The following is a 72,089-nucleotide window of genomic DNA, read 5'->3' as shown; positions in this document are numbered from 1 at the left end:
TAGTCATTAAGTAAATTTGGCCGCCGCGGAACGCACGCTTAAAGTTTTAGCATTCTGTTGATTTTGAACAAATGGTAAAATTAAAGACAATTATGACACAATATGTGTAAAATTTATGACTTGTTAATTACATAATACTATTGAAGCAACATGCAAAGATGACGTCGCATTAGTTAATGTTATGTTCTACTGTATATCATATAATAATAACATGATCTCTTAATGTATGAACCATTGTGTGACGAAATAGGATATTTTTCTCAGATGAAATATATAATGCGAATAAAATAGCTCTACATTAAAAATGCGGTAGGCTCTGCGAAAACGGGGTTTAGTGAATTCGCACTTTCCTATTTATCTGGGTGTTCGCTAAAAAGAGACTTCCTTTAAAAGGAACAAGAAATATCTTTAAAAAAGATATACGGCGTAAATAGTTTAATGAATGAGATCAAGGATAGCGAATGTCTTTTTTTGTGCAGTTCTTAGCTGCATCACACGCAGTACGGGATGTTACGGGGAGTTTTCGCGGCTTATTTTACATTATAACATATTGCTGGTCATAAACCTATAGATACAAAACAGAAAACCAAAAGAAGAATGGAAGTGAAATTTAAACATATGAGTCAACCGGCCACACGAGAAGTATCCGTATTTATAGGCGCGTTCTTCGAACAAACCTGTTTTAGTGGTTTGTCGGGCATTGCTATTTGATTCGATTATAAACAGTATCAATTATCATCGTGCTAATGCTTAAAGTGATATTATGGGCATTTTGCACTGTTGAATTGAGCTGAAATGAATTAACAGGTAAAAATAGTTAGTTAAAATGTGGTTACTGATTAATTATCTGCAACTCACCTTGCTACCAGTTGTTTATAAAAATATATTTTATATTCGATATTCTTACGTGACCCACCCAGTCCTGTAAGCTGAAATGATCCGTAAAACAATTTCGTGTCTTTGTGTCGTATGAACAAATCTGCACTAAAACTAAATTTAGGTTCAACTCGTAAACGCATGATCAGTTGTCAAACGAAAGTACGGTTGATATTCAAATGCATTATTTTTCTCTTTCTGGTATATTGTTTTAGTATGATGATGGTGCATTAATTAATATAAGTGTATATGAAGTAGAAACATCAAAAATAATCAACGGTTGCGATAGACACCTATAAACTGTTACATGCTCATAATATCACTTTAGTACATTAGGCAATATGGACGAATAATTATTGTTAAATTTATCAACAATAATATTTATCATTGTATTGTTGAAAACACATTAAGAATCTATTATTTACATACCATAATTATATTGCTGAATATCTTCATTTAACATATTTCTGGTCTAAAGAAAATTCCAGGTCACCTAGTTCACGGATAGCGTCTTTATTATATAACGATTATTTTACTGGCCGCCAACTCCGGTGATGACCTGTATATAAACTCTGAATGTCCGCGAATTGACCCGATATACCTCGCGGGTTGAAATGCAATGCTTTAAAGGCCTCGCTTCCATTGCTCTTTATACTTTTACATGTTAACATGTTGACAGGAATAAGGAAGTAAGTACTAAATATGAGAACATAGCCTTTTAAGTATAAACGCTCTTGCGCTGGTAATACTCTGAAAATAAAAGGTGTACGCACAAACTGTATTGATGTCGAGAATTGAGTGTAAAACTGTTCTATCTATTAAGCCTTTTCATTCGAGATAAAATTGTTTCATACAGCAAAACAGTGTTACAAAGACGCGGATATGTTTCCAATGTTCTGGTGGTATACTCAAATTAGCCAATGGAATAAATGAAGTGTATTCATTCGTACCTAGCCGCGGGAAATTTTATTGGAATTTTATTGGACACTTACAAAGGTCAGGCTAAGGTGAAAAGCTGGCTTATGCAGCTTACGCCGAAAAATACCAAGAAAGCGTCAAAAGTTGTTTTCCAGATCAGCGTGTGCAGTCCGATTGCATTAAGCTCCATATTCCCAGAACAAGGCTGAAAGGTAAATATGAATCAAATAGAATCTTACACCCATGCAACAAAGCAAAAATGGAGAATATCTTCTCGGCGTTGGTGTTTGGGGAGACGTTGCCGATTCCTATACTGGTGAGGGAGGTAAACGTAAAGTACAGCGCCGTTATGTAGTACGTCTTGACGCTGGGGCCGCTGTCAGTGACGTTAGCGACGTACGGCTCGTGGATATTGGTCGCAAGCTTTTCTAGCCAACTTTCGACAAACCGCAAATGTGAGAGCGACCGAAACATGTTCACGGACAATTACATGTACTTAATAAGAGCAACCGCAAATGTTTACAACTTTCCCAAAGAAAGAAATAAAAACGACCACCAATGTTCAAAAGGATATGTAAAAACTGGGCATAATGCATGTGCGTAAAGTGTCGTCCCAGATTAGCCTGTGCAGTCCGCACAGACTAATCAGGGACGACACTTTCCGCTTTAATGGCATTTTTTGTTTAAAGGAAGTCTCTTTTGACCGAAAATCTAGTTTAAGCGGAAAGTGTCGTCCCTGATAAGCCTGTGCGGACTGCACAGGCTAATCTGGGACGACACTTTACGCACATGCATTATGCCCAGTTTTTACAAAAAAAGACACATTTGATCCACGCTCTGAGCAAACGGTTTTATGCATATGCTTAACGTACCGTCCCAGATTAGCCTGTGAAGTCCGCACAGGCTGATAGGAGACAACTTGTTCCACTGTAATTGAATTTCTCGTTTAGAGAAAGTCTCTTGTAAGCGAAAATCCAGTTTAGGCGGAAAGTTTTGTCCTGTAAACGAAACATGTTATAAAAGCGGAAAGTGTCGTTCCTGATTAGCCTGTGCGGTTTGCACGGGCTGATCTGGGACGACACTTTACGCACTTTCATTAAACTCCCTTTTCACAGATCAAGGCCCATATATATTCTAACGCAAAGTTTAATTCAATTTTATATCCCACGACATCTATTGATTTCACTCATACTATGAGATTCCTTCATCGGGTTCTTTAAGCATTACGTATCGCGTCAATAATTATCTAAACGCTAGAATCGATTTATCTAGAAAATCATGGGAAAAGGCGAGTTATTAATTAATATTCACGTTTGCCCCTTTGATTAATGTGCTCACTGACAAAATCGCGCGCAGAAAATAAATACACAGTCAATATCTGTTTGTTAAATACTAATGTTGGCACCATACTGCCTCCTACCAAGAATATTAGAGGTTGTAATTACATATCGGCTCAGGAATGATCCTCGTTCTGGGAAAACCGGGCTTAATGCGTGGGCGTATAGTGTCGTTCCAGATTAGCCTGTGCAGTCCGCAGAAGAGCCAGTGAAGCCGGAACTTTCCGCCTAAACTGCTTTTAGATAATAAGAGACTTCCTCTAAACGAAACATTCTATAAAATACGAAATCTAGGACGATATTTCACGCAATTGCATTAAAGGTAACCTTAAGGGACAATATCAAGTTGCTTTGAACAAGATTGCATCATAGTATAGTTGCATGTAACCAAATAAAATACGGAAAAATCCGACGTTTTACTTGTTAATAAACAACGAATTACTTTTTTTCTTCAACATTAGGATGAGCGACAATTTATCTATTTGCATTTAATTTATGTGAAGCATATTCTGATTACTATATGGTAGTATATAACAGTTAAGGCTAGATTGCACTTTACCGGTACGCAGTTGTTTACCATTATCGACAAAGCGAGAGTTTGGGGGCGGTAGCCCCCGACACTACTGTTAGGAAATATATAGGATAAAAAGGATTATTAGCTGTTGCGTTTGGTGTTATGTGTTAGGTGTTGCGGGTAAGAATTAGGGTACGCTTTTCCGTTCTTTTTTACGTACCGGTAAAGTGCAATTGCCCCAACAGTTAAAGTACATACAAAAAGTGTGGTAATTTTCGCAAAATAACGTAGCGTTTTAAGCATAGCTACATTTTAATAAATCTCAATTGGCAAAAGTGTCGTCATAAATTATAGCCACTCACTTGTAACCACTTTGCTTTAAAATAATAAACCCAAATAACTTCGTTTTCTAATTGAATGACACGAGCCAGACATTGACATATTCGGCTGAAACGCGCAAGAGAAAAATGATGGAAGCAGACTCGTATAAATATCCGCATAAATTGGATTTTCACTAGCAGGAGACTTACTTTAAATGCAAAATACTTTAAAGCGCAAAGTGTCGCCTCTGATAAGCTGTTTCGGATAACACAGGCTTTTCTGTGACGACACTTTACGCACATTTATTAAATTCCGTTTTTCACTGAGTGCGGCCCAATCATAACTTGTTTATTTTACAGTACAAATATACACGCAAACGAAGTTATAGTTTAATTGTGTTAACTGTTTTATAATTAAAATTTGGCTTTTATAGCAATATTTTAATGTTTGCAAATATATTTGTTTTACTGATATAAAGTATATTGATTCTGTTCGCGAAATCATTATCCAATGATGTTGTTAAAAATATATACCCGGTAGTCGGACAAGTGCGATTGTAATTTATTTGCAAGGTTTGACATTTTCCGAAAATATACCAGTATGAAATGCATACTTTATGTATCAAGTTAGCAGTTCTGTTTATTATACAAGTACAATTGAGCCGCGATCTGAGAAAATGGGGCTTAATGCATGTGCGCAAAGTTTCGTCCCAGATTAGCCTGTTTAGTTCGTACAAGCAAACCAGGGATGCCACTTTACGCTTTTATAAAAACTTAAGTTGAAAGGAATCTCTTCTACACGAAAATCCAGTATAGGAAGAAAGTGCGAACTGCACAGATTAAACTGCAACAAAACTTTAAGTCCATGCAGAAAGCCCCGTTTTTTCCAGAAAGAGGCTAAATTGCATCGTGATTGAATACAATCGCCGGACTTAAGTCTCTGCGAAAGAGCCTAACAAAAAACCGTCCCAAGGTTAAATTAGTGTATAACGGATATTATATATATGTCAGCTGTCCAGTCGACCTGAAGACAGCGATTTAATTCTGAGAATTATTCGGTATTACGTACGGAACGAGTCTAGAATAATTGATGCAGCAAACAGCGAATTCCGTTGAGGGATTTCTACGTCGACACATGGGAGAATGACCGCCAGAGACATATTTTTCAATTGAATGAATATGGTTTGTTCGTGTTCAGTTGGTAAAATGTTTTGAGTTACACAGTACAACTTTTAGAAAATTGGCATGTAATATGTTTACAATAACTAAACATGTACTTAGAAAACTACATGTGTATAATGTTTTTAATAGTTATAACTTTTTACAACAGCAAGTACAATGATTAAATAAAATATTTCTGTCCCGGGATTCGAATCCTAGCCCAGTGTAAGCAAAAGATAATACGCTACCACTGAGATACGCTGGCTTTTATATTCATTTACCGAATTATAAACCGTATTTTAGGACTACACGCATTCTTTAAATAATCGAGTAAAGCGTTACAAGCGATTTATTATTTTATTATTTTGCCGATTTCGAATCACGAGTATAATGAAACACTATATTAAACAGTTTTCTAAGACATCAGTATTCTTTCGCTTGTTTAAATATTATGTATGTGTTCTTTTTTTAATCATGACAAAAATTTCTTCATTTTACAAAACCGTGAACAAGTGCCCTTATAGGGGCCGTCCAACAGATAAAGCGTCGTGCGACGCGAAACAATATTTGTTGAATCTACGAGGATTGCTTATGTAGCTACAAAATTCACCCGTTTTAAGCACGAGTATTAATGGTCGAGTGGTCTAGGCGGGAGTTTTTTTACTCCAGGACTTCAGGGGTTAGTGGTTCGACCCCTGTTGAGGGTTACTTTTTTTAAATTGCATTTTATTACTGGATATTTTAAGTTCAAATATTTAAATTTATCAATATAAAGCATTTAAAACATTTAATGACAAGATTCAATACATGCCAAATTCTGTTGGACGGCCCCTCTAAAATTAGATGTTAAAATATGTTTGAATGCTTACAAACACACGACTAAAAGAAACATTTTTAAATATGTCTGATGAATAAAAAATAAGGTTAGTGATATTCTAGTTTACTGACCAATAACAACATGATTTTATTCTACATTTATATCGTACCATCAGGAACAATATTTGCCAATTAAACATTTACTTTCGATCGGGTGACAGAGTTTTTTTACTTGTTGAAATTATTCTTTGTCTTTTTTGTGGACACACATTGTTTCGTTTTCTCGAATAAATAAAAATTCGCTTCCGCTCACTTGACGGGAGCCCTTATTAACGTGACGGGAGCCCTAATTTACGTGACGGGAACCCTAATCAACGTGACGGGTGCCCTAATTAACGTGACGGGAGCCATAATTAACGTGACGGGTTTCCAATTCGCTGCTTAGGCTGCAGCCATGAGTTTCCGGCAAGTAGATCCGCCACCAATTTAATTTCTGGAGAATCGATCTTAACTTTATCAAGACGATCGGGTTTGAATTTTGACAAAGCAATGACAGTTCTCAATCACGCTTTTCCGTAATAATTGTCAGAGATTTTTGACGGTTTCTGGTTGAAGCAAAGTCGATGATTATGTGAAAGAGGGCACATTGACACATGTCATCATGAATTACTTATTATGGTGTTACTATCAGTTTCCATGGAAACCTTTGTCAACCTCTGTCCTGGGTGTTTCAGATTCGCAAAGTTTTGTTTTAGTTATGATATTTGTAAGGAAACAGTAATACTGAACATTCACCATGCTCTAAAATAGCCATTATATGCATGTTTTGAATATTTAAAGCGCCGAAAATTATAAAGCGTTGCAATGCGAAACGAATTTTTAATTTGGAGAGTTCTGTTGTTGCCGTTATATTTTGGGAAACTTCAAGGATTGCTTATATAAAGTATAAAATACATCTGATAGAATATACGGAAGGATGGCCGAATGGTCTAAGTCACAGACTTTTTACTCCATGAGTCCAGGGGTCAGTGGTTCGAGCCCTGCTAACGGTAACCTTTTTTTCTTTTTTTAAATTTTATTATTGATTTTTTTACTGGAGCATTTTATATCAAATGTTTACTTTTATCAATATAAAGCATTTAATGACAAACTTCGTAACATGCCAAAATCTGTGAAAAGGCCAATGTTTCAGAGATTACATGAACTCGTTTGAAAAGAGCATCAGTTTTAATCAAAGGGAACACTATTTATTTCGTAAGAAATGCATTTTATTATGGCAATGCTCGAAAGCGCGAAGTAGTTGTTGGTGTGGGTGTTCGTTGTGGTGGGGAGGGGCGGGGTGTGGTCGTGGTGGTTTTTGCTATGGTGGTAAAATTGATGCTGGAGGTGGTTTGAATAAGAACAGGGGGTGATGGTTGTGCTGGTGGTTGTGAGGGTGGTGGTAGTGATGGTGATAATGGTGGAGGTGGTTTTTGGCGATAGCGGTGGACGTTGTTGTGGTGGCTGTTGAGATGCGGTGGTGGTTGTGGGAGTGTGGAAGTTGTTGTGGTGATATCAGAAGCGGGGGAGGTAATTGAGTTTGTGGCGGTTCTAGCTTTGGGCGGGTAGGGGAGGGGTAGGTGATGGTTGTTGTGGTTATAGTGGTGATGCTATAGTTGTGGTGGTGGTGGTGGTGAAGATGCGGTGTGTTGGTGGTGTGGTTGAGTCGGTGGACGTGATGGGGTTAGTTGTGGTGGCAACTGATGTTGGAGTCGTAGTTAGCGGCTGTTTTAGTGATGGTGGTTGTGATGGTTGAGTCAATGCCCCAAGAATGCGTTCAGATCACGGTGTTAAAAGGGCTTAAGACGAGTTGGGGTCGAGTTTTCAGTGTGTGTTATTGATGTTTTATCTGGTTGTGTAATTATTATTTTTCAAAACATTTTGTAAAAAAATGACATTTAACAATTTATATAATCTGAAGAAGTTACAACGATGTTTTGCAAAGATTGGCCTATGTCAGGTTTTTCGTGATTAATTTATGTTTGTAAAAATCGAACATTTGATGTAAGAGAGGCTATCGTTGTGCGCTTACGAAGTCATTAATGCGAAGTGCTTTCCCATGTTATCATGTATAAGTTTGAAATCTGCATAATTGCGCGCAACACAGGAAAACGAGACATTTGTGTACAAGCATGCACTATATATTAATATGTTTTGTAAATTATGTTTGTGATCAATTATATTACGCTTAAAAAGAAATATGTTCGCAAAATTGAATGTTTGTGTCTGAACCTCATAACCAAATTCCCGCAGACAATGGCGGACAAGCGTTGAGCGTCGAGTAAAAAAAAACAGCAAAACAAACATATAGAATCACGCACAGAAAAAAAGAAAGTTTACTTCTGGTACGGCATGCTCATTCAAACCACCGACCATCACCCAGACATAAAGACCCAGTGATAGTTTTATACGTCTCCTATCTTTTGTCGAAGCAAAAAGACGAACTTTGATTTCACAAAAATTATAACAAATATAAGAGATAATATGTTTGCACTGAACATGGACTAACAAATGCAAACAAATTAATACAACGTGAATTCATTTATACAATTCGTATCGGAAACTACATTCACCAATGTTGGACCGATTTGACTTGGATCGATTTGACCGGCAGTACGCCGGGAGAAACGGTCCAAATTTGGAACATTAAGTGCTTGTCTAATGACGCTCTGGGAAAACGGCGTTTAATGCATGTGCGTATATTGTCGTCCAAGATAAGTCTGTGCAGTCTGCACAATTGAACCACAGACTGCCTTTCTGGATTTTCGTTTAGAAGATAGTTCCTTTAAAGGAAAAAATCCATAAAGGAGGATTTAACGGACATGCATTAAACCCAGAATCCATAAAGGCGGACTGAACGGACATGCATTAAACCCAGTTTTCACAGATTAATCAATTATACTGATGGGGCACTTATCTACTTATAAACTTGTTTTGCAATCGAAAATCGATTTTGCGTGTCATTGAAAATGGATTTCCATTGTAGTTGATAGGCAAAAATGAAAATCGATATCAGTTAAACTCGATTTTTGATTGCAAAATCGTTTTGTGAACACGGGGCCTGTATTGTTTGGCACTCGCTATATCAGAACGTACGGATACTAAGAAAATAACATGTATCGTTGAGTAATATAACAGATGATGCTTAGAATAAAAGAACGGCGAGGCTTGTCAGATTGTGGATAATAAGAGATGTTCTTGTAATGATTAAGTATACTAAAGGCGAGAGGTATATAGGCTTATGAGCCTGAACTGGATCAAAGTATTGGTGATATTACGAATGCATGTGTTCTGTAATCTGTATATTTGGAACAAGGTTTTATGACTGTATCGTAAACATTCACCAATTCCTTCACATACATTATACGTGTACTGCACTTCTAGACGGATCCCCAACATACGCGCATGTCAGAACACGAAAGCACACCAAAGGCTCATAATTTGGTAGCATTGTTTCACTAATTGAAGTAGGTTACATGTACCCAAAGGTCAATTCAGCGAACCGAAATGAACGTTCATTTGGATGCGTGTAATTTGTGTTTAATGTATCGTCCTATCAGACAGAGATAACGAAACTGGTCCTTGAAATGAGCATTGTATTTCCCCTGTGAATGTGCAGTCTTTGCTCGGTGATTTTAAGCCCTTTTGTGGCGTCGGAGGCTACATTATAAGGTGTTTTCATTGTTTTATGCATTGGCTCTCGACAGAATCCAGTCAATACTTTCTGAGATATGTGAATCCACTCAATACTTTCTGAGTTATGTGAATCCAGTCAATACTTTCTGAGTTATGTGAATCCAGTCAATACTGTCTGAGTTATGTGAATCCAGTCAATACTTTCTGAGTTATGTGAATCGAGTCAATACTTTCTTAGTTATGTGAATCCTGTCAATACTTTCTGAGTTACGTGAATCCAGTCAATACGTTCTGAGTTATGTGAATCCAGTCAATACTTTCTGAGTTATGTGAATCCAGTCAATACTTTCTGAGTTATGTGAATCCAGTCAATACTTTCTGAGTTATGTGAATCCAGTCAATATTTTCTGAGTTATGTGAATCCAGTCAATACTTTCTTAGTTATGTGAATCCAGTCAGTACTTTCTGAGTTATGTGAATCCAGTCAATACTTTCTGAGTTATGTGAATCCAGTCAATACTTTCTGAGTTATGTGAATCCAGTCAATACTTTCTTAGTTATGTGAATTCAGTAAATACTGTCTGAGTTGTTTGAATCCAGTCAATACTTTCTGAGTTATGTGAATCCACTAAATACTTTCTGAGTTATGTGAATCAATTGAATACTTTCTGAGTTATGTGAATCCAGTCAATACGTTCTGAGTTATGTGAATCGAGTCAAAACTTTCTGAGTTATTTGAATCCAGTTCATGCTTTTGATTTATGTGAATCCAGTCAATACTTTCTGAATTATGTGAATCCAGTCAATACTTAATGAGTTATGAGAATCCAGTCAATACTTTATGAGTTATGTGAATCCAGTCAATACTTTTTGAGTTATGTGAATCCAGTCAATACGTTCTGAGTTATTTGAATCCAGTCAATACTTTCTGAGTTATGTGAATCCAGTCAATATTTTCTCTGTAATGTGAATCCAGTCAATACTTTATGAGTTATGTGAATCCACTCAATACTTTCTAAGTTATGTGAATCCAGTCAATACGTTTTGAGTAATGTTCCGCAAAAGAAGCCGGAAACTCTCTAACGGGCTAATCTGGGACGATAAATTGCTTAGACCACTCAGCCATCCGTGCTGATACAATAAGTGATTTATTTTATGCTTTATATAAGCAATCCTCGTAGTGTCCCAAAACTAACAACAACAAATCTCTCCAAATCATTTATTCGTTTCGCAATGCAACGCTTTATAATTTTTCAGATTTTTAAATCGTCAAAAGATGCATGTAACGGATATTTTAGAGCATGGTAAATGTTCATTATTACTGTTCCCTCACAATATGGTAACTACAATGAAAATTTGCGAATCTGAATATTTTGTTTTAATATTGTCAATTTACCAACACGTGAACAGGTCCCTTTAAGCCATGTTTACCCGGAGCAAGACTCATATATTAACCCATTTATGCCTGGCGTCTAGAAAAAAGGCTAGACAAACAGCGTAGACCCAGATGAGACGCTGCCTCATCACGGTCTGCGCTGTTTGCTTAAAGGAATTTCTGTAAGCAATATTCTAAATATGGAAATAAATATACTAGACATCCCTAATTTTGGAAATACATTGATCCAATTTAGAAGGATGGGATAGTCCATAAATGGGTTAAAGTCCCTGCCCATTCAGACTTCAAACAAACTTTACAGAAATCGCTTCTTATGGACATGATACCGTTTTCAAAACATTAAAACACGTGCTGATCAAATAACAAGATGGCGTGAAAGGCACAAATTGGCTCATCTCACAAAGATATAAAGGAACTGACCTGTTCTTTGCAGCCCAAGATAGCATTAGAACAAGTGTTGTGACCAAGTATCATGAAAAGTGAACTATAAATGTAATTTTTAGAGTACTAACACGTTTTTACCATATAAGGAAAAAGCCCCAGACCCTTGCGGTCATGTTTTTTAACCAACCGGAACCATTTAGAGTGTTAACAAGGCAAATGTTGACGCTGCACAACGCACGCCGGACTAAAGACGATCGCAAAAGCTCATCATAAGCACACTGTGCTCAGGTGAGCTAAAAAAGGCTCGAAAATTACCAATTGCAAAGTTTCTAGTAAAGATCTCTCGATAAGCATTTTTCTGATGTTTATTGATATTTCTTGTTTCTATTCATGCGACAGCTGATGACGCTTCTGGAGTAGATCGAGTAAGTACACGAAGTTCGTACCCTGCGTATAAACTGATATATATTCGTTTCGCACCAAGTTCTTATAAACACGAACATAACTAAATGTACTACTTAAAAATGAAAGAATTTTCAGTGACTAAGTGTCATATCCATCAATCGGAAATTATGTTTTTTCGCATGGATTTTTTTATCAGTGTACATGTGTTTTAAAATACTGTTGATATGATACTGACACATCAGTACATAAGAACAGAAGTAACTATGCGTATGTCTAAATTTAAATGTATCTAGCCGGTCTGTCTTTAATTTCTGTATCTTTGTCCAACTGTCCTTAAACATGTTCTTATATTTCGCAGTGACTCAGTGGGAATGGTGGCTGCCTAGCGTTCGTCATATCTCTCTCAAGGACACAATATAGAAACTAAAAACAGCGGAGTGCTATTGGTCTTTGCGTTGATAATTGAAAAAGGAGATTTGGACAAAGTAACTACAACTCAGAAAAAAGTGTTGTGGTTTTGTTTATTGCCTTAACATGATTTGGTTCCACATACAATATCTACTGAGGATATTTCTTAAGGAACTGTCGTCATTCTGAATTGTATCAACTTATAAATGAGCCACGCTCTCAGAAAAAGGGGCGTAATGCAAGTGCGTAAAGTGTCATACCAGGGGTCGTATTCCAGAAACATCTTAAGTCATTTCTTAAATATTTTCACTTAAGTTCAAAATTACAATGTTTTGTATTTCTTTACTAAATAAAGACATGCATGTTTTTTGGTATTCCTCAAATAACATTGACATGGTGATGTTATTTTGATGTAATTTTCAATGCCTTACAATTGCAGTATGGAATGAAACACTTAAGAAAAATTCCCAATTTTAGGATAAAAATAAAATTTAACTTAAGATGCTTCTGGAATACCACCCCATATAAGCCTGAACCATCATAACATTCACCCGGTAATCGCCAACGACACTTTCCGAAACGTGATTTCGCAAAAAAAGATACTTCTTGAAAACGAAAAATACATTAAAGAGATAACTGTCGTCCCAAATTAGCATGTGCGGACTGCCAATCTGGGACGACACTTAACCAACATGCGTTTAGTCACATTTTCCCAGAATGCGGCTGAATGACCGACATAAAAGGACAGGTATTAAGTGTTAAAACATGGTACTTTGAATGACCGACATAAAAGGACAGGTATTAAGTGTTAAAACATGCTACTTTGAATGTTATACAAAATATTTTGTATTATACATAAATGTGTATATACATTGAATAATATGTATAGAAAATCCACAAAAACTAATTCGACTGCGCACAGTATTTTTTTTTTTCAAGAAGAATTAGCATTTCGTCAACATGAAGTGAGTAAATACAAGTCTTATGATATGGGTTTCGTAAAAAATTACTATGCTTTATTTTACTATATATGCATCACGACGTGAATTTTATTTCCAGTATTTGAAATTAATTATATACATCGTCGTGAGAAGACCTTATCTATTTAAAATACTTTTCTAGATTGGAATAACATTATCTTTTCTAAATCTAAATGTGCTACTTTTCATTTAAAAAAAAGGATGTTAAGATTTTGTTTTTCTGTGTTGGTACTCCTGACATAAATATCCTGCAGTATTTTTCCGACGAAACAATTGATAACATTTTAGTTAACAATGTATCGTTTATTTTTTATTTTAAACCTAAGCTGAAGTACTTAAGTTGTTGACATTTACAAAACAGATTTATTTGCGGAATATTACGCTAGTCAATTGTTCCAAGAGTTGTATCAGTCTAGTGGCGTGTTTAATGACGTATCACACGAGATGCGAGCCTCGAGTGTGATGCGAAATAGCACAAGCCACGAGACTGATACAGTTTTACTTGAGCCACCAGCGTAGTAACATCATTAAATAGTATAGCGCACATAAGTATGTGTTATTACTATGATTATTCACATGAGTGAAATAATACATTGAACACAAGTTAAATATCAACTACACATAACATCCGCACATAAAACAATTACTATGCATGAAATGAATACACTTTCTTATGACTGTATCCTATCTTTCAAACTTAACAGAATATTCGTCTTACATCTGGGGGACAAATTAACGGCCTATAATCACTATTTAATATTGTTACATTTAAAGTCTGCAATTTGAGGCATCTCAACACTTTTTCTGCCAACATTACTGTAAACAATGCATTGCACATTAGCAAGTATTTTTATAAACAACGCTGAACATAACAAATGGATATTTTGGCACAGTGGTATACTAAATAAACATGCCATTATCCTGAAAAAAGTAAACAAACTTCAAACAAAATGTTCATGAACATGAACTTTTTTCATCATCTAAGAATTTAACAATAGGTTACTCTATAAAATACTCTATTTCTACAATTATTGATATAGATCCGAAACTACGTAATCTAGCAACAAATGTATACATAAGACGGAAAGGATTTGCAAACTTTGCATGATCGCCAAAAAGGCAAGTTGCAGTTGCTGTAAAAATACATTTATTTGATACATTAATTTCAAACGTCACGGGAACTCTTATTTCCGTATTTAAGCCCCCCCCCCCCCCCCCACAAATTACTGTTATATGGCCCGTGAAAAATAATGAATTTGTAAAAAAATTCTCGTACAACTTAATGATGTTTAACACTTGATCTGAATAATGCATGTTTGCAACATAATATGACTTATCTAATTTGCATCGTGGCCATTTTAATATTAGAACATTTTATATAACATAAAAAATACTTTGATGAGTGTAGAACAATGTCTGCAACATTTATTTAAAAGTGGATACTAAGTCAGGTGTTATCACCTAAAAACTTAACAACATGTTACTGAAGTACAAACCAAATACCCTGAACCAGTTAATTTCTATTCAATCCATCTTTGTACTGGCAGGCAGTAAAAATGTCTTGGTCTCAATGAATAATATTAAGATTTTGAGCTAGCTTGATCAAGCAGCTACTGTGCATGAATGAATTAAATGTCAATGTTAACTGTTCAATATAGGACGAGCCTGTCTCTGGGAAAACCGTGCTTAATTCATGTGAGTAAAGTAAAGTGCCACGTAGCCAATGCGGTCTTAATTAGTGACAACACTCTCTGCGTTTAAGGAAATGTTGTTTAAATGTAGTATTTTCTAAACGAGAAACAAGTCTGGGCAAACAATATCGTCCCTCATCAGTCTTTGCGGACTGCCACTTAACACACATGCATTTAGCCACGCTTTCCCACAGACAGGCTCTTGGCATTATATAAATAGAGGTTTGGTTTGATACACGTAACCCAAAACCCTTCATTGAAATACAAAAAGCACCATCCTGCGTTTCTGCTGTACCCTCCCTAGGAGCAACAACATCCACTATAAATGGCTTCAACTCTAGCTGATACAGGTATGACATGATTTCTTTCACCGTGTTTTTCCTAACTTGTCTAATAGCTAAATTCTATCCACTTTTCTCACTGTCCATCCTCAACAAACTTCTAGTCAGCATTTTTTCTCTTCTGCTACACTAGCTTAAGGTTAAGGCGTTGAACACTGTTGATGTACCTGAGGTTGTTTATTTTGTCTGTGTAGGTTTGATATCCACCATACTCGTTCCTTGCTAAGATTTCCTGCTCAAAAAGGTGGGTTCAAGGTTTGTTCTTGAACGATCCAAATATTTAACGTTACCTCGTGATGTTGCTGGGATGCAAGACATTTTGGGCTCACTTTGCGGCAAACCGGACGACTCCGGATAAGAGTTTATATTGCTACCATTTGGCTGAGGCATGAATTGGCCTTTTGCACAACTATTTTATTTCCCTGCTGTGTTAAATGTTTGGGTTTACTAGCAAGTTTGGCTGCGGGTAGTTGCTTTCTTGGTTTCTTTGAAATCGATGTATCACGTTGACGTTCTAGATTAAGCATCCACTGCTTTTGATTTCAACAATAAAGATAATAAAACATGTCACTTTTCAATGAAATGTTGGCAATGAAATTACCTTGATTACTTACAACTGTCAAAAACTATTTATTGCCATGATTCGCTTGTTCAGAAAATACAAGCGTAACTGCGCCTTGATGATCTTTGATGCATGCGACAATTTAATATGTTTCACTATTTACTTGACAATAAGAACTTATGTACTTACACGCTTAAAAAGTGGGAAAGATTTACTGTCTGTTATAATGATGTATTTACGAGTTTCGAAAGAGTTGATGACGATCTAATCATAGTTTACGTATCGAGACACGTGCTCGGCTGTAGATCATTGAAGCTTTACATGTGGTTATTGACCTATTACTGAATTCCGCAATTATAAAAACGCAAAAATACTAAGACACACAACATGTTTCTTTAAAACAACCGATTTCCATCTATTTTGCATAATACTTGATAACGGACTAAGTGTCGAAGTCTTAGTTTTAATTGTCAACATTAACCAAGAGATGTCGCATAGGTTTCACATTATAGGAATGACGAGCAAGCGTGTGCACATGACAACGAAAACAAACCAACTTTTATTTCAACGACAAATCAGACGAATATCATATACATTTACATGTCATTGAAACTTTAGCTATCCGTTTCCGACATACTTAAGTACATACGTTAATGCGATGAAAAGAGGACGAGCGGAGTAAACGGGGTTGACAATGATTACTCTTATTTTATCAATTGCGTGGTATTTACTAAAGTAGATTAAAGCATCTGTCTGATATAATTTCCCGCTATAAACATATTCTGACATTGACATTTAAGCGTGGTGTTGTTCACTTACTACTTGACTTCCCGTGTTTAAATTGCGAGCGTGACGATTGATTGTATCGCTTCCGAATTGTAGCATTAAAATTCAATAATTCATATGCAGATATGACAAGCTGCATTCATAAAAACAATTGAGCCGCGCTCTGTGAAAACGGGGCTAAATAAGTGTGTGTTAAGTGTCGTTCCCGTCTAGCCGTGCTGTCCGCACAGACGTATCAGATACGACACTTACCATGTAAACTAGATTTTCGCTAAAAAGAGACTTCCTTTAAACTAAAAAATAACATCAGAGCTGAAAGTGTCGTCCCTGATTAGCCAGCGAGGACTGCAATGGTAAATCTGTGACGGCACTTTACGCACATGCATTCAAGCCCGTTTTATCAGAGACAGGCTTAATTGAACTTATGGCATAATAAACAGGACCAGTGGGTGACTCGTTTTTTTGGCATTCCCGGACATTCGGCACCCCGCAAATGCGTCGGACAGGACATTGGCACCCGATTATATCGCACATGTGTATGGTCGGCAAATTTATGAGGTGCGATCGTTGGGTAATGCAAAAAACCGCATTGAGCCGATTGTCCGGCTGCCGTTGTTCCGGATACCTTTATAGGCTTAATACTTAAGTGTTCTGTGTGTCACACATTTGCACTTAAATTATGTAAACACGATTAATGACACATTTGTTTTAAGCTAAATATGTTCACTTCTGTAACAAGTTTTGAGCTTTAGAATCATATTTGCAACTTTTAATAAACTACCTATGCGTTTGAAAACTGAATCTTAACTCGAGCTCTTGTAATCACGCATATCTATCATTCACGAAAGGTCGCTGGATTGATGTCCCATAGCTTTTTGCTTCACATTTTATTCTAATAACAGGCAAGTTTAATTTTTCAGTTTTTTTTAGTGTAATTTGACTTTTTTTCATAAAAAGTTAATGCTTATGTAAGGGATCAGATAATGTTCGCTCAGTTGCTGCCATGAAAAGTTTAAATTGCCAACATGCTATAGAAGTAACATAGGGTATAATTTGTAATTTGCAAATACGATCGCATCAGTCGAGCGATCGCGTAGCCGAAGGCAGAGGCGTTGTGTTGCTGACTTCCTTTTGAGTTCTGATGCATTCAAGTGGCCGCAAGAATTATGATAATTATTTTCATAATGAGACCCTCGCCTCTTTCATGATTTTGTTTATGTATATGACACTTAAATGCTTATTAGATACACAAGATTCGTCGCTTGATATGTATAACACGTCGCTATACAGGGGCAATACTATTTACTTGTTTGGGTTTTTATCCCTTTTTTAGCTATGAAAATGCCTAAATTCAGATGTTTTAAAAGATATTACGATGTTATTTGATGCGTTTGTATGATATGGATGCTCAAAAGTGAATACTAAGATAAAGTTTGTATAAAGACACCTCCTGCATCGCAGTAGGTATAGTTTCACTAAACAAAAGTGCACGAAAAAACATTGATGCTTCCTGGTTTCAATCGATAGCATCGTAGAAAACTTCGCAATCCGACAATTAAGTTATACAATTAGTGTTTTGCTTGCAATAACGTACTAACCGGCCAAATTATGTGCATCATTCACGATTTGAGCCGAGTCATGCGAAACTGTGCATTGTGTGATATGCGCCAAGCGTAGCCCGACACCAGCCTGAGCATTTGCGCCGTGTAATCAAGTGCCTTAAAGGGACATGTTCACATATTTTGGCATGTTTTGAAGTCTGTCATTAAATGCTTTATATTGATAATTGTAAAAATTGGATCTAAATATATATATATATATATATATATATATATATATATATATATATATATATATATATATATATATATATATATATATATATATATATATATATATATACAAGGCGACTCAATACTCTTCAGCCCCATTGAATAAATAAAAACGACATATAAAAAATAAAACAACTTCATGCTAAATTCTAACTTCCATTTTAATCATTTAAACGTTAAATCGATATAATAAACATTTTAAGCACCATTTTATAACACACAATTTTAATAAGTATATGTACATAATCATAAAACGAAAAATAAATATGACACAATACTGAATGCAAAACGTTCACTGCAAATTATAATATTTTTCATTATAACATCAATATAATTTATATTACGGGCGTCAGTCTATTACACAATTTTATTATGCATAAATAAATAAATACAAAAATAAAACGACACATAACTAAAACAAGAGCACCGCCTTGCGGGTGCAGACCGCTCATCTATTTTCTTTTTAAAGGTGAACGGACTCTCATTTTCAATCACAAAGGAGGGAGGGGTTGAGTGAAGAGGGGTGTATAGTGTCGGGGTGTGGACATTTATTACATTATCTTCCAAAAATGCGAAAAAAAATGAAAAAAAAAAAAATCGGGGGAAGGGATTCTTGGGTGCGATGGTTGGACGGTATTTCAAACATAAAATAATAAAAATAAATATTTGTTTTTTAACCGTTTCAAAAAAAAAAAAATGGGGGGGGGGGTGAGGTGGGGGGGTTATAGTGTGAGGGTGTGGTGGTAATTTGTGAGATGATCTTACAAAAAAAAAAAAAATTAGGGGGGGGATTCGGATGGGGAAAGGGGGTGGTGGGGGGGGGGATTCTTGGGTGCGATGGTTGGACGGTATTTCAACCATAAAATAATAAAAATAAATAGTTGTTTTGTTTTTTTTTAAATTGGGGGGGGGGGGGGGTGGGGGGTATAGTGTGAGGGTGTGGTGGTCATTTGTGAGATGATCTTAAAAAAAATAGGGGGGGGGATTCGGGGGGGAGGGGAGGGGGCACTGGGGATGGTTTGGGTGGAGTCTATTGTGGTATGTCAGGTAAGAGTAGTTTTGTCAAAGTATCAATCAAATCTAATCATAAATAAAGAAGTTATGGCAATTTTAGCAAAATTTAATAATTTGACCTTGAGAGTCAAGGTCATTCAAAGGTCAAGGTAAAATTCAACTTGCCAGGTACAGTAACCTCATGATAGCATGAAAGTATTTGAAGTTTGAAAGCAATAGCCTTGATACTGTAGGAATAAAGTGGACCTAAACACAAAACTTAACCAAATTTTCAATTTTCCAAGTATAAAAAGGGCACATAATTCTGTCAAAATGCCAGTCAGAGTTACATTACTTTGCCTGCACAGTCCCCTTATGATAGTTAGTAAGTGTTGCAAGTATTAAAGCAATAGCTTTGATACTTAAGGAATAAAATGGACCTAAACACAAAACTTAACCAAAATTGTCAATTTTCGAAGTATAAAAAGGGCACATAATTCTGTTAAAATGCACGCCAGAGTTATCTAACTTTGCCTGCCCAGTCCCCTCATGATAGTAAGTAAGTGTACCAAGTTTGAATGCAATAGCATTGATACTTTCTGAAAAAAAGGACCTAAACGCAAAACTTAACCAAAATTTTCAATTTTCAAAGTATAAAAAGGGCACATAATTCAGTCAAAATGCACGCCAGAGTTATCTAACTTTGCCTGCCCAGTCCCCTCATGATAGTAAGTAAGTGTATCAAGTTTGAATGCAATAGCATTGATACTTTCTGAGAAAAGTGGACCTAAACGCAAAACTTAACCGGACGTTGACGCTAAGGTAATGACAATAGCTCATAATTTTTTTTCAAAAAATAGATGAGCTAAAAAACAAGACTGAAAGCCAAAAAGTTAACCTCAATTGTTACAATTTCATCGATATCATAAACACCGCGGGCGCCAGTCTAAAACACATAAGTTGTTTCCTGTGGCTGCAGGTTTTAACAAGTTATATTATGCATTCGTATTTTGGAATCGTTAACTTTTATCTGTATACACCCCTGAAGAAAACGTGTAGTCGAAAGCGCTAGGGTTTAAGATACACATCTTTTACATTGTTTGAACAATTTCTTTCCATATATATATTGGCAATCAACATAAAACAAAATGAGCTCATGGTCACGTTTTTACCCAGGTTCAATAGGGGCAAGCTATATATAATTGAAACGACAATCCTTGCGGATTTTATTTGTAAAGACAACAAAATCACCAAAATAAACATGTTTAATTATTTACATATAACATAAAACAACAGCATTAGTGATATGCGCTCTGTCTTAACAAAACAACCACAATAAAATTACGCACGAATATAGACAATATTAAACTTGGTAAGCAAAACAATATAAACACATAAAAATAAATGCAAAAGATGACCGGTTAAAGTTTAGATGCTATTATATCTTTTAATATTAAAATCCTCTTAACAAATATCTCACGATTTTAAAGATATTTACACAATTCAGACATTGGCATAAACAATCATGCAATAATTTAGACAGACCCTGATCCATATGAGGTACACAAGCAATTGAAACGTGCCTACGGGTACTTTCCATAGACATCATTACCCTATATTTACTTATTCAAATGATTATTTGACGTAGACAAACATATAAACACATTTTAATTAATATTGCATTTCATACGGTATTACGAATATAGCACAATAATTATATTGTTACCAAATAATTAAATTTGTATTTGGTAACATTTGTTGTTTAGCTACACATACAAATTAACGCAAAATGTGTTTTTTTTATGTATCAATTGATCAACATGGCACACAATTAACAAACATCAAGCTATTTTCAGCTATTAAAAAACAGAACAAACATGTTTCATGCATTCAATAAAAGTTAAATATAAACATTCCCAAATATGAGGAAATCTGGTCATAAAACATTTGCTGAACATGTAGTGGAAGAGTTACAGAAACTGGCCCCACTGAAAGCAAATGTGGGATTGTCAATGTGAAAGGTGAAACACACTGTTACAAAACTAATAAAATGTCAAACTTCATCGTAAGCAATATGTCAATACTGTTTACGTTTAATATAAGCACATTCATAAGTGTATATTTAAAAAAAATTGCAAAGCAAACATCTTAAGTTTTTATTTTTAGCTCGGTATTTTCTGAGAAAACTCGAGGTATTGTCATACAGATTGTCGTGTCGTCCGCCGTCCGCGTCGTGCTAAAATCTTAACATTGGCTCTAAAATCAAAGTGCTTCCAACTACTACTTTCAAACTTCATATGTAGATGCACCTTGATGAGTTCTACACACCACACCCGTTTTGGGGTCACTAGGTCAATGGTCAAGTCACTGTAACCTCTAAAATAAATTCAGACAAGCTTTCATTTATTCAAAACTGCACCCGTAGCCGAGCGTGGCACCCTTTATGCGGTGCTCTTGTTTAGGCATATTGTATTGCTCTGTTGTATTTCTAATAGAGACAATTTCATTTCTTGACTATTGTTACCATATGGCAACACTCCCTTAATTTGTCATTGACTGATTTCAAATTACATGGTACTATTTTTTCTTCAGATAATCTAAAACAAAATTAAACAAATTTTAAGTAGGTGTTCTTAATAAAAAGCATTTCATATAACAATGTGTTTCTATTGCTTTAAGTATATTTTTCTCCTCAGAAGTTGTTACTGTACATTATTTTAACAGTTTAATACATATTTTAGCATTGACACAAGAAATGTTTTTTATAACAATGGTTTGTACAAATTAATGTTTACAGTGAGTTTATCTTATAAAAATGGCAACAATATATGAATACATTACATTTAAAATACAATTGTTTTACAGTTGCTATATGTATATATGACAAAATATACATATACACTTGATACAGTGATCAAGAAATCTTGATTAAATTACTCACTGATTAAAGAGGATACAATCTGGTCGTCGTTATGTACATATACAAATATAAAGCATAATAAACTATTATGTCTGAAAACAAATTTTAACACTTATGACCATGTAAGTATATGATAAAAGAACACAACTTAACAATCTTTTGCCATTTTTCATAAAACTCTAAAACAAATTAAATATTTATTTTTTAATTCAGTTTCATTTAAAGCTTTTCAACAAGAGTCATACTCTAATCATTTAACAAACAATATCCACTGAAATCAACAAAGTACTAGTAGTAAATACAGAATCGATTATTTTAGGTAGATTAAATAATTTTGCACATAATTTATTTATATTCCCATGAAATACATAGTATGCTACTAAAAAAGATTCATGATCGAATACCGACCCAAATGAGCCAATTGACTAGTATTGTTTTCAGAAGGTTGATAGACAAAAATCTGAAGCGTAAACATTTTACACCTTTCTGAACAAATATTTTAAATTAGCTTATCTATATTAACGGGTTAAAAACAGACAACTGAAACTCGTCTTATAACATGAAAATATTCCAATATTTTTTTTTTCCAGTTACCAGCATCATTTAAACAGCTTTGGCAATCTTAAAAAATCTTTGATAACAGTGTATTTCCCATTTATTTACCATCATCAGGATCAATATCTGTAGTGAAAGTTTCATAATACAGGCAAAGACATTGAATAGACATGCAATATGTGTGCTTTTAAAATTACTTTAAATGCTTTGTTAAACCAGGGACCTATACAAACAAATTGGTTGGTCACATAGAAAATAAAACGTCAACTATTGTTTTTCTTTGAATACAACTTGGCTGGTCACATACACAATAGAGCATAAACTATTGTTTGTCTTTGAATACAACTTGGCTGGTGCCATAAAAAATGTGGCTATTGACATGACTTTCTGGCTTTCCGCTTGAATTCTTGTGATGTGACATTCTGCCATTTCGATCTGAACAAGGTCATTCATTTCCATCCGTCATAATATTCAAAGAGTCAGAGTAAGTGCTGACCAAACCAGGCGGTATGTAGAGACTAGCAGAACTAAATCAGAATTTATCTCTGAGCTTCTTAGGTTTGACTGGGGTCAATATGGTCACAACTGCTGCAACAACAGTCTGTGTTTCTGACTGGATGATTTGATTTCGTCAAAAGGCATCTGAAAAAAGACTTGTTACTGTAATCGTCAGTTTTTCATTTTATTTTTGATACCGATGGAAAAAAAGAACACGCAGAGCACTTGGTATTTCAAAATGATACAACTAATCTGATTTGAATCCATCGAGAAAATGATGGTCCTGAGACTATTCATAAAATAATAATTAATAATAAATGATTTAATTGAAGTGTATTCTTTTTATTACCAAATCATTTGGATTGTGATTTGATGAATATACATTTTGCCATCGGAATCAAATGTTGTTTTTTTGAAGAAGTGAAAGGGTTTGCCACCATTCAACCACAATTTGCTTTTTTCTCAAAATTCCACATATGTCAAAGAAAACGAATTCAAAATACATAAGTAGGCAAGCTCAAAGTATGGAATGGAAAATATGTTTAGTTTAATCACACTAGAAACAATACTTTTCGAGTTTAGACTATGCATAAAAATCCAACAGCAGGATGTACGTATGGACGGACAAAGGTATATCTACATTCACCCACACATCTATGAACTTGGGGGCGTAAAAAAACATGCACATGACTTGAACACTCACCTGAGGTTCGCTCTGCATTTTGTTCACAGACTGAGGGTCCTTCACCATGGAGATTCCAGAATATCAAGATGATGACTGCTTAAGGTGCAAATGCTTCAAGAACAAACTCAACGCCTTGCTATCCGGGTTTCTGCAATTTAGTATGCAATGTATAAATTAAGACAACAATTTTTAAGACTTAATAAGCATTTCAATAAAATTGTAAAGTATCAAAATGCGGGTTCAACCCTGGCAACACATATGATACTCTCTCATAAAGCCATTCATTAACTTAATAACAAACAAACTAGAGCTTTGTCACAGATGTGACGAATACCCCCACATGAAGAGGGGATGAAAGGTACTTGAAATAGGGAAACCCATGCTGAATGTGTAAAACGCACCCGTGACCCCTTGACCTAGTTTTTAGCCCGGAATAGCCCATATTCGAACATCAAAGGTCATCTAGATTAAGTTTCCGACCAAGTTTGTTGAAGAGGGGATGATAAGTACTTAAAAAGGGGGCAGACACCATACTGAATGTGTAAAACGCATTAAGTGACCCCGTGACCTAGTTTGTTCTCCCTGGAAGGGCCAGTGTTCAATCATGGCCTAGAGATCATTTATATTGAACTTCTGACCAAGTTTGGTGAAGATCGGAAGTAAACTTCGTCAATAAGAGAGCGAGAGCGGACATCATGCTCAATGCATTAAACGCACTAAGTGACCCCGTGACCTAGGTTTTGGCCTGGCATGACCAATGTTCAAACTTGGCCTAGAGATCATCTAAATAAAACTTCAAACTAAGTTTGGTGAAGATTGGATGAAAATTACTTGAATCAAAGAGTTGACAACATGCTGAATGTTTAAAACGCACTTAGTGACACGGTGACCTATGATTTGACCCAGCATGACCCATATTTAAACACTTAATACGGACAGACCGACAGACATGTTCACCCCTAAACTAAAAGCTACGAACATCACTGATCCCTCTTCGTAATTCAATGTTAGTTTTAAAACCATATTTACAGTTAATATGGAACCTGATTTTGTCAAGATTTAAAGAGTCAAATATGTTGGTACCTGCTGATAAATTGTTTCATGTTATTGTTGTTGTGGTTTTGAGTTGTAATGTAACTATAGATGTTAAATTTAAAATGCAAATTCGAGGGTTTAGCTTGAAACTTTTGCATTTTCTACACATTTCTATATAAGAAACAGTAGTTTGTGGCTGAACCCACTTAGATTAGATAAACTGGTCAATTAATTGAAGTGCAGAAACCCCAGTTTGTATTGAATTTTACCTATTGGGTATTTGTGAAAGCAAAAGGTTGAGGCTATTACGACTGGGTCTCCTGAATGCTTTGTCACAGTGAACTCATTGGCAACAACAGGGTTACTTACCTATTGAGATGCAGAGTTTGATAATGTGGACATCGCTTCTGGGCTTGAACTTGTGAGTATAAGACTTCTGTGAACAGATAGAAAGACCTTAGGGCATCCCAGGAATGTGTCCCTGTAAACAAAATAATTTAATTGCATTCTGAAATGGCATCAATTATATAAGCAGTCAATCAATGTTGCTTGAGTAAAAAAATATTTAAGAAATAAATTATGTTTGAAGGATCTTGATACAAATGGGATAAAAACTAAACACTTGATACAAACATAGCCTTCTATAAATTGTACAGTTGACACAAACATCTTGTGTCCCTCTGGAACCAATATTTAGTAAGTAACGTGCAACACTAAAAAGGTGGGACGGACATAAGGAAGGCTGAAAGGAAGGACTGGGAGAATTACAGACAAGGACACATGTGCATGCCCCCCCACTGAGCCCTTTCAAGGCAATACAAATGGCGGCTATTATAAATATTTAACACTTACATAAATGATTTGTTTAAGTTAGCAGCCAGGATAGAGTTATATCAATATTAAACACACCCAAACTGTTTAAATTGAAATTTTGAGTGAAACACTGCACATTATAAATAATTAATTACATTACCAACCTACCTAATTGACGAGGCTATCTTGGCCACTGGCCAAGAAAGTATGGAGCCCCAGGTTCAGTGTGGCTCCACCTTGCGGGTAGGACTAGTTGAGCATTGGCCCCAAGGTCCTGGGCCAGGAAGTGTCACTGGGCCCTGGGCCCAGCTGACCAGACAGCCTGTTGTTCAGCTAGGTACCGATCTATGATTGCATGGGTTCCTGTAGGAACAGGCTTTTAAAACAAAATCCAGAAATTTAAATAATTATTGAAAATAAATGAAGAAAAAAAAAATTGAAATGAGCTGAAGGCTTTTACATAATTATTTTTCTAAAATTAAATATATTTTTTACAATTTTATTAAAGCAGATTTTTCTGCAAGGATAAACTTTTGGTTCAGGGGCTGGATTTCGGTCGAAAATATACAAAACTTAATGCCCATGGGTGGTATTCCAGAAACATCTTAAGTCATTTCTTAAATATTTTCACTTAAGTTAAAAAATACAATGTTTTGTATTTCTTTACTCAATAAAGACATGCAAGTTTTTTTGGTAACTCTCAAATAACATTGACATAATGATGTTATTTTGATGTAATTTTCGATGCCTAACTATTGCAGTATGAAATAAAACACTGAAGAAAAATTCCCAATTTAAGGGTAAAAATAAAATTTAACTTAAGATGCTTCTGGAATGCCACTCCTGACCTTCTATGATTAAAATTGATATCAGATCAAGTGCTATTTGCATTTTAAGTGTGATCAATCTAAAAGCACATAATTCCCACTTGATGCTAGGAACTTTTCAGGCACATAAAATACTGATGTTAAGTGAAGTATACGAGTCTCATTCTGGGAAAGTAGGGCTTAATGTATGTGCAGTCTGCACAGGCTAATCTGGGATGACACTTTAATAGAACTTAATGTATGTGCAGTCTGCACATGCTAATCTGGGATGACACTTTAATAGAACTTAATGTATGTGCAGTCTGCACAGGCTAATCTGGGATGACACTTTAATAGGACTTAATGTATGTGCAGTCTGCACAGGCTAATCTGGGATGACACTTTAATAGGACTTAATGTATGTGCAGTCTACACAGGCTAATCTGGGATAACAATTTAATAGGACTAAATGTATGTGCAGTCTGCACAGGCTAATCTGGGATGACACTTTAATAGGACTTAATGTATGTGTAGTCTGCACAGGCTAATCTGGGATGACACTTTAATAGGACTTAATGTATGTGCAGTCTGCACAGGCTAATCTGAGATGACACTTTAATAGGACTTTATGTACGTGCAGTCTGCACAGGCTAATCTGGGATGACACTTTAATAGGACTTAATGTATGTGCAGTCTACACAGGCTAATCTGGGATAACAATTTAATAGGACTAAATGTATGTGCAGTCTGCACAGGCTAATCTGGGATGACACTTTAATAGGACTTAATGTATGTGCAGTCTGCACAGGCTAATCTGGGATGACACTTTAATAGGACTTAATGTATGTGCAGTCTGCACAGGCTAATCTGAGATGACACTTTAATAGGACTTTATGTACATGCAGTCTGCACAGGCTAATCTGGGATGACACTTTAATAGGACTTAATGTATGTGCAGTCTACACAGGCTAATCTGGGATAACAATTTAATAGGACTAAATGTATGTGCAGTCTGCACAGGCTAATCTGGGATGACACTTTAATAGGACTTAATGTATGTGCAGTCTACACAGGCTAATCTGGGATAACAATTTAATAGGACTAAATGTATGTGCAGTCTGCACAGGCTAATCTGGGATGACAATTTAATAGAACTTAATGTATGTGCAGTCTGCACAGGCTAATCTGGGATGACAATTTAATAGGACTTAATGTAGGTGCAGTCTGCACAGGCTAATCTGGGATGATAATGTAATAGAACTTAATGTATGTGCAGTCTGCACAGGCTAATCTGGGATGACAATTTAATAGGACTTAATGTAGGTGCAGTCTGCACAGGCTAATCTGGGATGACAATTTAAGCACATACATGAAGCCGCATATCCCAGAACACCGCTAAGATACTACTTATTGTTCTTGTTGCTGCTGCTGCTACGACTGGGCCATAGACAGAGATGGAGCAAGTCCTGACGCTGAAGTCGCCACCCCAAACCTGAGAATTGCCAAGAACAACTGTTGTTGAATGGCGTCAATCGCATACTGCTCTCCAGGCCTAAGGTTCACATTATTCGAGAACAACATATCGAGGTCAGTTACATTAACGGACGTGTCACGCAACGCCTGCTCTACCTGTTGGATCAGATCATTTCAGTTTGAGCGACTTGTCCGGCCTAATTTGTCGACGCCCATCATCCAATTGTTGCTAAGCGACATTGATGCCGAGACGGAAGTCGAACTCACCAAGGCTCTGCTGTTGTAAGTGTTGATGTAGCCAACATGGGAGAAGATATTGCTAGGAGGCTTGGTAGTCTGACGCAAGACGTCTTCGTGCTGAATTTCTTAAGCAATTGTAGTATTTGTGCAAGAAGGGGGTTGTCATCGACTTTCACTTCAATGACGTTTGTCATGTTTGCTAGTTAAGTTCATTGAAAAGGAAATGGAAAGTAAACTTAAACCGGATTGTTTAGTGACACATGAATAAGCCTTGCAACACCTTACCTTACAGACCTGTTTTTTAAATGCCAAACATTGTGCCTATAATTGATATTTAGAATATTGCAATTAATTTTTCACTAATTAGAACTCAGAATAACGTAGTATCAATGTTTTACGCGCACCAACTTGAAATTGGAATTTTTTGTGTTTGTAGCAAGGTGTAATATTTATTTTTTTGTAAATCAAAAACAGGCATTACTTGAGCAAGTGAGACTGTACACCTTTAATTGTGTGACTATAGAACTTTAAATGTGAGACTTCATAATTTTAAATGATACTCAGCAATTTAAAATGTGAGACAACACAACTTTAAATGTTACAATCTACATTTTTAAATGTGAGTCTGCACACCTTTAAATGTGAAAGTTTATGACTTATACCTGAGACTTAACAACTTTTAATGTGAGACAATATAACTGTATGGCATTTAATAAGAAACAATAGATGTGAGTTCAAAATAGTTATTAAACTTAGTGAAATAAGCAAACTAGAGCTTTGTCACAGACGTGACGAATACCCCCACATGCCGCATTGACACATAATATTTTGCATGTCATCTTCACAAAAAACAGCAGACACCATGCTCAATTTTTAAAACGCGCTAAGTGACCCCTTGACCTAGTTTTTGACCCAGAAAGGCCCATGTTCTAACTTGGCCTTAAGATCATCTCCATAAAACTTCTGACCAAGTTTGGTGAAGATCGAATGTAAACTACTTGAATTAGAGAGCGGACACCATGCTGAATGTTAAAAAATGCACAAAGTGACCTGGTGACCTAGTTTTAGGCCCGGAATGGCCCATGTTCTAACTTAGCCTAGAGATCATTAAGATAAAACTTGTGACCAAGTTTAGTGAGGATTGGATGAAAACTACTTTAATTAGAGAGCGGACAACATGGTGAGATTTAAAACTCACTAAGATACCCCGTGACATAGTTTTTGACCCGGCATGACCCATATTCAAACTTGACCTAGACATCATCTAGATACAACTACTAACCAAGTTTGGTGAAGATTGGATGAAAACTACTTGAATTATAGAGCAGAAAACATTGTGATGTTCAAAACGCAGTAACTGACCAACTGACCATGTTTTTGACCTGGCATGACCCATATTCAAACTTGACCTAAACATTATCAAGATACAACTTCTGACCAATTTTGGTGAAGATTGGATAAAAACTATTTGAATTAGAGGGTGGACAACATGGTGAGGTTTAAAACACACTAAGTGACCCCGTGACCTAGTTTTTGACCCGGCATGGCCCATGTTCGAACTTGACCTACACATCATCTAGTTACAACTTCTGACCAAGTGTGGTGAAGATCTGATTTAAACTACTTGAAATAGAGAGCGGACACCATGTTCAATGTGTAAAACGTATTAAGTGACCCTGTGACCTAGCTTTTTATCTGGTATGGCCCATGTTCGAACTTGGCCTTCAGATCATCTAGATAAAACTTCTGACCAAGTTTGGTGAAGATCGGATGAAAACTACTTGAATAAGAGACAGGACACCATGCTGAATGTTAAAAAACGCACTAAGTGACCCCGTGACCTAGTTTTTGACCCGGCAAGGCCCATGTTTGAACTTTGCCTTAAGATCATCTAGATACAACTTCTAACCAAGTTTGGTGAAGATCGGATGAAAACTACTTGAATAAGAGAGCGGACATCATGCTGAATGTTTAAAACGCACTAAGTGACACCGTGACCTAGTTTTTGACCCGGCAAGGCCCATGTTCGAACTTAGCCTCGGCATCATGTAGATGCAAGTTCTGACCAAGTTTAGTGAAGATCGGATGAAAACTACTTGAATTAGAGAGCGGACACTTAATACGGACCGACAGACAGACCGACAGACAAGTTCACTTCTATAAACCCCCTAAACTTCGTTTGTGGGTGTATAATTAAGCCAGTTATTCTGATAAAAAACTTTAACATGTGCTATAACTAGGGGCTAGCTCTGTGCAGAGTTTATTTTTACCATTTTTGGATTGGGACAATTAAAAATCATAGTGTTTTGAATTAAATTGGGAAAATGGTTGTAGTTTTTGCTAAACATAATTTAAAAAATTGAGAATAAGTGCTATCAAGATAAATTGCACTAAGGTTCAACTTATAGAGCTGCATAAGGAAACAAACTCAATTTGTAACCTATTAAAACATTGTTTCGGGTCAAACCTTGAATTGAGAACTATAGCCAGTAATTATGGAAAAAATAAACTGTTTAAGATTAGGTATGGGACTCAATTTTGGCCCCAATTTCGACAAATGAATAACACTGTATGATCTCACCTGAAGCTCAAGAAGCTGAGCTGATATGCTGGCCTAGCTGATATTGCCAAAGGCTGAATTTGAGTTCTGATTAACTCAATGTTGCAATCAAAACATTCTTTTTCTTCCGGGAAACCATGAATTGAGAACTTTAGCCAGTAATCATGGATATAGACTTTATGAGATAAGAATGGGGCTGAATTTCGGCCCCAATTTCAACAAAATAATTAACACTGTAAGGTCTCACCTGAAGTTCAAGAAGCTGAGATGACATGCTGGCCTTGCTGATATTGCTAAGAGACGAGTTTGAGTTTTGATTTCTTCAGGTTGAGAGTCGAAGGGCGTACTGGACCACACAACAAAACTGCTGTTATTTTTCAAAGCCTTCTCTTGCATCAATTCAATGTGAGGCCTTTTGGACTCGGAGTGCTAAGTGCTCATAACAAAACCAGACGTGTTCACTTTAAGCACCTTGTTCACAATAGTGGGCGTAATTTGCGTCTGTTGCACACCCCATGGATGTATGGATCTCTTAGTGTTTACAACAAAGTCATTACTGCCTGTCTGTGTCAGCATGGATGTATTGTGCTCTGGGTGTTTACATCCAAGTCATTACTGCCTTTCTGTCTCAGCATGGATGTATCGTGCTCTGAGTTCTCAGCAAAGTCATTACTGCCTTTCTGTGTCAGCATGGATGTATTGTGCTCTGGGTATTTACATCCAAGTCATTACTGCCTTTCTGTGTCAGCATGGATGTATCGTGCTCTGAGTTCACAGCAAAGTCATTACTACCTTTCTATGTCAACAAGGATGTATTGTGCTCTGTGTTCACAACCAAGTCATAACTGCCTTTCTGTGTCAGCATGGATGTATTGTGCTCTGTGTTCACAGCCAAGTCATATCTGCCTTTCTGTGTCAGCATGGGTGCATCGTGTTCTGTGTTCACAGCCAAGTCATTACTGCCTTTTTGTGTCAGCATGGATATATCTTGCTCTGGGTGTTCACAACCAAGTCATTACTGCCTTTCTGTGTCACCATGAATGTATTGTGCTCTGAGTGTTCACAGCATAGTTATTACTGCCTTTCTGTGTCAGCATCCATATATCTTGCTCTGGGTGTTCACAGCATAGCCATTACTGCCTTTCTGTGTCAGCATGGATATATCTTGCTCTGGGTGTTCACAGCATTGTCATTACTGCCTTTCTGCGTTTGCGTGGATATATCGTGCTCTGGGTGTTCACAGCATAGTCATGACTGCCTTTCTGTTTCAGCATGGATGTATTGTGCTCTGTGTTCACAGCCAAGTCATTACTGCCTTTCTGTGTCAGCATGGGTGTATCGTGTTATGTGTTCATAGCCAAGTCATTACTGCCTTTCTTTGTCAGCATGGATGTATTGTGCTCTGGGTGTTCACAACCAAGTCATTACTGCCTTTCTGTGTCAGCATGGATGTATTGTGTTCCGGGTGTATACAGCATAGTCATTACTAACTTTGTGTCAGCATGGATGTATTATGCTCCGGGTGTTCACAGCATAGTCATTACTGCCTTTCTGTGTTAGCAAGGATATATCTTGCTCAAGGTGTTCACAGCATAGTCATTACTGCCTTTCTGTGTCAGCATGGAAATATCTTGCTCTGGGTGTTCACAACCAAGTCATTACTGCCTTTCTGTGTCAGCATGGGTGTATTGTGTTCACAGCCAAGTCATACTGCCTTTCTGTGTCAGCATGGATGTATTGTGCTCTGGGTGTTCACAACCAAGTCATTACTGCCTTTCTGTGTCAGCATGGATGTATTGTGCTCTGGGTGTTCACAACCAAGTCATTACTGCCTTACTGTGTCAGCATGGATGTATGGCGCTCTGGGTGTTCACAACCAAGTCATTACTGCCTTTCTTTGTCAGCATGGATGTATCGTGCTCTGGGTATTGACAACCAAGTCATTATTGCCTTTCTGTGTCAGTAACATTGCCAAAAGTCCGTTCTATTATGATATTTTGGCCGCTGAGAGGACAATCTGGGGCAGTCCGCAACCCTACTGTTGTCCAAACTATCAACAGCAGATGTATCCCACTAGGAAAGCTTACGCTTTTATTGTTCCTTGATTTTCTTCCGTTCAATTTCTGTTTGTCCCATAAAGATTGGAACAACTTATTGAAATTTTTATTCTTCATGATATTTGTTGTGATGTCCAACAGCAACAACTGACTGTTAGCGTTACCATAACTACTGCTATAACTGTTTGTGTCTGTAACACTCGTCCCTTTCAGGCCCACGTGGAACTCTAGCTTAACAAAACTACCCAGGCTTATGTTTGGAAAACGTGACGTGGGCATTGCGTTTGTTCAGAACAGAATCATGCTCAGAATTTGCTGCAGAACGGAGTTGTTCAACGATGCTGACTTTTTGAGGCAGGCGGTCAAGGGAGAGGAGCTAGAAGTCAAGGGAGGGGAAGGGTCGTTCTGGACTGGGGCTCCTGCAGGCGGGACTGGTGCGGTTGCTGGGCCAACTCGATATCAATGCTGGTGCTCTGCTGAAAACAACAACAACACAGTGGGTGATAGGAACTTGTTGCAAATTATTTTACAATCTATCACAAATTATGCCTCTTGACTGGCTGGGAAGGTTTTCAACAACATGAATTTCTAATCTGGCATTTTATTGGTTCCTTGTCCTTAATAGCATGAAGATAAATACAATTAAGTCATTTTGTATAAAAACAAGAAAAGTGTTGGCTTATGCTATACTTATCTGTTCATTTATATCTATTTTTACTCCATTTTCAGAGATGTATTTTCATAAGCCAATATGCGGATCACTAATGTTAGAAAGTGTCGTCTCAGATAAGCATGTGAAATTCACATCAGCTTATAAGGGAGGGAGGGTACTTTCTGACTAGACTGGATTTTCATAAAGAGGATTATTTGTTCAATGAAAAATACCTTTAAGAGGAAAGTGTTGTCCATGATTAGCCTGTGTGGGCTGCACAGGCTAATCTGTGACAACAATTTAAGCACATGCATTAGGCCCCATTTTTCCACATCACAGCTTATTTATCTATTAGCCAATTTTTTGCTGCATAACAAAAAGAAGGAAAACCATCTGGTTAAACATTTAATATTTTTTTATTGTACTTATTCTATTAATCAGGTCTACGCTGCTGACCAAGGCCTTTTTTCCAGACGCTAGGCATAAATGGGTTAATAGTCCTTGTAAATTTAACTTAAATGGGAAATTTGTTAGCTTTTGGGGTAATACCGAGAATTCTTTTTCTCAGCAAAGTAAGAAAATAGATATGTTTACGAGCACCTGCGGAAACATGTAAACTTCCTCACTCCACTGAAAACAATAATTGACTGTCTTACCCCAAAAGCAAACAAATGTTCCTTTTTGAATATTCGCAATAATGGCATCAGTTATATCAGAAGTCAATCAATGTTGTTTGATTAAAAATATATTTAAGAAATAAAGTATGTTTGATGGATCTTCATACAAATGAGATATAAACTAAACACTTGATATAAACATTATATGTCCCTTTGGGACTTAAATAAGGATGAAAGGAAGGACAGGGAAAATTACAGACAAGGACAAATTTGTATGCTTCCACTCCCATCAAGCCCTTTCAAGGCAATACAAATGGCAGCTATTATAAATAGTTTACAATTACATAAATGATTTGTTTTAGTTAGCATTACGAATAGAGTTTTATTAATATTAAACACACACAAACTATTTTATTGACATTTGGAGTAAAACACTACAAATTATACATGGTAAATTAAATTACCAACGCACCTTATTGACGAGGTAGTCTTGGCCCCTGGCCAAGAAAGTATGGAGCCCCGGATTCAGAGTGGCTTCATCCTGTGGGTAGTACTATTTGAACATTTGTCCAAAGGTCCTGGACCAGGAGGAACAGGCTCTTAAAACAAAATGCAGGAATTAAATTAAATATTGAAAATAAATGAAGAAAACAATTTTTAAATGTGCTGAATGCATTTAAATATTTTTTTACTCAAATTAAAGAGAATTCAACAATTCGATTTAAGCAGATATTTTAATTATGCAAGGAGAAAATTTTGGTTCAGGGTTTGAATTTTGGCCCAAAAATAGACAAAACTATGTTCTGACCTTCTATGACTAAAATTGATATCAGATCAACTTTTATTTATTATTTCTTTTCCAAGTTTGATCAATTTAAAAACGAATAATTCACATTTGATGTTAGGAGCTTTTCTTCAATCAGGCAGAAAAAGGACTGATGTTAAGTGAACTATATGAGCCTCATTCTTGGAAAATAGGACATGATGTATGTGCAGTCTGCGCAGGCTAACCTGGGATGACACTTTCATAGGACTAAATGTATGTGCAGTCTGCACAGGATATTCTGGGATGACACTTTAATAGGACTAAATGTATGTGCAGTCTGCACAGGATATTCTGGGATGACACTTTAATAGGACTAAATGTATGTGCAGTCTGCAGAGGCTAATCTGGGATGACACTTTAATATGACTTGATGTATGTGCAGTCTGCACAGGCTAATCAGAGATGACACTTTAATAGGACTTAATGTATGTGCAGTCTGCACAGGCTAATCTGGGATGACACTTTAATATGACTTGATGTATGTGCAGTCTGCACAGGCTAATATGGGATGACACTTTAATAGGACTTAGTGTATGTGCAGTTTGCACAGGATATTCTGGGATGACACTTTAATATGACTTGATGTATGTGCAATCTGCACAGGATATTCTGGGATGACACCTTAATAGGACTTAATATATGAGCAATCTGCACAGGCTATTCTGGGATGACACTTTAAGCACATACATGAAGCCCCGTATCCCAGAGCACCGCTCAGATACTACTTGTTGTTCTTATTGCTGCTGCTGCTGCTGCTGCTTTGACTGGGCCATAGACAGAGATGGAGCGAGTCCCGACGCCAAAGTTGCCACCTCAAACCCGGGAATTCTCAACAACAACTGTTGTTAAATGGCGTCAATCCCATACTGGCAAAAGGTTAACATTATTCGAGAGCAACTTATCGAGGTCAGTCGCAATAAGGGACAAGTCACGCAACACCTGCTCTATCTGTTGAATCAGATTGTTTCTGTGTAAGCAACTCGTCTAGAACAATTTGTCAATTCCCAGCATTGAATTGTTGCTAAGCAACATCGATGCTGGGATGGAAGTCGAACTCGTCAAGGCTCCGCTGTAAGAAGTGTTGATGAAGCCAACATGGGAGAAGATGTTTGGAGGCTTGCTACTCTGACGCAAGACGTTTTTGTGCTGAATTACTTAAGCGAAGGGGTCAGGATTGTCTTTGACTTTCACTTCAACGATGTTTTTATCTTGGCGGCTTATAGTGTTTGCTGAAAAGAAAATAGAAAGTAAACTAAAACCCGATTGGTTTAGACTTAGTGACAAATAAATTTGCCCTGCAACAAAATACTTAACACACCTGCTCTTCAATGCCAAACGTTGCGTCTATAATTGATATTTAGAATATTGCAATTATTGTTTTACCAATAAGAACTCAGAATAGCGTTGTATCAATATGTTATGCCCAAAAAACTTAATATTAACATTTTTGGGTTTAAAACAACGAAAAATACATAGTAAAGTACAGTTCATAGCAATGTGTAATTCTTTTCTTAACAAGAGATGTGTTTGTCAGAAACACAATGCCCCTACTGCGCTGCTTTGATTATATATTTTTGTTTTTGATTATAACCCTTTACAAATACTACTTCCCTTGTAAAAATGATCTGTACCTGCCAAATGCTAAATATAAATTATCTCCCTTTTAAGCCTGTTACTTCCATTGGATTTGTTTTTACCTTTAATCTTGAAGGATGACTTTGACCTTTCACCACTTAAATTTTGCAACTCCATAAGATACACTTGCATGCCAAATATCAAATTGCGATTTTTAATATTGCAAAAGTTATGGCCTATGTTAAAGTTTTCAGACGGACGGACTGCCATACAGTTTAACTGCTATTTTGCCACCCTACCGGGGGCATAAAAATAAACAAGAAATATCTTTAAAAAAGATATACGGCGTAAATAGTTTAATGAATGAGATCAAGGATAGCGAATGTCTTTTTCTGTGCAGTTCTTAGCTGCATCACACGCAGTACAGGATGTTACGGGGAGTTTTCGCGGCTTATTTTACATTATAACATATTGCTGGTCATAAACCTATAGATACAAAACAGAAAACCAAAAGAAGAATGGAAGTGAAATTTAAACATATGAGTCAACCGGCCACACGTGAAGTATCCGTATTTATAGGCGCGTTCTTCGAACAAACCTGTTTTAGTGGTTTGTCGGGCATTGCTATTTGATTCGATTATAAACAGTATCAATTATCATCGTGCTAATGCTTAAAGTGATATTATGGGCATTTTGCACTGTTGAATTGAGCTGAAAAGAATTAACAGGTCAAAATAGTTAGTTCAAATGTGGTTACTGATTAATTATCTGCAACTCACCTTGCTACCAGTTGTTTATAAAAATATATTTTATATTCGATATTCTTACGTGACCCACCCAGTCCTGTAAGCTGAAATGATCCGTAAAACAGTTTCGTGTCTTTGTGTCGTATGAACAAATCTGCACTAAAACTAAATTTAGGTTCAACTCGTAAACGCATGATCAGTTGTCAAACGAAAGTACGGTTGATATTCAAATGCATTATTTTTCTCTTTCTGGTATATTGTTTTAGTATGATGATGCTGCATTAATTAATATAAGTGTATATGAAGTAGAAACATCAAAAATAATCAACGGTTGCAATAGACACCTATAAACTTTTACATGCTCATAATATCACTTTAGTACATTAGGCAATATGGACGAATAATTATTGTTAAATTTATCAACAATAATATTTATCATTGTATTGTTGAAAACACATTAAGAATCTATTATTTACATACCATAATTATATTGCTGAATATCTTCATTTAACATATTTCTGGTCTAAAGAAAATTCCAGGTCACCTAGTTCACGGATAGCGTCTTTATTATATAACGATCATTTTACTGGCCGCCAACTCCGGTGATGACCTGTATATAAACTCTGAATGTCCGCGAATTGACCCGATATACCTCGCGGGTTGAAATGCAATGCTTTAAAGTGAGGCCTCGCTTCCATTGCTCTTTATACTTTTACATGTTAACATGTTGACAGGAATAAGGAAGTAAGTACTAAATATGAGAACATAGCCTTTTAAGTATAAACGCTCTTGCGCTGGTAATACTCTGAAAATAAAAGGTGTACGCACAAACTGTATTGATGTCGAGAATTGAGTGTAAAACTGTTCTATCTATTAAGCCTTTTCATTCGAGATAAAATTGTTTCATACAGTAAAACAGTGTTACAAAGACGCGGATATGTTTCCAATGTTCTGGTGGTATACTCAAATCAGCCAATGGAATAAATGAAGTGTATTCATTCGTACCTAGCCGCGGGAAATTTTATTGGAATTTTATTGGACACTTACAAAGGTCAGGCTAAGGTGAAAAGCTGGCTTATGCAGCTTACGCCGAATAAAAAAAACAGGCATGACTTCAGTAATTTTAAGTGGGAGACTGTCCCCCTTAATAGTTTTGACTAAAACAATGTGAGAATTAACAACTTAAAATGTATGACTATATAATTTTAAATGTGATTCTCTGCAACTTTAACTGTTAAACAATACAACTTTTAACATGACACTAAACAACTTAAAATATGAGACTGTACACATTTAAATGTGCATAACTTATTACGCAAGACTAAACAACTTTAAAGGATAGACAATACAACAAATCATAAGACACGATACTGTAAGTATATGAGTACTTGATCACCCATGTTTTACCTATGGATTAGACAGAAATGCAAAAACAGATTAAAGTCTATGGTGAATTAAGTATATGATACTCTGTCTTGCTACCAGGGGCCATTATACTAGTAATTATAGCCTATTCTGGTTAAATCTATTATATGTACGTGATATTGAATCGATACTAGTTGATGTCTACATTTTATGCCATTGTTTTTGTAAGACAGACCTTAGATGTAATCTTTAGTCACTGGCGTTGAAAGTGTGTGCATAAGGATATGAAAGCAGTGCATAATAGTGATTTTGTCTTTGCAAACATCAGGTTTCTAATTTAAATAAAAATCTTAATCAGTTATACGTGAACACAAATATTTAACAATTTATAATTTTTGATGTGTATTTTAATTGTACTAAGTCTCAACTTATAGGGCTTAATAAGGCAAGTAACTCATTGTTGCAACCTATCAAACACTTTTTTTGGCAAATATTGCATAGTAAATTTTAACCAGTAAATATTTATAAAAAACTTTTTGAGGAATGGGGCTGAATTTAGGCCCTATCTTTGACACAATTAATAACACTGTACGGTCTCACCTGAAGCTCAGAAGCTGAGCTGATATGCTGGCCTCGTGGATATTGTTAAGGGCCGAGTTTGAGTTCTGATTAACTTCAGGTTGAGAGTCAAAGAGCTACTGGACCATACAACAAAACTGGGGTCATGTTTTCAAGCCTTCTTTAGTCTCAATTCAATGCAATGCCCTTTTGGCTCGGAGTGGAAAGTGCTCGTAACAAAACCGGATGTGTTTACTTTTAGCAACTTGTTTTCAATAATGGGCGGAATTCGCGTCTGAGGCGCAACACATAAATAAATTGTGCGCTGAGGACAGTCCGTAACACTACTACTGTCCTAACTATTTACAGCAGAAACACTTCTGAATGAATCGTTTTGATTGTATCTTGATTTGCTCTCGTTCCTTGCTGAATATATAGATGCACAGTCTTATAAAGAATTAAACAAATTATTCAACATTTAATTCTTTGTGAGATTCTTCATGATGTCCACAGCGAGAACTATCTGTTAGCGTTACCTGTTAGCGTAACCATAAGTGCTGCTATTCAACGTTTAATCCTTCGTGAGATTCTTCGTGATGTCCACAGCGAGAACTAACTGTTAGCGTTAACTGTTTGCGTTACCATATGTACTGCTATAACGTCTCGCTTCTGTAACACTCATCCCACTCGGGCACTAGAGCTAAACAAAACTACTCGGGCTTGCTTGGGGAAATCTCGACGCGGACATTTTGGTTGTTCATAACAGCGCGTGAAAACTTGACGTGCTGAGGATTTATTGCAGAACAGACTTGTGTAACGATGCTGACCCTTTGTGGCCAGAGGTCCAGTGGGAGGAGCTAGGGATCAGGGGAGGGAAAGGATGGTTCTGTATTGGGGCTCCTGCAGGCCGGACTTGTGCTGTTGCTTGGCCAACTCGATATCAATGCTGGTGCTCTCCTGAAAACAACAACACTAGAGTGGGGGATATGAACTTGTAATACATTTTTATATTACAATGTATAATACACTACATATATGCCTCTCGATTGGATGTGAAGGTTTTCAACAGCAAACCATAATTATCTGAATTTCTAATTTGGCATTTCATTGGTGCCTTGTCCTAAATAGCAATTAATGAAAATTAATGCAATTAAACCATTTCATATTCAAACATTAAAAGTGTTGGATATGCTTTTATAACCTGTAAATTCATAATTATTATTCTTACTTAACTTTCAGTGTAATTTTATAAGCCAAATTGCTGCTCATCAATATTAGAAGCTTTCGTCCCAGATTAGCATGTGAAATCCACATAAGCAAATCAGGGAGGACACTTTCTGACGATACTGGATGTTCACAAAAGAAGATACTTATTTTCAACAAAACATACCTTTAAAGAGGTAATTGTTGTCCCTAAGTAGCCTGTGCGGACTGCACAGGCTAATCTGGGACTACAATCTAAGCACATGCATTAAGCCCTATTATTTCACAGCGTGGCTCATTGATGTTTTTAGCCAGTTTTTTTCCTGCATAACAGCAAAAAAGAATGGACAATCATCTAGTTAAAAATAATAAATTGTTTATTGTACTCATAATCATTATCGGTTAACTTTTACAATTGTTTCACAGAGGTTTTACTGTTAATACAAGTTTCAACAAGCAAATTCGTCCAATTGATATCCCGGCGAATATGCTTCTGGACACAAAAGTGTTATATTTATCACTCAAAAAAGCATTTTTTCAAAATACAAAGGGCCATAACTCTGTTATTTACAGATGGTGTACAACGCCGTTTGGCGTGCATCATTCTCTTATCAATATATATACTCATACCAAGTTTCAATGCAATCCGCTAAAGCACTTCCAAGATATGGCTCCGAACGAATGGACGGACGGAAAGACAGACGGACAGACAACGCCAAAACAATATCTATCCACCTATGGCGGGGGATAATAATAAATGGGAGGCAACAACTTCATATTAATGTATTCCCAAAGTTACAAAATCACACACACCATTTTTACCATGCCTTTACAGGTCTTTGGTGTTAAACTCTGTTTAATTTCACACTAGACAACAGTTCCAAAGTAAATCATCATGTCATAAAAGTTGTAAGACATATTACAAATTAATAAAATATGAAACAATTTAATGGCAACAACTTACTGCTGGTACATATTGACAGTTCTCTCCCTTGTTAGTGTAAGCAAAATTAATTAAAGGCCACAATATACTAAATGATTTCCCTATATAATTCAATGTAAAAGCGACAACTTTAAGAGAAAATAAATGCAACATTTAGAACATAGAGACCACCATAACCATACTTTTTCTGAAAGTTCATTCTAAGCTGAATAGATTTAAGCAATAAAAAAGATATGTCATGTTAAAACCAAACATTAACTTTACTCAAGTCAAACTCTACTTCTTTTGCGCCTTAGATTTTCCGGCCATTTTCTAGTGCAATGTAACTGTTTACAGGCCAAATTTTTATACTTAAGTCTCTAACTTTATCATATGTCAGGGATTAAGTAGCGAGCATCTTTTCTCTCCCTTCCAATATATCCAAGAGATAAAGCAAGAACACCAGTCTAAAGTGTTAATCATGGCTTCGAGTAAAATATGATTTTTTTTGTGAGTATAGCATTACATGAAACGATTATTTAGTATAATGTAACCTATAAGGCAACCTGAACTGTTTAAAATGCAAAAAATATGCACTTCCTTATCATTTTTCATCTATCCTCAATGTGCATGCCAAATTGCAGATCAATCCTCCACGTAGAAATGTTTGAACAATGAAAATTATTATAATAATGCCTGATAAGACATATGGCTTCCATTGTCGGTGCTTAGATTTATAAAGGGCTTTCAAGAGCAAATAACATTAACTTATATAACAGAATATAGTAAATATACTGTAAACTTCTTATATGCTATATCGTAGAAGAAATATAATATTATTAAAACGTGTTTGGGCTTCTTTCAGTGCGAAATTGTGAGTTTAGAGGTGCTCAATACGAGTTTCTTTACTTATTATTATCCCCCGCCATAGGCGGAGAGATATTGTTTTGGCATTGTCTGTCAGTCCTTCCGTCCGTCTGTCCGGAGCCATATCTTGTAAGTGCTTTGGCGGATTTCATTGAAACTTGGAATGAGTATGCATATGGATAAGAGGATGATGCATGCCAAATGGCATTGTACACCATCAGTTAATAATAGAGATATGGCCATTTGTTTCTTGAAAAATGCTTTTTGTGTGTCCGGAGCCATATTTTTAAAGTGCTTTGGCAGATTTTATTGAAACATGAAATGAGTATATATATATGGATAAGAGGATGATGCACGCCAAATGACATTGTACACCATCTGTTAATAACGGAGTTATGGCCCTTTGTATCTTGAAACCATGTTGTTTTGAGTGTCAAATATAATACTTTTGTGTCCAGAAGCATATTGGCGTGGGCAGCAATTCAACGAAATGCTTGTTTTAATTATTTTCCCATACAAATTTTCCCATTTAATTATTTTTCTTTACACTTTTCAATACTCGTTAACTCCATAAAACAAAACACATTTATTCCATGAAACTAACAAGAACGCATAATATCCCGTGAAAAAATGGTGGTTTTATGTAAATCATGCTCCTTTGTGACGGGGCCTGTTTTGACAAAAAAAAACAACACTGTATACACAATGAAAACTTAACACCTCCTCGCAAACATACTCTATACGGCATTAGATGGAATAGATTCCAATCAAATAGGCATAATTGAATATCTCACAGCTTTATAAAAACTCAAAGCCTGCATGGGGATGACAGAAATTATTGTGGTGTTGTGTTTCTGAGGTGTCTGTATCGGTAAGTTGGAAAGCATCAAGCTGGAGAAGGGTTTGAGTTATTGATCATCAAGCAAAATAAGTTGTACTGTAAACACGATATACACAAAAATAGACGCCATTTTACCTTCTGTGAAATCATATCATATCATTCTCGTCTACTTAACTTATTTATACACTGCAAAAAAATTATTATTTGCGGGACATTATTTTTTATTGATTTTAAGGGTTGAACAATCCACAAATTAAATACAAATATACTGGAAAATAACTGACACAAATTCCATATTTATTGTTTCCGAACTGAGAAAGTCACGCATTAACTACCACGTCCATGAGTCTTTTTAACCACGAAATAACATGCGGACGAGTATATATGATTTTACAAAAAACAAACAATTTAAAAGGATATTTTACCTTATGTAAATTTATACCATTCTTTTCCACTTCATCTTAATAAACAGGAAATACACAAGCAGGGCTTTTCCTTGAGTATTTATGGGTCTGTTAAACGGACCCATACCCAAAGCGTGTTATATGCTGTTCCTTATGAAAATTATATCTCAATTAAACAAAGTTTATAACTATTATAATAGGATTTTATTCCTATCATTTGAAGTATTATTAATACTTATATTAAATGTGTTTTTCCCAAATCAATGGACTTTTAGCATGAAACAAATTCAAAATCCCAAAATTGCATTTTTTCCCAAAGTGGAGAAGAAAGGGCCTGACAAAGCGTCTCTTTTACCTTCTGCTTCATGCTTGTCCCCCACATCCTCAACATCGTTGTCTCGACCCAGCAGCAACTGGAGCAGCAGAATAGCTTGATGTATTTCTTGTATGTATATTTAGGACTCACACACATTTACATAAATGTAATAAAAAAAGTAAAAGACATGTTCAACATCATAAAATATGGCAAATTAATCAATCTCACATCAAGTGTTACCTTTCTGTAAACATTGCTTAAAATATCAATATACACTCCTCCAAAGATAACTTAAACAATGTCATACTTTATTAAAAAAGTATTCATCCATATACATTTCTTACATGGCATCATGGTGTTTATAGAAATGAAAGTCTAAAAATAGCCTCAGTTGCTATGTACATGTGCATATATGTAGAAATATTAAATTTTCAGTTGAAATGCTTTGTTTTTTTTCATGCACAGTTTACAAGAAATAAATTTTAGGACCATAATGACACAAAGGTTATGACAATATAACATAATATGCATTAGATCTAATGTTCAAACAAAAACCCTCACATTGTATAATCAGATAACAATATGTGCACATAAATTATTTGTATCTTTAACCCTTTGGATGCTGGGAAATTTGTCGTCTGCTAAAATGTCGTCTGCTGAATTTCTTAAATTAGCATTTTCTTCGATTTTTTTTCAAAGAATACTATCAGAATAGCAAACAGTTTGGATCCAGATGAGACGCCACGTTCTGTGGCGATTCATCTGGATCCAAACTGTTTGCAAAGGCCTTCACAACTCGGTTCCCGCACTGTAAGGGTTAACTACACACTTAATGTTGTATTGTAACATCACACACTACTATGTTCGTATGCTAAACAACACATTGTCATTGAAATATTAATCACTAATTACAACAGCTAATACGTACATGTACACACTATTCCACTCTGAACACCATGATGTTGTACCCCAGCTGTCCCACAATGATGGATGATGTTGTGCTGCTGTAGCAGACTGACACTGGGTACCACACTCCATCCTCCTCAGTAGCCAGCGTAGTCAGCTTACTCTGCCCCTTCCAGCCCACCTGTAGTACAGTGTTGGACAGGTATCCACAGACCAGCACCTGGCCTGCAGGGGTCACATGTAGACCACGTGAGCGCACTAGTGCTGGGTCTGTGTATGTAGCCAGGAGTGTGCCATCCCTGGCCAGGGTGAGAAGCTTGCTCTGCCAGTAGCTGGTGATGTACAGCCTGTCTCCTGTGGGACTCACAGCACACTTGTATACTGCTAAACAGAGTAACATCAAGATATTGAATTACTGTAAATATTAAATAATCTTATTAAACATACTGCAGTGATATTGTATTACGCATATGTTGCTATAAAGAGGCCTTTACACATCTAAAATATATGCATACATTTCAATGATTCAATAGTTAAGCGTGACATTAAACTTCAGTAGCAGAGCTATTTAGTTAACGTTTGACATGTTGAAATGCGACTGGTGAGTAAGATATGAATTAGAGCAAAATTACACAGATGGAAAGAATTACACATACAGAAACAATTGCACAGTTCAATCAACAGGTAAACATATTGTACATGTACAATCATTTAACAACCACAAAATTAAGACAGGGTCAGAAAGTGTCTCACTCCCAGGAACTCAGTTTCTATTTATAGACATGTCATGTAGTGACAGTCAAAATACTTCATTACTCATATTTATAAATCAATAATAGTGAATCTTGTTTTGGCTACAATGCACTGTAGCATTCAAAGGACACATATGAATTATATAACAAATATTTTATAATACATCAGCGGGTTTTCTGCTATTACATCTGAATTTTATTTTATTATCATCTCACAAAGTATATAACTATTATTTATAAGATTTTTTTCAAAATAATAAGATAATGGCCTAATGGGTCAATATTTGTTGATTAAAACAAGATGTGTTTGTGAAACACAATGTCCCCCTATATGATGTTTGACCTTGTAGGATGACCTTGACCTTGTGAAGGATGACCTTGACCTTGACCTTTCACCGCTCAAAATGTGCAGCTCCATGAGATACACATGCATGCCAAATATCAAGTTCCTATCTTCAATATTGCAAAAGTATTAATAAAATAAGCGATTTGGGCCACATATATTTGACCTCTGACCTTGAAGGATGACCTTAACCTTTCAACACTCAAAATGTGCAGCTCCATGAGATGCACATGCATGCCAAATATCAAGCCATTTGGGTCACATATATTTGACCTCTGACCTTGAAGGATGACCTTGACCTTGACCTTTCACCACTCAAAATGTGCAGCTCCTTTGACCTAGTGACCTGAAAATCAATAGTGGTCATTTGCCAGTCATGATCAATGTACCTATGAAGTTTCATGATCCTTAGCATAAGCATTCTTGAGTTATCATCCGGAAACCATTTTACTATTTCAAGTCACTGTGACCATGATCTTTGACCTAGTGACCTGAAATCAATAGGGGTCATGTGCCAGTCATGATCAATGTACCTATGAAGTTTCATGATCCTAGGCCTAAGCATTCTTGAGTTATCATCTGGAAACCATCTGGTGGACGGACCGACAGACCAACATGTGCAAAATAATATAACCCCTCTTCTTTGAAGGGGGGCATTATAATATATGCAATCAAAATTAATTAATTATAGACAACGCATTTTTACTTAAACTTTTCATTAGAAAATAGTGCAAAAAAAACAACAGTTAAAAAATGTATGTTATATGACACTCAGATCATGCATATTTATACATGTATGTAGCAATATTATTCAATAACAATTCAAAACATCAAACCTTTATTTCTAGCTTATCACTTAGGCACTTGATTATTTGAATTTGAGTATGAAGTACCTCCTTTGAATATAAATTGTATTGTTATTTGCATTAAATCAGTATATTTGTTTGTTGTTGTATTTATATAAAAGAAACATGCATTTATATGTTGCTATTACTTTTTTATAGGTGTTTGAAAGTGCTTATCAGTCATGATGACTCTTCAAGTCCACCGAGTAATTCCAGGGATCAGATTGAATGATTTCATGGGTAATTATATCAATATATATCGTCTGCAAAAATGGCTATTTATTCTTTATAGGGTTTGGCATTTATGTATATATTTATGTAGATATAATTTTAACTCAACAGTAACATGCCTCTAGTTCAAAGATTCTTAAGATTAACAACCACTTTTTTGATATGGACGTGAATGGTTTTCAGGTCCCCGTGGTGTAATGGATATGGTGTCCGCCTAGAGACCGGGAGGGCACGGGTTCGATCCCCACCGTGGGAGCGTTCTTTAGACTTCCCCCAAAGACACCAAGTACTGGTTCTAAGCCCAGGAAACGGACTCGAGAGCGTTTATATAAGCCTAAGGCTTTCGATGCAATCGAGCTAAAATAAATAGGTTTAAACTAATGGTTTTTGTGAGAACAAAACATAACATACTTTATGTGGTAGGACTAGGAAATTAATATTAACTTTATTGAAAACCATTCAAATAAACATTAAGATTGATTATGTATAATAATAAACTTATTCATTTTAGCTAGACTGCATCCAAAGCCTTAGGCTTATTGAGATACTCTCAAGTCTGTTTCCTGGGAAGAACCAGTACATAGTGTTTTTGTAAAGATCATGAGAACCCTCCCCAAGTAGGGATCAAACCTGTGGCCTTTCAATGGCTAGGCAGGCACCATATCTACAATTCCACAACAAGATTATTAAACGATAGAATATATAAATAAATAAATAAATAAATATATATAAGATTTATGCATTTCATTTATGCCAGGTCGCATGCTGATGACACCAGTGTCGGTGATGGTAGCTCTGGAAGTGTCGGTTGGCAGGCATCTCCTGACGAGCATGAAATATCCACAAATAACAAGCAAGAGGGCCATGATAGCCCTGTATCACTCCACTGCTGAAGAAAAGGCTGAAACAAATATTCTTGGCATGTGCAAATACTTAAATATAGGCCCTATTTAAGAACATGTACACTTTTGTGACCCCCTGGGCTGGGTCAAATTTAACCTCAGGGGCATAATTTGAGCAAACTTTGTACAGGACTTTTATATCTCACTACATACAAAATGTGGTAGCCCTAGGTCCTAGAGTTAAGGACAAGAATATTTTTTAAAGTTTTCACAAAATAAGCAAGATATGAGCGTATATAATGTTCAATTTTGTGACCCGAGGGTAAAATTTGACCCAAAGGGCATAATTTGAACAAACTTGGTATAAGAGGACTATAAGAATGATGTTACTGCATACCAAATTTGGCAGCAATAGTCCGAATGGTTTTTGACAAGAAGATTTTTTTTTAAAGATTTCACAAAATAGGCGCTTTATAAGCGTTTATTCAATTTTGTGACCCCCCAGGTGCAGGGTCAAAGTTGACCCAGAGGCATTATTTGAACAAATGTGGTAGAAGTTTATTAGATGTCTATACATACCAAATTTGGTAGCCCTAGGCCCAATGGTTATGGGCAAGAAGATTTTTAGAGTTTTCACAAAATAGGCCCCATTAGTGTATGGTCAGTTTTGTGACCCCTGCGCAGGGTCAAATTTGACCAAAGGGGCATAATTTGAACAAACTTGGTAGAGAACTATAAGATGTCACTACATACCGAATTTGATAGCCCTATGCCTTGTAACACTTTTGTCCTAGTAAGCTGACTGAATTCAATTCGAACTATCATACATGTAGGGATGCTCTTAAGCCTTGGTTATATGGCAGTCAGACCGATGTTAAAACAGTCACAAACTGCTTGTTTACTGGGGTTAGGAAAAAATACTCCAATTTGACCGAGTGATGGAAAGTTTTGTTTACTTGCTGAGATCACGTTTTCTGGAACATGACCGTTTATATAAGCATTTATATAAGCACGAGTATAAAAGTGGGGTATTTCTAAAACAAATCGAGCCATTATTGATAGCACCTTGCACAGTAAACATTATAATTTTACGGCTTTACAGTAAGTGCAGGAGAGACGGACATTTACTTTCTGGACGGATTATATTTGTGTTGGAGTATCTTGTTTCTTTCTTGCTTTGATCTTGTTCAATTTCTTAATAAGAAGTACATACATTTACTATACAAATAAGAATAATATACATTTACAAACCAACATATACAAACATTTTAAACAAGAATAAAAGTCTATATATGCTATAAAAAGACTTGTTGCTTTCTTTCGCAAACTGATGAGTAGTTAAACAAACCTGGAACATTTAAGTCAAAACAAAAAATTACACAACGCGACTTAAACGAACCTTTGAACACTAATATATTCACATAAGGTTAGAAGTGCCACAGCATTATGGTTAAAGGACAAGAAGATTTTTAAAGTGTTCACAAAATAGGCACTATATAAGCATATAATCGATTTTGTGGCCCCAGGGCAGGGTCAAATTTGACCCCTGGGGCATAATTTCAACAAACTAAATAGAGGACTGTACAATGTCACCACATACCAAATTGTGTAGCCCTAGGCCTAATGGTTATGGACAATATTTTTTTTTAAGTTTTCACAAAATAGGCATTATATAAGCATATGTTCAATTTTGTGACCCCCGGGGCAGGATCAAATTTGGCCCCAGGGATAAGATTTGAACAGATTTGGTAGAGGACTTTTAGATGTCACTACATACCAAATTTGACAGCCCTAGATTGAATGGTTATGGACAAGAAGATTTTTTAAGTTTTCACAAAATAGACCTGATATAAGCATATGTTCAATGTTGTGACCCCAGGGCACAGTCAAATTTGACCCAAGGGATCAAATTTGAACAAACTTGGTAGACAACTATAAGATGTCACTACATACCAAATTTGATAGCCCTAGGCCCGATGTTTATGGACAAGAATATTTTTAAAGTTTTCACAAAATAGGCTCCATATAAGCGTATGTTCAATGTTGTGACCCCCAGGGCAGGGTCAAATTTGACCAGAGGGGCATAATATAAACAAACTTGGTAGAGGACTATAAGATGTCACTACATACCAAATTTGGTAGCCCTAGGCCAAATGGTTATAGACAAGCCCTTTATAAGCATATAATCAATTTTGTGACCCCCGGGGCAGTTTTAAATTTGACCCCAGGGGCATATTGAACAAACTAAGAAGAGAACTATTACATGTCACTACATACCAAATTTGGTAGCCCTATGCCATACGGTTATGGACAAGAAGATTTAAAAAAAAAATCCACAATAGGCCTTATATAAGCATATGTTCAATTTTGTGACCCTCGGAGCATGGTCAAACTTGATCCCAGGGGCATAATTTGAACAAACTTGGTAGAGTACTATAAGATGCCACTACATACCGAATTTGGTAGCCCTATAGGCCCAATGGTTATGGACAAGAAGATTTGTAAAGTTTTCACAAAATAGACCCTATATAAGCATATGTTCAATGTTGTGACCCCTGGGGAAGGGTCAAATTTGTCCCCAGGGGCATAATATGAACAAATTTGGTAGAGGACTATTAGATGTCTCTACATACTAAATTTGATAGCCCTATGCCCAATAGTTATTGACGAGAAGATTTTGAAAGTTTTTACAAAATAGGCCTTATATAAGATTTTTTTTTAATTTGTGACCCCCTGGGCAGGGTCAAATTTTACCCCAGGGGCATATTTTGAACAAATTTGAAAGAGGTTTACCCCAGGAACATACCTGAGAAATTTCATCAGAATTGGACTTCCCAACTTTCGTTATTTTTAATTCTTTGATTTTGACATCGATTGAATTTGCCTACGAGTTATGTTCTGAAAAATTGAAAACTGTTAAGATTGAGAAGGGCGTAAAAAAAGTTGACCAGTTGATGAGTTTCAATGACATAATAAACAAATTATTTGAATTGTGATGCAACACAATGAAAAAAACTCTTCATTGCAAGTACTGTATTGATAAATAAAACATTTGTTAATTTTGAATGAGTTGTATCTTTTCATTGTATTGTTGTTCTTTGAGTGCTTTGTACAGTCACATGTGACAGTAACATATACTTTCAAATCACATATATCACAGGCCATATAAGTATAGATTGATATATTTATCACAACAGTCCATATTTATTTCCCAATTGATTAAAAACTAAACAATTAGCCATGTGTTTATATAATGAACCAACAAAGACTTGTAGAAAAATATGAAAATAGTTTTTATTGTTACTGTGCCCATATGAATTTATAAGTGTATTTCTTTGATATCAAAATGAAACACTTCAGGTATCTGTAAAAAAAACTGTTGGAAACTTTTTTGGTTCATTATAAATGAGCATATATCTAATTACATAATTTTGCAGACATTTCTAAAAATTATGGGATACAGAGATATTGCTCATTTTTAGAATTTTCCACTTTTACCACAATTATTCCTAATTTTAATTGTATCTTTATTGATGGTTTTACTATATATACAGTCAATCTTGTATTAAGAGACCACTCAAGGGAGTAATCAAAAGTGGTCTCTTAATAAAATGGTCTTTAAATAAAAAAGGCCATTCTGGAAGAATGCTTACCCTCAATTTTAATCTATATGAAGGATAATCTCTTTTGTCAACAATGATTTTAACTTTTATATAATAAAATGAATATAAACACAATACATAAACAATATTTTACTTATAATGTGTTATATTTTTTCACTTATTATAAATTATCATATATTATAAATGAATTGTGTGTACATATTTATTTGCAAAAACAACATAGACAAGGAAATATTTTTCGCGTTTTTTTTACCTGACACATAATTTTCCACGTCTTCAAGCACCTCGGCTTTACGCTTAAGAATGTTCTGAATTTGAGTTTTACCGACTCCAAACTCATCTGCAATTTTACGTGCACTTTTACTCTTTGACAATTCCAAAACCCGAATTTTCTCGTTCAAGGTTAACACTTTTCGTTTTGACATTTTAATTTCTGCATGTATGCTTAAGGAAATCTGACTCGATTATGATACATAATGAGCTGAAAAAATTAAAACACGTCAATTGAAAACAATCAAACAGACTTGATTGGAAAATTTATTAAGTAAATAACAATGTGATTGGCTAACAAATATCTACTAATTAGCATAATTACAAATTATGGTAATGTACGGATTTCGACAGATGTTGCCGATTAATAGTTTATTTTCCGCACTTCTCAGGAAATGTTTGTCGCGTACAGTGCATTGTTTCTGCACCTGTTATCTATACTCGAGAAAAATCGGCGTTGTCTCTTAACGTTCCACATAGTTAACTTTTTAAGCTGTAGACTGTGTGTTAAACGTTCCTCTATTATTGAACTCAATAAATTGATATGCAGTCTACAACAATACCGGTCAGAACCGGTCAACGAGACAAAGCATAATCATAATGGTTGGTTTGAAAACAAAGCAGCGGTGTAACAGTACATCTTATCGGCTTAGATAAACAATTAACATGGATTTGTCCCTGAAAGATCAATACATTAACCACTTTTACCTCCTAGTGGTCGCTTAATTCAAGATTTGGACATCAAAATACATAGAATACAGCGGTCGCTGGTCGCGTAAGACAAAAGTCGCTGAATACAATATTATTATATATCGAAAAAGCTCCGTGGGATTTCAAAATTGTTGCATAAGACAAAGGTCGCTTAATACAAGTGGTCGCATCCACAAGATTGACTGTATGAAGAACAAAAATAAAGGAGACACTCATCGAAACTTTTTATAATCCAAGCAATTTAATTTCTTGTGATTAAATCATTATCAGTAAAAAGCATTAATATTAACCGACTGGAAATGAAATCAGAATCTTAAAGCAAGCAGACGAATAAGGCACTTACTTAATAAATTAACTCTTTTTGGGGGGCACAAAACATTTGATCTAGAAAGACATTCTCCTAGCACAGTTGTTGTTCGTGCCTCAACATACACCATCTATGCAGCGGGCTCAATAAATTCCAGAAATCTTGGCGAAACACATCGAAGTAATTTTACGCTCTTTCATGGAAATATCTAGGACACCAAGCCTAATATTTTAAGTAGTTACCTTTAAAAACTGCATTTATTGTTAATTTATCGAGATATTTAATAACAATTATGAGAACAATTTTCATGCCCATTTACGCAGATAGCATCACTCCGCTAAAAAGTAAACAAAGGTCGAAATGGTGATGAAAAGCAAGTGTTAATCTACAAACACATTGAAAGTTTCGTGTATGTTTATGTTAAATGTTTAATCAAATGAAATAGCTAATTATGGGAACATATCGTAAGTTTGCAATTTGGATAGATAGATAATAATTATTTTTGATAATTAATAGTGTATCATTGTATGAAGATAATGATCAATGTTTTTGTTTTGTTTTGTTCTGCTTATTTGGCTAGGCTGGTCTTCGTTATTGCTCTGTCATTTATTTGTATACTACCATGTGCTTAATAACCTCTTTGCCATGCTTATTTTATGTCTTTAATTGTCTTCATTAATTTGTGAGCTTACGGTTTAGATAAGCGCAAATGTCCCAGTTATTATTTATTACTATTAGTTGCTTATCATTTTGCTTTATCTTTTGCTTTGTGTTGCTAATTTGGCTGAGGCTGGTCTTGGTTATTGCTCTACCTCATATATATATATATACTACTATGTGCTTCTAAGGCCAGCATTTTTTTTAATTATTTGTTTTACGGGAGCGCCCGACCCTATTTTTCGACAAAAAAAAAAAAGGCACTTTCGTTTTGTTTACATTTTATTCGCCGACCTGGTATTTTATCCAAAACAAGAATTTGCGGAGATTGCCGAAAGTGTTGTTCAAAATGTGTTTATAATACGGGTTGTTTCATTGTGTCAAGTCGACTTGTAAAGCGTCAGCGATTTTCATTGGCTATTGCAGCCAATACCACACGCTATTAGCCAATCGGTGAGTATTTATTAAATGATTTTCATATTGCATTTCCAAAATGACGGACATTAACAACAACGAGACAAATGTAGCATATTTTAAAATCGAATTAATTAAAAATGGAGCAGAAACTATTTCAATTAGAAAAGTTAATCTTCAGAACACCATTGTTGATATCATGCCCATATTATGTGATACGAAATTAAAAATAATTTGAGTTTTTGCAGAGATGTCACCATCGATTACTTTTGGTGTGTTTTAACAATTTGGGTAGGTTTAATAAATGTGCTTATTTATCAAAATGTAGATCCTGTAATATTTTTATAGATAAAAATCAACATCCCGAAAATGTCCAAGAAGTACTACTTCACGTTTCTTTATAATGAACATGAGGACTGAACCACAGGTACTTGCATCAATAATCCCATTCTCCACCAACCCATATATATTCTTTATTTAGAAAAAAAGTATTCAACACAGCTTCTGAAGAAAATTAGATTGGGTCCCGATGTCCATATGTCCGTCAAAGTCACAAGAAAGTTTTAATTATTTTTCTTAGCAAATTAACATGCTTATTATTCTTCATTAAGTTAAAACAAAACATTTTTCCATATATTAAACTGTATAACTAATTTTATATCAACAATTTAAACATTTTTCCAGTACCTTTTGACCATTGAAGTTACGTCAGTTTGGATCAGTTCATTTAATTGAATTTCTACAGACGAAACCAATGTTTTGACTTTCAAAATGTCATGAAAAAGCAAATGGAATTGATTTCTTAATTATTTGATCAGTTTTGTAAATCAGAAATACATCTTAATGTATTTTTCAAAAATGAGTTATTATTTAGCCGAAATATGATGTTCTATCAACTGTACATAATGTTTTCATACTGCAGGATTTGTTCTGTAAAATGTTTTCAAGTCTTTTTTATTTAAGTCAAATGCATGCTATATTTGTTATAAACTTACGTATGATATACACTCAACAAAAGTTTAACGATCACTATAATACACTACACACCTTGCGTGTTTAATAGTCTCTATTGAAGCAATGTAGTATAATACCTGCGAAAGGTGCTTTTACCTATAAATATATATAAAAATATGTTTACTATTATTATAAAAAGCTTCTACAACAGTGTAATGAGATATATAAAACACCTTAAGGTTAATGCAAGTATACAATCATAAGGTTAAATTGGCTGAATTTTAAATTTTGAAAAATAAAATAAATAAAAAAACGGTTTAGACAGTTTTATTTTAATTTTTGGGAAGACTGCTCACTTTTCATGCTTTTATTTTTATTTATCCCCCCCCCGACTCAATTTTTTGGAAAATTTTCCCGTAAAACAAATAAAAAAATATGCTGGCCTAAGCCTCTTTGCCATGCTTATTTATTGTTTAAAATTGTCTTAATTTATTTGTAGACCTAAGGTCTAGATAAGCACAAATGTTTTGTTTTATGTTTTATTCCTAGTTACTTCCTTTAGTGTGACAAATGCTTTGCTATTTATGCCATACTGTACTTCAGTATTGTTTGTCTTAACCATGTTTAAATTACCTTACTGTCTCGGTTAACAGCTGCTTTTAATATGTTATTATTACACAATTGTTAATAATGTCAGTTCAAAAGCTAATTATATCTTATATTACATGTTATGCACTCTTTCCGACTTAAAATAAAATTTACTTGACTTGAATGTGACACCTTATGTACCAGTCCTTCTATGTACCAGGCCTTTAATGTTCCACTTTGAAACTTTACCTACCACCTATATATTATATACATGTAGGTGTTATTGTCCATTCATTCATAGCATTATGAATGGGCAATAATTACCTGTGTAAATCACTTAATTTGACTCAAGTGTTGATAGAGTCAAATTTGAGTTAATCAAACAGTGTTCCCACTATAACATTGCAAATCATTGTATTGAATCAATTTTTTCTTGATATCAGAAAAGTTTTAGTAATTTGGATACTGTATGTCTGTATTAAAGAACTTTATTAGTTTCATTTATTTATAATACTTATATATTTATTTTATGATATAGGATTGATATAGGATATAAATGAAATGTATTTTGATCATTTACTTCAATTTCAGGTAAGAATAATGAATCATTTATTACTACTTGGCCTAATAAATTACACTAAGACACTCACTGGCACTTAGACAATCTGGCAAAAAAATATAATATATGGCAATATATAAGTCTAAATTCATAAATAATATCACACAAAATAAATTTAATTAATAACACACATTCATATTAAACCATATATTATTTTCTATATATATTATATATATGGTACATAAAGTGTCAGATAGTGGTACATAAAGTGCCGGTACATAAACGGACTGGTAGTACGTATGGTGTAACATTCGATAATTATAACACATTTACAAATTTGCAAGTGTATTGCTGAAATATTGCTAATCAACTTCATTTTATGTATCTTAAAGGGATCTTTTCACGTTTTGATAAATTGACAAAATTGAAAAAAGTTGTTTCAGATTCACAAATTTTTGTTTTAGTTACAATATTTGTGAGGAAACAGTAATACTGAACATTTACCATGGTCTAATATAGCCATTATTTCATCTTTTGACGATTTAAAAACCTGAAAATTATAAAGCGTTGCAACCTGAAATCATTGAATAATTTGGAGAGCTCTGTCGTTTAATTTTGTGAAACTACGAAGATTGCTTATATAAAGTATAAAATATGTCTACCCTGTATACTTGGCAGGATGGCCGAGCGGTCTAATTGGTTTTTACTCCAGGACTCCGGGGTCACTGGTTCGAGCCCTGCTGCGGGCTACCTTTTTTAAAATTTTATTCTATATTTTTTACTGGAGCTTTTTAGATCCAATATGTTAACATTTATCAATATAAAGCTTTAATTGACAAACTTCAAAACATGCCAAAATCTGTGAAAAGGCCCCTTTAATACTTACCAAGCACTATTAATTACTTTAGAAATGTTACTTCTGTGCTTGTTCAATATTTTGCTTTTAATGCTTTTCAGTAAAAATCACAGGAGTTTGAAATTCTCTCCATGAAGCTAATAATCTAATGGCTAAATAATAAAAACTAAACCCCTATATACTAATATAGTATATCGACTGACTTATATACTGTAATATAGGGGGCTATTTTTATTATTTTGCCACAAGATTAGCTTCATGTACAGAATTTCAAACTCCTGTGGTAAAAATTATACACATAATTAATGCTCAAGCAAAATACATACTGGGCATTGTAAATATACTATGGTATTTTATGTTTAGATGACACAGGATGAGAAAATTGTGCAGCCAGTCCAGGATTTTAACCAAGGACCCCTTGCTTTTCTGATTGAGCTAATGATATGCCAAAAAACATCTTCAGTCTGTTTAGTGACAATCACTAAGTTCGTGCACTAACATTCTCCTCTGCCAAGCTGGAATTTTTTCGAGAATTCAAATCACGGGGATCATTGTAAACCTGATCCATTCAAACCATGAACAGGTTTTGTTGAGAATGGATTGTGCCATGGTCCCACATTGGGCACCAAATGTTGCAGGATGGGACAATTGTACAGCCAATCCGGAACTTGAGTCTTTTACCCCTGGCTATCAGGGCCAGTGTCTAGGATTATGCTGTTTACATGTGTACAATTAATAAACATGTAGTTAATTTCTTGATCACTATTAATGGTTACCGGTAACCTGCTAATTTGGAACTGACACCATTGTGGGATCATACTATTGGTCATTTATATCAAGCTCTGAGTAAATTGACTAAACTTCATGTACATGTAGAATAGTAGATGATTGTTTCTGTTCACAATGCTTAAAACTATCAATGTATAAACTGCAGTTCTAGGTCTTATTGCCACTTACAGATATAATAAATTATGATAAATGAAATGCTTAACGTTGCTGAATTCTTAATTCCTGCCCTTGTATTTCAAGAGAGAATACTTTCCAGTCAACCCATTTGGAAAGAGGTCAAATTTTCTTACACTTTCCTTTAAACAGGTTTACTAGGATATATGTGCTATCTTTAATTTTGATAAATAACTAAGATTACATTTAGAGCCATTCTTAATGTAATGTACATGAATCATGAAATTTGTTTAAACTTTTATATTTCCAAACCAAGTTGATATTCTGAAACAGCTTGTGGTACAATAGGCCTCATATACAAATTATTCACAATATAAATTATATTTTTTAAACAAAAATACCATAAACATGTATTATCTTAATTAGTTAATTATAATTATTACAATATAATAGTAATTAGTAAATTATCACAGTTATTGTTTAATGAATAAACTTCACTTCAATCAATGTTTACATTTATCAGTGCAATATTATGTACCCATTCATAATAATAGAATTCATGATTATGAATAGCATTTATATAGATAAAAGGGTTAAGTCAAATTTTAATGCTAGAATATTTTTTTCTTGAAGTGCTTGCATGTGCATGTATATTTATTGTTTTTTTGATTGAAAAAAGACCCAAAAATATGCTATTGGTATGGTACTGTATGTTGAAAAATAAATAAAGCTGAACATGAGAGATTAAACATTAAAAGACAAGTTGTGTTTTCCTTTTTTTTAATCATTTATTATTAATGGAAAAGTATGCATGTGTATGAAAGAAACAAGAGATGTGTTCGTCAGAAACACAATGCCCCCTAGTGCGCCACTTTGAAATGTTTCATTCATTTTTTTTACTTTTGACCTTGGAAGATGACCTTGACCTTAAAACTTCCACCACTCAAAATGTGCAGCTTCATGAGAACGCCGTTTTGAAATAATTTTTTTTACCTTTGACCTTGAAGGATGACCTTGACCTTCAACTACCACCACTCAAAATGTGCAGCTTCATGATAACGCTGCTTTCAAAAAAAAAATGACATTTGACCTTGAAAGATGAACTTGACTTTGAAGGATGACCTTGGTCTTGAACTTCCACTCCTCAAAATGTGCAGCTTCATGATAACGCCGCTTTGAATTTATTTTTGACCTTAAAGGATGACCTTTACCTTGAAGGATGACCTTGACCTTAAACTTCCACTACTCAAAATGTGCAGCTTAGTGAGATACACATGCATGCCAAATATCAAGTTGCTATCTTCAATATTAAAAGAGTTATGGCCAATGTTAAAGTTTTCGGATGGACAGACGCCATATATTTGACATTTGACCTTGAAGGATGACCTTCACCTTCACCTTTCACCACTCAATATGTTCAGCTCTATGAGATACACATGCATGCCAAATATCAAGTTGCTATCTTTAATATTGAAAAAGTTATGACCAATGGTAAAGTTTTTCGGACGGACAGACGCCATAAATTCGACATTTGACCTTGAAGGATGACCTTGACCTTTCATCACTCAAAATGTGCAGCTCCATGAGATACACATGCATGCCAAATATCAAGTTGCTATCTTCAATAGTGAAAAAGTTTTAAATTTTTGACCTTTGACCTTGAAGAATGACCTTGACCTTTCATCACTCAAAATGTGCAGCTCCATGAGATACACATGGATGCCAAATATCAAGTTGCTATGTTCAATATTTCAAAAGTTATTGCAAAACTTTACTGTAAGATTAAAGTTTTGGGACAGAATGATAGACAGAAAGACAGACAGGCCAACAACAATATACCCCCCATCCTTCGATCCAGGGGCATAAAAAGTATTAATTAAGGACATTCAAATTTACAACCCACCGTCCCTTTTTCTCGTATTGCTTTCTATTATTAAACTCATCCTCTACACTTGAGAAGAATACCTAAAAAATCCTGTTATATGTAATCATGTTTGTTTAAATGTGTGTACTTTGATGCATTTCTGAACCTTCTGAATATCCTGAATAATGATATTGACATTGAACAGGTCTTTTTCCAGAAATTTGCACAGGAGAAAATATGTGATTTACAGTGTACTGGGTTACTCCTTTGAATTAATTTAATGTTTGGCACTTAACCAAATGGTACTGTACTTAAGAAAGTGCAATAATTGCACAAATATAAGTCAACTAATCAGCCTTTAAAAACCTGATGAATCTTTAATGTCTTTCATGATATTGAAGAATTACAGCAACACAAATTGGTGAGATAATGTAATAAATTAAAGATTCAGGCACTAAGGTGCTTAAAGAGCCGGGGAAAAGGCATGAGTATTACAAGTATTGCAATTTATTATTTAGTTAAAAGATCATGTAAAGAATTGAATTTATGTTATAGCAGCATAATTTGATTCTGTGAAGTTTTGATAATATTCTTCTTTGACAGATTGTCATATTTATCTTATATAATTTTGTATTTGTAAACATATTCCTGAATGAACTTGTAAGTGTATGATAGATGCTTCCAGTTGTCCCCTTTCAGGATAAGCATGGGACAATGAAATGTATATTGTTAAAACAACAATAACAAAACAACTGTACTGATGTTGTCCTGCAATTTATTTTAAGATGTGTATTTTACCATAGAATTAGTTTGAGTAAACATCTTCAGGGTCTATGTGTACCAAACTGGCATTGCATTGGTAAAACATTAACAGACGGTTTACTTTGGTCAATATTTATATTCAATATTTCTCATTCACCCAAAATCTTGTCAAAGCAGCAACTACTTATTGATGCTTCTGTATAATTTTATATTATTTTCTAATACAGATATACAGCTTTGACTCATTGTTAATATTGCAATATGTTCATTCAGTTAAATATGTGCATGGAATAAAATTGAATAGCACGCGCCCAGTTGTAAACTTCAAATACTATCAGATAAAGCAAAGCCGATGGGCGGGGCCATTTTGAATATGCAACTATGATCATGTGGCTAAAGTCACGTGCGGTAGAAAGTAGTTCCTGAGCCCACGACAGAGGTGAATGTAATGAACGGTAGCATAAGAGAGTGCTAGAAAGAGTGCTGTATTCGAAAAAGAACCCGGTCAATTAATTTTGTCAGTGGACATTCAAAATAAACAACACAACACTGAACTTATAATGACCAATCACAACACTCTCACACAGTATTATCAAGAAGATATTTGAACCAAAAAATCAGTTAAAAAACATCATAAAGTATTTATCGTAAAATCAAGAAAATAATGTACTAAGTTAACTGGAATGAAATTGCTGTTAAAACAATTTTTCTTTCAGAAACTGATAGTCAAGTGTGACAGTGACAGAAGAATATCAATCAATATTTAAAATAAACCCACATTACTGAGGTGAATGAATCAATGAAATACTTGACAGGAACGTAATAAATGTTGGGAATCAATTGAATAATGCAACAGGCACAGTTTTAAAAGCAGAAAGCTTAATTATCAGTGGTGCTTAACTTTTACTGATGAAGAGCTTTTGGTTGCAAAGTTATATGGCAATACAGCATTAAAATACTAATGTACACAAACTAGTATATAAGTATATCAATCAATAAAGAAATAACTGTATACGTAAATTGAAATGAACAGTAAATATTACGATTTCAGAGATCTGAGAAGCATATGATAACTTGTTTTCTTTTGGTTCGTTTACTTGTTACCCGATACCTACCTGAATGCGAGACAACTCTTGTTTGCCCTTAGTTTCGAAAAGACCGAATATTTGTTGTTAAGAAAAAATCGGTCCATTTAGTCGATAACGAAATTCCCCAATGTGCCATTTTATCGATTTTAAAAATATCAATTTGACGAGACTATTTTTCTTAAAATGGCTAGAAAATCTCTGTACATATCACACATGTTATTAGGATGAATCCACCATGATTCTTACCTGTTAAATCAGCTGATGAATCTTCATAAAGTCTGCAGACCAGTTTGCCACTCAATGTCAACTTGTACAGAGCAGTACCAGAGCAGATATATAGGTCACCCTGGTTGTGGGCAATACCTGTACAATAATGTTGTAACTTAAGCTTCCTGCCTTTGGCAAGCTGGCTCTGGCTTACTGTGATAAACTGGACCTCATAATTCGACATAGCCACTGCAACCTCAGTGGGTGTGATAAGACACATGTCCTGTATGAGTCCATCCCTGAAATCCAAGTGGCTCACCACACGGTACTGCTGGTTCAGAAGCTTGACTTTGAAATTAGCTTTGTCTGCAACCAGTACCTGTCCATTTGGGAGAGCACATACTGCTGTGATCTGGCATGTTTTTGAATCACTTGGCATTTTCACATTGTGCACAGACTTCCCATTCACAGTGAAAACATGGTTTGGTAAGTTCTCTTTTATAAATATATCAGACTGTTGTATATTTTCCAGACATTTTTTACTGGCAATAAAAAAGAGTTCAGGTTTACCCAGTACTTTCGGTATGGCTACATGGAGATGGAACAATTCATAGTGAAGCCTGATGCAGCTGTTTCTCACAACCTTGATAGGAGCTTGTTTCAGGTTTAGCTCTTCTTTTTTCTCCTTAATAGTGCTTTTCTCAAAATCTGCTAATAAATATTTGATTTCCTCACGCATTTCACTTATAGGGTATTGCATATGTTCATGTGTTGTTTTAACTGTGCTGGTTTCACATTGGCGTAAATACGATACTATATTCACACGCAAACCATCCACAATAAGCCTCTCATGTTCTTTGTATGAAACCTTAAGAGACATCATTTTGTCCTCCTGATACGCCTGACATTGTTTCATAAGTAAAAGAGTATTTTCCGTTCTGACAGGCAGGTTCTTAAAGTTGGTTGACTTCCCTCTGGCAGCCTGAGGTAATGGAGTTACTTGTAAGCATAGTCTGAAAAACAACCACACAGGAGACAGTAAGTGATTGAATAGAAATCAAATGACCAATAACCAACTGAAACAATATTAATTATAATACAAATTTAAAGGGGCATTTTAACAAAAAAATATTTAGGCACATACAATAACAATGTATGATATATAAATTCACATGTGACTTTTCTAGAAGCAATACTATATTGATCATTATTAAAATAAAAATATATAAATAACAAGGGCTGTTTGTAAAACATGCATGCCCCCCATGTGGGCTGTCCGTTGTAGTGGCAGCCATTGTGTGAATACGTTTCTTGTCACTGTGACCTTGACCTTTGACCTAGTGACCTGAAAATCAATAGGAGTCATCTGCGAGTCATGATCAATGTACCTATGAAGTGTCATGATCCTAGGCAAAAGCGTTCTTAAGTTATCATCCGGAAACAATTTTACTGTTTCGGGTCACCATGACCTTGACCTTTGACATAGTGACCTGAAAATCAATATGGGTCATCTGTGAGTCATGATCAATGTACCTATGAAGTTTCATGATCCTAGGCGTAAGCGTTCTTGAATTATCATCCGGAAACCATTTAACTATTTCGGGTCACCGTGACCTTGACCTTTGACCTAGTGACCTCAAAATCAATACGGGTCATCTGCAAGTCATGTTCAATCTACCAATGAAGTTTTGTGATCCTAGGCATATGAGTTCTTGAGTTATCATCCGCAAACCATTTTACTATTTCGGGTCACGGAGACCTTGACCTTTGACCTAGTGACCTGAAAATCAACAGGGGTCATCTGCGAGTCATGATCTAGCTACCTATGAAGTTTCATAATCCTAGGCATATGCGTTCTTCAGTTATCATCCGGAAACCATTTTACTATTTCGGGTCACCGTGACCTTGAACTTTGACCTACTGACCTAAAAATCAATAGGGGTCATTTGCGAGTCATGATCTATCTACCTATGAAGTTTCATGATCCTAGGCATATGCGTTCTTGAGTTATCATCCGGAAACCATTTTACTATTTTGAGTCACTGTGACCTTGACCTAGTGACCTCAAAATCAATAGGGGTCACCTGCGAGTCATGATCAATGTACCTATGAAGTTTTATGATCCTAGGCCCAAGCGTTCTTGAGTTATCATCCGGAAACCACCTGGTGGACGGACCGACCGACAGACCGACCGACCGACCGACAGACATGTGCAAAGCAATATACCCCCTCTTCTTCGAAGGGGGGCATAAAAATGTATCTATCTACTGTGTGTTTGGGAAATAATGCAAACCGCATTGAACAACAAATTGTGCATTTATTCATTATAATGATATTACAACTCTTTAATAATGTCATTACTAGAATGCATGTGTATAACATAAAGTTATGTATATTTAACTCATCATTATTATACTGATTAAAGTGCCACAGGACAAAGTGTGTTTATATTAAGACATTCAGTGTTTTTAGTGTTTCAAATTGAAATAATTATTATGAAATGGCAATCTAAGTATAAAATAAAATATGTGTTTGCATAAGCAGTTAATATGTGTTTTTTACTATAATATTTTTCTTTCTTTTAAGGTTATAAATTATGAGAACTTAATTCCTCTTTACTAATTGATTTCTTGCATAAATTGGCATCAGCTTCATTAATAAATAGATGAAGAATGATGTGGTAATTCATACTTATTGTTAAATACTGTAAAAATTAACAATGGACTAGCACATACACACATACACTCAACCATTTCAACACAAATCACAAGTATATTGACAAATATTGAAACTCCATTATTTTTAATCAAGAGATAAATTCTTATTACAGTCTAATGGTTGCTTAATAGCCCACACTTGACTTTCTTCTGTTTATAAAGAATGTAGGCCTCATGTCATATAAGAATTAAAGATCAACATAGCATGAATAAAGAGGGCCATCATGGCCCTTAAGGGATAATCTGAGGTCCTGGACATGAATTGTGGAAGACTTCAACTGGTGGTCTATTGTTTGACCCCACTAGAGTGTTAAGAATTTAGTTTGAGATTTGACTTGGTGACATTGTTTCTAGAGGCATGTTATTAACGGTCATACTCATACCAAGTTTCAATGAAATCGGCCAAAGCACTTCCAAGATATGGGTCCGGACACAAAAGTGCCGGACGGACAGACAGACGGACAACGCCAAAACAATATCCCTCCACCTATGGCGAGGGATAAAAAAAAATGTGCAATAAATGTTATCTACAAAGATGTCAACAAACCTTTACTTCAATTTTACCTAGTGATCTAGTTTTATATCCAACATGACCAGTTTTGAACTCCACTGATATCATTTGAACAAAATTTAATGTTATTACCAAGTTGCATAAAGATGGACTATACAATGTAATGTAATGTACTTCGTTCAAATGAATGATTTGTTTTTTACCAAAAACATGCATAATTATTGGCTGTTTGTATATACTTGTATTAAATATTTGTATAATTTTATGTCGCTTGATATGGTCTAAAATAAAAAAAGTATGTTTGCTCTGATAGACCATGAATATGTTTAAGTGATTACACATTTATATTGTATTGGTCTGTAAAATATGGTTGCTCAGGGCTGAATGTCTGATACTGCTATTGAGCTTTCAGGAAGAATGCAATCTGGCTAAGATTTTAATTGGATAATGTTACTAAGTTTCATTAGACAATAAATGTGGTCTTTAAGTGTTCACATGCTTTTTTTATTTTATCTAACAAACTATTTGTTTAAACCATACACAACCCAGTTTAAAATGCATCGGGTATATCATTCTGACAAAAAGTTTCATAAAAAAAACTGGGCAATTTTTTGGTCCTCTAGAGTGTTCACAAGATTGTTCTTTCATGTAACCTAGTTTTTACCTCACATGGCCAGACTTGAAACGTGGCTGACATATCATTAGGACAAAATGTTTTGAATGAATTTTATGAAGATTTTCCACTAAATTCCGTCCTTGGGTGTTCAAAAGGCAAATGTTGATAATGGACAAAGGATGACAAAGGACGACACAATTTTATCAAAATAGTTCACCATGGGAATGTTGTGCTCAGGTGAGCTTTTAATGTGACGTGTAGAGCATTTGCAAGGTATCACCATCAGCATGTAAGAAACATGTCCATCTGTCCGGCATGTATTTAAAAAGCTGGAACTAGTTTTTAACTTAGTGGCTATATGAATAGAAAAAACTCTGAAAAAGTTTAATGAAGATCGGACAAACCAGACATTCCCAAAAGTATTTTAAGGTCACAGGATATTGGGTCAAAGACATATATTTCCCGGACTGGAAATTACATGAAAACTCAGATTTAAACTACAAATGTCAACAAACCGGCCACAAAATTATAATCAAAGTGCTGAAGGCACTGAAGTTGTTCTCTGTTGTCGTCCTTGATTAGCTTGTGTGCATTGCACAGGCTAATCAGTGTGCACATGCTAATCAGTATGCACAGGCTAATCAGTGTGCACAGACTAATCAGTGTGCGCAGGCTAATCAGTATGCACATGCTAATCAGTGTGCACATGCTAATCAGTGTGCACAGGCTAATCAGTGTGCACAGACTAATCAGTGTGCACAGGCTAATCAGTGTGCACAGACTTATCAGTGTGCACATGCTAATCAGTATGCACAGACTAAACAGTATGCACAGACTAATCAGTGTGCACAGACTAATCAGTGTGCACAGACTAATCAGTATGCACAGGCTAATCAGTATGCACAGACTAATCAGTGTGCACAGGCTAATCAGTGTGCACAGGCTAATCAGTGTACACAGGCTAATCAGTGTGCATAGGCTAATCAGTATGCACAGGCTAATCAGTATGCACAGGCTAATCAGTGTGCACAGGCTAATCAGTGTGCACAGGCTAATCAGTGTGCACAGGCTAATCAGTGTGCACAGGCTAATCAGTGTGCACAGGCTAATCAGTGTGCACAGGCTAATCAGTGTGCACAGGCTAATCAGTGTACACAGGCTAATCAGTGTGCACAGGCAAATCAGTGTGCATAGGCTAATCAGTATGCACAGACTAATCAGTGTGCACATGCTAATCAGTGTGCACATGCTAATCAGTGTGCACATGCTAATCAGTGTGCACAGGCTAATCAGTGTGCACACACTAATCAGTGTGCACAGGCTAATCAGTGTGCACAGGCTAATCAGTGTGCACATGCTAATCAGTGTGCACAGACTAATCAGTGTGCACAGGCTAATCAGTGTGCACAGACTAATCAGTGTGCACATGCTAATCAGTGTGCACAGGCTAATCAGTATGCACAAGCTAATCAGTGTGCACAGACTAATCAGTGTGCACATGCTAATCAGTGTGCACAGACTAATCATTGTGCACAGACTAATCAGTGTGCGCAGGCTAATCAGTATGCACATGCTAATCAGTGTGCACATGCTAATCAGTGTGCACAGGCTAATCAGTGTGCACAGACTAATCAGTGTGCACAGGCTAATCAGTGTGCACAGACTTATCAGTGTGCACATGCTAATCAGTATGCACAGACTAAACAGTATGCACAGACTAATCAGTGTGCACAGACTAATCAGTGTGCACAGACTAATCAGTGTGCACAGACTAATCAGTATGCACAGGCTAATCAGTATGCACAGACTAATCAGTGTGCACAGGCTAATCAGTGTGCACAGGCTAATCAGTGTACACAGGCTAATCAGTGTGCATAGGCTAATCAGTATGCACAGGCTAATCAGTATGCACAGGCTAATCAGTGTGCACATGCTAATCAGTGTGCACAGGCTAATCAGTATGCACAAGCTAATCAGTGTGCACAGACTAATCAGTGTGCACATGCTAATCAGTGTGCACAGACTAATCATTGTGCACAGACTAATCAGTGTGCGCAGGCTAATCAGTATGCACATGCTAATCAGTGTGCACATGCTAATCAGTGTGCACAGACTAATCAGTGTGCACAGGCTAATCAGTGTGCACATGCTAATCAGTGTGCACATGCTAATCAGTGTGCACAGGCTAATCAGTGTGCACAGGCTAATCAGTGTGTACATGCTAATCAGTGTGCACAGGCTAATCAGTGTACACAGGCTAATCAGTGTGCTTAGGCTAATCAGTGTGCACAGGCTAATCAGTGTGCACAGGCTAATCAGTGTACACAGGCTAATCAGTGTGCACAGGCTAATCAGTGTACACAGGCTAATCAGTGTGCACAGGCTAATCAGTGTGCATAGGCTAATCAGTGTGCACAGGCTAATCAGTGTGCACAGGCTAATCAGTGTGTACAGGCTAATCAGTGTGCACAGGCTAATCAGTGTGCACAGGCTAATCAGTGTGCACAGGCTAATCAGTGTGCACAGGCTAATCTTATTTGACATGCATTAAACCCTGTTTTCCCTGAAAGCAGCTAATATGTACAGATTTCATTGATAAACACTAGACAGGCCAATGTCATCTTACAAGCTGGTAAATACACTCACTGAGTAGTAGAGCAGACGCTCCTAAGCATTCGTCGTCTGCAGTGCAGACAGGCAGCGGTAATCGTTCCTAGCATAGAGAGTTACGGTTCTAAGCATAGCTAAGGCTTCTAAGCACATACAGATTTGCAAAACAAGGTCTGTAAATTTACTCGACCAATCTAACGCGACCAACTAAAAATTGATGAAAAGGCACTATTGAGCGTATATTTAATCTACACGAACTGTTAATACAAAGTTCCATGAATATTGGGCAAGACATGTGGCGCCTCTATAGTGTTCATATGCAAATTGTTGATGACAGACAATAAACAACCAACATAAGCAAAACTGAGAAAAGGTCACAATCAGAAGGTTAAAAATGAAGGCTCAAACAAGCAAACGTCAAGTTAGAACTATCCTCCATAAATAGAGTAAAGGAACATATACATAAGACATTATACAGGCAGGTTGATTAAAGCCTTAAGGTATTCCTATACTATATACTACATTTGTTGCTGAAATGTTGCCAATGTCTTGTAATCCATATGCTTGAACTTTGAAATGTTATTTCAAACAAACACAAATTAACAAATTAAAGCACAAGAAAAAATTGCACACAAGAAATGATTTTGAAAACCTTATAAAACTTAATAGAATAATCCAAACAAATCCAGACCTTTCCAAAAAATCATTTCAATACACGTATATATGAAAATATCTTTACCACGAAGCAACGTTATCACGCTTTTGCAGTAATAACACGTGTATTGTTGATTGTCATCACCTGCCCGTGGAAATGTACGTGTCAATTATGTTGTTACCGGGGGTAATTAATCGGTCTTTTTTATAACGATAATCCCTTAATTATTGAGACATTAAACCTGGGAATCTTTAATTGTCGGTATGATCTTAAAGCCTTTGCTTCTTTCTATTAATATAAAGGAAATTATGGCATTAAACATATGTGCCGATAGCCAATGGTCCTTAATTATCACAAAATAAAAGATATCTCAAGATACCTGAATTAATTGTAATAACTCGAAGTTATTCTATAATTCTTAAAACTTATTTAATGTTTTTTACCACTTTTTTTGTCATTTCAATATGTGTACTCCAAACCAACCAACAAATTTCAAATTTCCCGAACGGAATTTTGGCACAAAGAAACCCTGAAAAAGTTCTTTTAACCCACATGATCCCTATTGTTGTGTCGCCTGCTACAAAGTACAAACTGCGACATATAGTGATCACTTCTACATCGTGTGTCTGTCTGTCACAACTTTTGTCATTCAGAAAATGCCTGCAATAGGCGTGTATAAGGTCAAGTATCAGGCATAGCAACGCACCAAAATGCGCCATTTGATGCTAAAATTTGAAAAAAATTCTGGGGTATGCCGGACCCCCACCAACGGGAGGGAGATACCCTCTCCCATATCCACCCCATCCGCTGCCCCAATGTTAATGTGCTTCCGACGCCCCTGTTGCATACAGGTAATACAATGCAATAATGTATACTGATATAAAATAAGTAATAATAAGCTACCTGTGATTAAGCTCAACACATTTAGAGCAGCAGAGCTGACTGTGGTCCAGGCAGTACATTGTTAACTTTTCACCCTTGTGTATGACACATGTTAAAAGAGAAGTCTCCATCTTCTTAGAAAGTGGCCACTTCATTATTTTATCCTTTCCATAAGGAGATTTTTTGAAAAACAACCAACCATGCTGTCTGTGGGAGTTTATACATCTTCTGCAGAAGTATTTAAGACATGTTTTACAGTAAAAATCTGCATCTATTTCTACAGACCGTTCTTTCTCGCAGATTGTACAACAATAATATTTAACCAAATCAAAATTTCTAGAAAATGCAGATGTCGCCATTTTGATAATTCACTTTCAACAAACAAGATTATACAATCTAAAATCAATTGAAATATTTATGTCCAAGTATATGTTTACAATAAATATCCCAGAAAACACACACAATCATTATTTAACACAGGCAAGTAATATGAAATTTTGAACTGAACTGAACAGCAACCAAGTTTACTGTCAAATGGCGCTTGTATGATAGGAGCAAACAGTGTAACTATGTATACTGTCACCTGACTATTGGGTACTGAGTGTATTGATTACTTTAAACTGCACAAAGAAGCTGTGTAGATAAAAACTTTATCCCAAAGTGTTTAACACACCACATTTTTAATTGCTCTAATAAATGCCATGTTATGAACATAGAATTAAAATGACAATAAAGTAGGTTCTTACATAAACCAATTTTAGTATAATATATTTGATCATTTTCCTCAAACAGTATTTAAAACTGACAGTTAATATAATGATGTACATATATGGAAGGGAATATCGGCCAGTACATGCATGCTGTTAGTTGATATTCTTATTTTAACTACATATGGCATATGCTTTCTGATACATGGCAGTTGCATTTTTCCTAGTTATCCACACGCTTTTTGAAAATCTCCGCCGTCTGTCTGTCCGTCCTGGCCACCTGCTCCTCCTACACTATAGGCACTAGAACCTTGAAACTTACACACATGGTAGCTATGAGCATATGTGCGACCCTGCACTATTTGGAATTTTGATCTGACCCCTTGGTCAAAAGTTATGGGGGTTGGGGTGGGACCGGGTCAGAGATTTTCATTCATTTTTGTTAGGTTATTTTACATTAACTTCTTCATTTCTACACCGATTTACTTCAAATTGATACTGAACCTCTCTTATGACAATAGGGTCAATCTCAACAATGCATGGCCCCCATTACCAGCCCTGGAGCGCTCCACCCACATAGACCTGACCCAACCAAAATTGCCTTTTACTATAACTTCTTCATTTCTACACCGATTCGCTTCAAATTGATACTGAACCTCTCTTATGACAATACGGTCAATCTCAACTATGCATGGCCCCATTACCAACCCTGCGGCGCTCCGCCAACATAGACCACACCCACCCAAAATTGCCTTTTACTATAACTTCTTCTTTTCTACGCCGATTTTCTTCAAATTGATACTGAACCTCTCTTATGACAATACTGTCAATCTCAACTATGCATGGCCCCATTATCCACCCTGGGGCACCCTGCCCACTTAGACCACACCCACCCAAAATTGCCTTTTACTAAAATTTCTACATTTCTACACCGATTCACTTCAAATTGATACTGAACCTCTCTTATGACAATACGGTCAATCTCAACTATACATGGCCCCATTACCAACCATGGGGCGCACCGCCCACATAGACTACACCCACCCAAAATTGCCTTTTACTATAACTTCTTCATTTTTACACTGATTCACTTCAAATTGATACTGAAGTTCTCTTATGACAATACGTCCATCTCAACTATGCATGGCCCATTACCAACCCTGGGGCGCCCCTCCCACCTAGGCCACACCCACCCAAAATTGCCTTTTACTAAAACTTCTTCATTTCTACACTGATTCACTTCTAATTGATACTGAACCTCTCTTATGACAATACGGTCAATCTCAACTATGCATGGCCCCATTATCCATCCTGGGGCACCCCGCCCACTTAGACCACAACCACCAATAATTGCTTTTTGCTATAACTTCTTCATTTCTACACAACTTATTGACAACTGAAGTTAAACTTTCGAAATTTGTATTAATGCTATTTCTAAAGATGTTCTTTGTTCTTTGTTTTACTATGTGCATTTGGCTATGCTGCTACTGAATTGAACTAGCTGTTAACATCTTTGTGGATCTTTAGTACTTCTTAAGTCGATTGCTATTGCGTCTCTGATTCAGAATTAGTCTTATTTTCTGCATACACAGTCATTATATAATATTTCACGTTACAAAAAAAGGAACCAGTATTAAAACCCTAAAATTCCAGCACAAATTACTATTGATGGGTGATCACTCTAAACATCAAAATCAAACCTCCGATATCAACCGTGATACAGCGACTATATCCGAAATCCTCCGAAATGCGGTGAGCTAGTAAAAAACGTCCCCGTCTA

At 35.7% G+C, this 72,089-nt stretch overlaps 1 protein-coding gene across 3 annotated transcripts; it reads right to left on the bottom strand.

The window, feature by feature from the left end:
- Positions 1-20,647: 20,647 nt before the first annotated feature.
- Positions 20,648-70,116, bottom strand: LOC127874628 (uncharacterized). Of its 3 annotated transcripts, XM_052419087.1 has the most exons (13): positions 69,624-70,116; positions 61,651-62,624; positions 44,858-45,216; positions 43,969-44,026; positions 35,820-36,361; positions 34,779-34,905; positions 31,228-33,513; positions 28,337-28,619; positions 28,115-28,199; positions 26,070-26,264; positions 25,458-25,569; positions 24,072-24,201; positions 20,648-23,512 (listed from the first exon to the last, which is right to left on the bottom strand). In XM_052419087.1, the coding sequence occupies exons 1-3, from the start codon at positions 69,959-69,961 to the stop codon at positions 44,867-44,869; spliced, it is 1,662 nt and encodes a 553-aa protein (XP_052275047.1). In that variant the 5' UTR covers positions 69,962-70,116; the 3' UTR covers positions 20,648-23,512; positions 24,072-24,201; positions 25,458-25,569; positions 26,070-26,264; positions 28,115-28,199; positions 28,337-28,619; positions 31,228-33,513; positions 34,779-34,905; positions 35,820-36,361; positions 43,969-44,026; positions 44,858-44,866. The 3 variants fall into 3 exon arrangements, 2 of the variants coding, with proteins under 2 accessions (XP_052275047.1, XP_052275056.1); XR_008047031.1 differs by lacking the exons at positions 43,969-44,026; positions 44,858-45,216; positions 61,651-62,624; positions 69,624-70,116 and adding an exon at positions 39,419-39,724 and having other exon boundaries at positions 26,070-28,619; XM_052419096.1 differs by lacking the exons at positions 20,648-23,512; positions 24,072-24,201; positions 25,458-25,569; ... (4 more) ...; positions 34,779-34,905; positions 35,820-36,361 and adding an exon at positions 39,908-40,333.
- Positions 70,117-72,089: the final 1,973 nt, after the last annotated feature.

This window comes from Dreissena polymorpha, chromosome 1 (genome assembly GCF_020536995.1).
Source record: "Dreissena polymorpha isolate Duluth1 chromosome 1, UMN_Dpol_1.0, whole genome shotgun sequence".
Classification (NCBI taxonomy): Eukaryota; Metazoa; Mollusca; class Bivalvia; order Myida; family Dreissenidae; genus Dreissena; species Dreissena polymorpha.
The sequence above is the reverse complement of the archived record's forward strand: the minus strand, read 5'-3'. Positions and strand labels throughout refer to the sequence as shown.

Excerpts from the sequence above, each read along its gene's own strand:
- LOC127874628 (XM_052419087.1), bottom strand. The coding sequence starts at position 69,961 with ATGGCGACATCTGCATTTTCTAGAAATTTTGATTTGGTTAAATATTAT. Across the intron at positions 62,625-69,623 it reads TGTGTTGAGCTTAATCACAG|ACTATGCTTACAAGTAACTC; the intron begins GTAGCTTATTAT and ends GTTGTTTTTCAG. Across the intron at positions 45,217-61,650 it reads TTCATCAGCTGATTTAACAG|TATACAAGTGTGCTGTGAGT; the intron begins GTAAGAATCATG and ends TCTGTTTAGCAG.